At 42.6% G+C, this 72,089-nt stretch overlaps 1 protein-coding gene across 1 annotated transcript; it reads left to right on the plus strand.

The window, feature by feature from the left end:
• Positions 1 to 21,494: 21,494 nt before the first annotated feature.
• On the plus strand, positions 21,495 to 52,833 carry TNFSF11 (TNF superfamily member 11). The gene is made up of 5 exons (XM_039257090.1): positions 21,495 to 21,728; positions 28,749 to 28,916; positions 48,029 to 48,074; positions 48,154 to 48,252; positions 52,412 to 52,833. Exons 1-5 carry the CDS (start codon positions 21,495 to 21,497, stop codon positions 52,831 to 52,833), a joined length of 969 nt encoding a protein of 322 aa, XP_039113021.1.
• The last annotated feature ends 19,256 nt before the right edge of the window (positions 52,834 to 72,089 follow it).

The following is a 72,089-nucleotide window of genomic DNA, read 5'->3' on the forward strand; positions in this document are numbered from 1 at the left end:
AGAAAACTCATGTAAGTTTCCCATCACCTCCACATTTCTCTGAATTTGTGTCACCGATTGTTAACCCAGCTATTTATGTACAACTAAGAAATAAAAAAGTGCTGCTAATCAAGCTCTGACACAATATTTTCTTATCACTTCCATTTTAAGGTACATACCCATTTTGGAAACGTTCAAGGGTGAAAAAAAAATCAGCAATGCACGTACATGCCTCCTACCCATCAGTAGAATCAGCGGTGTGCCGTGCCCAGGCTACACTGCAAAACTTATAAAGCAGCCGTTATCAATTATATGAACTATTATTTTAGATGCATCTGTTTTGCTATAATAATGTTCATGGGAATCCTGAAAAAAAACCAGGAATAGCTGTTTTCATGAGTGGTGGACAGACATGGTCCAATGCTCCGCATTTGACTTACGTTACAATTTTATTCAGCTTCCATGAGCGCATTTATTTATTTTAAATCCAACATTCTTTCTATGAGAATTTCTTTTAAAATAATAGCCACTCTTCGTGCCTCCCACAAATAACCAGCCTTGCGCGCTAGCTGCTGACTCGGCACTGGCAGAGAAACACAGTCTGTTTCCCAGGGCGGCCCTGGCTCTCCCATCCAGCAGCCCGGACAACAAGGCTAACGCGGCACGCATCACAAGGTTGCAACTCCGACTGGCCTTGGCTGTGGAAGCTCCTTGGTCAGACTATTGTCCGTCTGCACTTCAAAGTGTAGCGAGGTTTATATTTTCAAGGTGAGAATATAAGAGTATTGCCTGCTTCCCCTTTTCATTTTAGAATGGGAAATTTTGCTCAGTGAAGAATGTATACATTCCACACTGTGAAAGGTGACTTAGAAGTCACTGTGGCCATCTTCCTCATGAACTCCCATGGAATTTTGATGGTTTGTTTACACATCAATCAGCCCTCACCTTGGAAGCAAGGTATGAGCCACCTGGACAGGAGGGCAGGGACAGAGAACATTCTACATCCCTTTGTGGATTTGCCTAAGAATACCTATAACTGACCGAGCACTTACTAGGTGCTGGGCACTGTTAAAAGCGATTCATAAGCTTGAGGCATTTATTTATTTTTCAGAGAGACAGAGACAGAGCGCAAGCAGGGAATGGGCAGAGAGAGGGAGACACAGAATGTGAAACAGGCTCCAGGCTCTGAGCTGTCAGCACAGAGCCCGACATAGGGCTTAAACCCGTGAACCTGATCATGTCCTGAGCCGAAGTCAGATGCTTAACCGACTGAGCCACCCAGGTGCCCCTAAGCCACTTATTTCTCATAACACATACAATGGGTGATACCTGTAGTGACATTGCACAAATGAGGAAGGTGAGTGTTCTGTGTTTGTGCCCTCCCTCCCCAATTCATATGTTAAATTCCTACCCTCAGTACCTCAGAATGTGACTATATTTGGAAATAGGGCCTTTAATGAGGCAATCAAGTTAAAATGAGACCAATAGGTGGGGCCCAAGCCAACAAACTCATGTCCTTAGGAGGGGAAATGCGGACTCTGGGACAGGCGTAGAGGGAGAACATCATGTGAACGTGAGGACAAGCATCTCTAAGCCCAGGAGAGAGACCTGGAGCAAATTCTTCCCTCAGGAAAAAAACAAAAACAAAAACAAAAACAACCCCCTTCCAACACCTTGATTCCAGACCTCCAGAACTGTGAGACAAAGTATTTCTGTGTTTCAGCTACCCAGTCTGTGGTACTTGGTTTGGTAGACCTAGCAAACTAATTCACTCATGTTATGCAGTTTGTCAGGGTCATCCAGACAAAGAGGTCCGCAGCTTATGCATGAACCTCAGTGTCTGAGTCTGGAGCGTGGGCTCCATTTAACACCATGCTCCATAATTTCTGCTGAGTAGTAATAGAATCTCTTTCTGGGCTTCATGCTCCATGAAATCAGATGAGCCCATCACATGGGGTTAGTGGTTCCTATGTAATTGTAATAATACACACAGTAACTGCTTGTCTGCCATGATATACTACTGGTGAAATGTTGATTATGTTATGATTCCCCAGGGAGGAGCCAGGCCCAAATGGACCCTGTCCATCTGTCCTGCAGTCCGTAAGCTCACACTAGATCCAAAAACTGACTTCAAGGACACATTTGCCCAAGTCATCCTCTGGGTCTGATGATTATGGTCACTATGACTTTATAGATAGGCTGCACTCCCTGAAGACATTTCAACTCTCCTTTAAGTCCTAATTGTGTCATTCAGCTGCTCAGAAGTTTGGATGCCCGTCCACCGTCTTTACATGCAGAATACAGTCGCTAATCCATTATCTCGCAGGACATGACCCTGGCCTATGTTTTCAGTCGTCACTCGAGGACCCAGGCCTTTTCTCCCCACGTGCAGACATGAGTGCTCACACAGACGCCTCCCGGGCTCACAGTCAGGCTGGCTGACCACCTCGGTCCATTTTCTCTCCCACCTGGCCTTGCGCTCTAGGTGTTTCCTTGACCTGAAACTACCTTCGTTTCCCTTACTCATCTGATGACATCCTCCTCACTTGCAAAGTCCAGTTCAAAGCTTACATTCCCCAAAGGCATGTCTCCCATCCCTTCAGGTAGAATTATTTCCCCTCTAACTCCAAGTCCCAGGGCCTATTTCTCAGTTTGCCTTCAAATGAAGATAATTATGACTCTGTTATCCCCACAAGCTCTTGGGAGACAAGGCTTTTGTCTTTTCATTTTGTATGTATCTTCTACAACAACTAAAATGATCTTCTTTATGCAGTGGGTATTCAGTAAGTTCTTGCTAGATTCTAATGCAGTCACCTTAATGAAGACTTCCGAACAGGTTCCAAAAAATAAAAAATAAAAATAAAAATTCACCAACCTTCAGGAATAAGAAGCAAAGAACAGGAGCCTTGTCCCTGGCTTTCATTTTAAACAGAGCAAGCTCATAAAGGCAGAGAAACTCTCTCTTATGTTTTTCCTGGAAGACAAAGCGTGGGCCTGTGATCACCAAGTGTGTTTTGTGGTCTCAATTTCAAAGTTTACTAACTTATAAGGTTTTATTTTGCTTCTAGACTGAACTACTTTGAACTCTAGGCGTTGATAATACAGCCCAACCTTGGCAACCGTCCCTTCACCTTACGTCAGGTAATGAAATGACAGCTCAGGTAACATGGGGGCCCCAAACAGAAACAACATGCGATGTCAAATTGGAAGCTGCATATGGTCAAAGTCTATTTCATTTCTCTACATTGCTTTCTTCCTAAGAAATGTGAAGGCCGCACCTAAGAAATATGCTTTCCAGCTCATGGGTCTCATTGAGAGTAACTATCCGCTTTAAAACCAGTCCTGATCCTCATAGCTTGGTCTCGATAGCAACAACATCATTAGCAGCATGATCAAAAACGTAGGTTCCCTTTTCCCTGGGAGAACTTCATTTCGAACTTGATGGAAATTATTCAGCTCCAAATGGCAACTGGGTGTAATTGGTAAGTGCATGGGACCTCGAACCACCTGGATGGGGACAAATCCTTACCCTTTATTCAATCTTAGGGACTTTGGATGTGACTTAACTTCCTGGGCCTCAGTTTCATTGTCTGTAAAACGGGGACAAAGGACTATTTTGAAGGACTGTTATGATAAATTAACTGAGTCAATAAATAGAAAGTGCAATGTCTAGTAACCAGAACATAGTCAGTGTTGGATTTAACGTTAACTGTTAACTATTTCAAAGCTTTCTTTCACCAAAGAAAGGAAACAGCAGAGAATATTATTGGCTTCTGATATGGATTCCATCTCAAACTCCTTTTCTTCTGCTGTTTTTTCTTTTCAGAACGTGTTGGAAATTATAAGCAAACATGCAAGCAGTGCATGTATATTTAGTTTCACATACAACCTCATTGTTGCTTCCTGGCATCTTTCCAAGATATCTTACAAGTTATCAATCTCGCCAGGACAGTGTGTTTTCTGACCACTTCCCCTTTGCAATTAAGGACTGTGACCACTCGCTTACGCACAGACTGAGACCAGCAGCCTTAACCCCAAAGGAGGTCAGAAACTCCCAGCTCTTCCCGCCCAGGGGGCTAGCTGAGAACCCGATACCGTGTGTTTTAAGGCTGTGGGTAAGACTGTGACCATAGGAACTGGGAACACCCACCAACACCCTGCTTCCCCCTGCCCCACTTCCTTCGCTTCAATGCCATTAGCATGGTTGCAGTGCATTTGTGAATGTTTTGAGTGGAGTTAGGTTTCTGATGTTTATTGTTGAATTGCTAAAGATTTGGAGTGAAGACAAACAAGCAGACAAACAGACAAGCAAAGAAATAGACAGAAAACACCCCTGGACAGACTAGCACTATGAGCAGACATGCTCAGGATAACTGGGGTCCACAAAGGTCTGGGCTCTCACCAGAGCCCCAGGATTTGGTCAGTTGCTCTGCAAATAAAACCTGCCCTAGACACACAGCAAGGAGGCTTTATTCGCATAGGAAACCTGCCAGTCTGGCCTTGCAGATAGTAGGTCAGGGTGGTAATGAGTTTTCCTGTTTACCTCTACCTTCATGGAAGCATTGAATGCAGGGCTGAAAGGGGCTGGGGAGGGCCATCTCCTCTCCTCTTTCCACACTGTGTGTCTCTGTTCAACCCAGGGCTTTGCCTCTCTGATTGTTCTCTGTAGCGAGCAAAGCATAGAGATGGTAAGATAAACTTGCAAGGACTTCTGAGTGTGTGGGAGGGCTTGGGGGTGAGGCTGGTTGGACTGGCAACAGAAAGGGCAAGTTGCACTGTGTTATCCACAGGCTTCCCCATCTGACTTCATTATGGTGCGTCCTACGCATACTTATCCACAACAACTAAACTCCACACATGGTCAGAGCTGTGTCTATGCTGTTTGCCATAGTATGCCCAACGTCTGCCACAGGGCCTGGCACATATCAGACGCTGAGTGCATACTTATTGAATAATAAATGAATAGTGCATCTATTAATAGATGGAAATACATATGAATTGGTTTGGTCTGGTTTTAAAATATTCCGTCCCACTGTTTTCATATGTATATTTGTGTACAATCATGTTAGTATTTTGTTCAGTCTATACTTTCTTCCTTCTTTCTTCTTTCCTCCCTCCTTCTTTTTTTTTCTTTCTTTCTCTCTTTCCTTTTCTTTCTTTCCTTCTTTCCTTTTCTTTCTTTCTTTCTTTCTTTCTTTCTTTCTTTCTTTCTTTCTTTCTTTCTTTCTTTCTTTCTTTCTTCCTTCCTTCCTTCCTTCCTTCCTTCCTTCCTTCCTTCCTTCCTTCCTTCCTTCCTTCCTTCCTTCCTTCCTTCCTTCCTTCCTTTCTTTCTTCTTTCTTTCTCTTTCTCTCCTCTCCTTTCCTTCCTGTTGAAATAGGGACAGCAACCTTTCAAGGTCTAGAGACAGAATATATTTGAAATCAGCCTATGAATGTTGTGTGTGTTTCCTTGGAGAATAGACTCCAAAGGCTCTTCCATTGTATTTGAAGAGACTTGTAGTATGCAAGCTTCTCCATCAAGACAGATTATACATTCCTTGGGAGTCTAGGATTTTATCACTCTTTTGAGAAAAGTTTAAAGTTTAAAGAAACTGAAGTTACTGGATTTGGTTAGGAGGAAGTTGAATGGCACACTTTAAGATTATGAAAGGTTATGCTCTTTGAATATAATGTTGGCTGAAGGACCATAAATTATAGCTTAATATATGAATCAAGAGCCCTAAAATTTTACCTTTTCCTCTAGAAATTCTTCTAGGAACATAGCTGAAAGATATAACATGGAAATCAGCAAAAGTTCTGTAGCCAGTGAAGTTCATCATATCATTGTATATGAGAGCCAAAAGTTGGAAACAATTTTAATGTCCAGCAATGGGTACTGGCTAAGTAAATTATGGGGTACATCCATTAAAGTGGAAAGTAGGACACTTTGTTGTGGCTTTTTTGAGACCATGCTATTCTATGTCCCTAAAGAACAAACCACTAAATTCATAAGTTAAAGAAAAAAGCGATGTATTTAACACATGCTTCATCTCTGGAACTCTACTTCTTTCTACATTTGAACTTCACCCCAGGAACTTTAGCAACTGTTGGGTTTTAAGGATAGGACAAAGCTATCTGATGCACAAATAATTTGTAATTTAAAATCAAAGCTTAATGATTTATTTTCAGTGTTACCAAATAGCTGTGCATGTTAAAATAAACATGATGACTAAAAAAATAGAGTCAAACTTTTACTCATAAGGTTGATATTTATAAAGAGTATTTGCTAATGAGGAGGAATATTAGAATGATATCAAGTAAAAAAAAAACAGGACACAAATGTACATGTACAGTGTAATCTAAATAATATAAACATGTTTATATAAATATACACAGGGATTCATATGCTAAATTGTTTACACTGATATTCATCATATAGTAATATTTTAATATATAAAATGTAATCTTTATTTAATATTAATATTTTATATTTTAATATATTTTATATAGATACACATTGCTTTCATATTAAATTAAAATATTGAAAATTAATCAAAGTTATAGTGTGGTGGATTGGGTTAATTATAACTTTTATGGTAAATAGACTTTATTTTTAGACAGTTTTTTTTTTTTTTTTAATGTTTATTTCTGAGAAGGAGAGACAGCATGAGCAGGGGAGTATCAGAGAGAGAGGGAGACACAGAATCTGAAGCAGCCTCCAGGCTGTGAGCTAGCTGTCAGCACAGAGCCCAATGCGGGGCTCGAACCCATGAACCGTGAGATCATGACCTGAGCCAAAGTCGAACGCTTAACCGACTAAGCCACCCAGGAGCTCCTAGAACAGTTTTAAGTTTGCAGAAAAATTGAGGAGTGCCTGGGTGGGTCAGTTGGTTAGTATCTGACTCTTAATTTCAGCTCAGGTAGTGATCTCACTGTTCATGAGTCTGAGGCCCCATCAAGCTCCATGTTGACAATGTGGAGCCTCCTTGAGATTCTCTTTCTCCCCTCCTCTGTATGCCGCTCCCCTACTCATGCTCACTCTCGCTCTCTCTAAAAATAAATATGTTAATTAACTAATTAGTAAACTTTAAATTTACAGAAAAATTGGGAAGAGAGTAGGGAGTTCCCATATGCCTCTTCACGCTATTTCCCCTATTATTAACATCTTACATTCGTATGATACATCTGTTAAAATTAGTGAATCAACGTCAATACAATATTATTCATCAAAGTCCACAGTTTATTCAGCTTTCCTTAGTTTTAACCTAATTTCCTTTTTATGTTTGGAGATCCCATCTAGGATACTACATCATGTTTAGTGTCCTATCTCTGTAGGATTCTCTTGGCTATGACTGTTTCTCAGACTTTCCTTGTTTTTGATGACCTTGACAGTTTCAAAGAGAACTGGCCAGGTATTTTTTTTAAATTAAAGTATAATTGATATATAACATTATGTTAGTTTCAAGTATACAGCATACTGATTTGATATTTGTATATATTTATAAATTGTGAAATGATCACTATGGTAAGTCTAGTGAACACTTATCATCATACACAATAAGAAGAACTTATGGATGGAAAATCTTTTCAAATACTTGAAATGAGCTCCTTAGGTGTGTGTGGCCGCGTCTTCCTTGACAGTCAGAAAAGGCACCCCCTTTTCTCCTTGAAGGGTTAGTGAATCTAAGGAATGGGGGATCTGGGCCATGGAATACCTCTCATATTCTAAATATGTGTTGCATGATAGAGACAGAGCAAGAAGAGTTTAGTGCTGCTGCAAGAAGTGGCCATGGTTTTACTGGCAAGGGTTTTACCAAGGACTACATACCTGGAATGGAATACCTGTCCCAAGGACTCAGTGGTCTTAATAAATTCCCAGTTTTCACACCTCTTCCTCATTCAAGTCCCCTTTCAGTATAACACCCCCCCCCCCCCCCCCCCCCGCCCCCACACACAGATGGTTGAACTGCTGAGGGCTGGAGTTGATCTACTTCTCCCAAGGCTTCCTACACCTAGCATTTAGCTAGGTGCTGGTGGATTCAATGACAGACTTCGATAATGAAGCCAGAAATACCCTAAACTGAGTGTTTTCTTAACTTGCACTTGGCTCTGATCTCTCATCTCAATCTGTGAGGTCCAACACTCTCAACTCCATGTATCTCTGGATAAAGATCCAGACTAGGACAGGCTTCAGGAAAAGGCAGGGGTGGTCTGTATTGGCCCTTAAGGCTCTCCAAATATGGCAAACTCTTAAATGCTGTGGTAATGATATGGCAACACTGAAGAGCAGAAGGAATTTTATACTTGTGATGGGAAGGCAAATACAGACATCTCATCTTCTGAGTAAAATTAAAAGCAACACCATTCATTTCATTAATAATTTTGGCTACTTGGGGGCAGTATATAGAAGAAGATATTTGTTGAGAAGATGTTTTATTATTCCCATGGATCACGACAAAATGGTCTTTGGATCAGAAGCATCTGATAAGAGCTACCCTCCATGGCAGCTGGGTTTTCCTAAGGCCAACTTTGCAGGAATTGGTCTGAATTCTGGGAACCTCTCAGAGCTTCCCCGTCCTCCTTGGGGGCAGGCTAGATCCTGGAAATGTTTCCTGGGGTTCTAAAGACTAATTTATTCTGGATAATGAGAAAACAAGGAGCAGAGAGAGAGAGAGAGAAATGCTACAACTTATTTGCTACATTTTGTATAACAGTAACTTGGGGAGGAAAAATGGCTCCAACCAGGGGCAGAGAAGAACCATTATGTTTCTTTCCACTCTGTGTTCAAGATGGTAAAAGAAGACACCAGGCAAAGACATCGTATCCTTTCCAAGAAGTCTGCGGCCGGAGGGAGAAGGAGCTGGAAGAGACCTGTATTAGTTTGCTAGGGCTGCCATAACAAAGTACCATAGACTGGGCAGCTCAAAAGACACAAATTTGTTTTCTCACATCTGGAGGCTAGAAGTCCAAGATCAAGATATTGAGAGGGTTGGTTCCTTCTGGAGTTCCTGAGGGAAGAATCTTTCCCAGGGTTCTTTCCTTCTCTTGTAGGTGGTAGTCTTTCCCTTGTGTCTTCACATTGTCTTCTCTTTGTATGTGTTTGTGTCCAAATTTCTTCTTATAAGAACCCTTGTAATATCAGATTAGGGTCCACCTATGTGACCTCATTCTAATTTAATTACCTCTGTAAAGACCCCATCTCCAAATATAGTCACATTCTGAGATTCTGTGGGATGGGGCTTCAAAAAATATGAATTTGGGAGGGTGCACAATTCAACTATAACAAAGTCTATTTATTTCTGACTGTGACATACTCTAGCATGGCTTATTCTCCAAGCTTTATGTCTGCAGGTCAGGGGTCCTCAACTCTTTACACCAGTGAGAAGGGGTGGAAACAATCGATGAGCACACACTGCATGTAAGTCTCTGCTCTTACAGAAGGTACTGAATGAGCCATCTCCTCAATCCCAACCTAGATTGGACCTTGTTCTCTTTCTAAATGGAGCAGTTGCCAAAAAAGTAAAATTTTATGGTGAATCCAAAATAGTTTGAAACTAGGAAGCTGGACGCTTTGGCTGTGTGGTGGAGCCCATTAATTATAGTCCTGATCATGTTTATTTGTCTAAATTCTTCTTGGTATTGCAGAGCTGTCCCCCTTGGACGTTAAACAACAAAAAAAGTGAGAGTCCGTACAGCAGTAGTCATCTCCCCGGGGGGTCAGGTCTATGGTGGAGACATGCTGTGCCTCCCTGGGAGGGACCCTGCATGACGTGAGCTCACCTAGGTCCCACAGAGCAAGATGTTCCTGAACATAGTTGTGGGTCTCCAGGACCAGCTGCCATCTCACTTATCATCAACCAAATGCTTTGCAGATTAAACTGATGGGTTGGGAAGGAGGGGGATGGGTGATGAGGCAAGAGAAACACTCACAAGTCCTCTCCTAAAGGTCTTTTGTCCCTGCCCCAGACTGTGGTAAAATAGAGCAGGGACCAGCTGGCCAGCCTTGTTTGTTTAAGCTGTTGACTAATCTCTGAGTTCATGTGCTGAGCTGGTTCATGAAGTTCTTGAACTTTTATTATCCTCAGACTTTTGGCACAGTGAAGATGAAATAAGAAACTGCCACTATTTTAAAAAGAAGCCTGTGAGATTGAGTGAAGTGAATGTTTGACTTCAAATTAAGAGACTCAAATTTGCATACTATTTGTTGACAGCTACTCTGAGCCAGGCACTGAGCTAGGCTCTGGGATCGGAGTGAAACTGAATTTTCTTCTCAGCTCTATCAAGAGCTCTAGTCACTTAGGCTACCTCTGGAGTCTGCCTCTGGGCAACACTGATCCTGTATCTGTGAAACAATGTTTTAAATGGAAAACACTAATAAGCAGATATAAGTTGGGAATAAAGACAAGTGCATATAGATGCACTTTCCAATATGGGAGCCACCAGCCTCAGTGACTGATGGACTGAGGAATTTCAGTTCTCTAGCTGCATTACCCATATTTTTAGTGTTCCATGGCTGTACGTGCCTAATGTCTTCTATATTAGACAGCATGAGTATAGGACTTTCCCATCATGGTAGAATGTTCTATCGGACAGTGCCAATGTAGACAATGAGGAAATACACATGGTTTCATATGAAATATTTTTCATTTGAAAGCATTTTGCAAACTGCTGTGTATGGCACCTGAAAAGGCCAGTTAAGTTTACTAATTTATATCTCAGGACTGGTAACAACCTTAAAAATTACCTACATTCACTACCCCTCTGATAATCAATCCACTCTACAACATCTCCACCAAGCCTCTATCTATGTTGGGCTTCAAAATTCCAACAACAGATATTTGCCTTTCAAGGCAGTGGATTTTTTCCAGTCAATTCCCCCTAGCCCAAAATGGTTGGTATAATAACCAGATCATGGCACCACTCAGGTGCACTGGCTGTGCAACCTTGCAGCCACGCCACTGTGTGACCCTGAAGCCACTCCACTGTGCGTTGCTTCCTTGTATGGTCATTCCTCTGACTGTGCCCCCTGAGCACCTCTAGCTGCAGTTGGATATTCTTTACCATAGGGAAGAGTTCATGGCTTCAATTCTTCTGTCTCTTTTCCTGCATGCTAGATTTGTTTAAAGGTAAGAACCCGAAATGACTATTCTTCTAAGATCTCTCATTACTGCCACTAAATAAAGCATGTGGATGTTGCCGAAAATCTGAATGGCTGATAAGAACTAGAAGAACTTCACATGCATATATCAAGCACCATTCTAAGAACTGTATACAAGGACTCAAATTGTATTCATTACCACCCATAAGGTAGATGCTGCTTTCTTGATTCTTTAAATGACCTAAGTAAAGCATAAGAAACACAGGCCATCCAGCCAATGAGTTGAAAAGCTTGAATTTAATCATAGGACGTATGGCCCCAGAGTCCCTGATTATTTTAGGACAGATTTCTAAAGTTTTCACTCTATAATATGGCATGGATGAATGCATGTTAAATAATAACTTATTTCTAGCCTCTGTTTTCCATGGGGACCTTGGACAAAATCCATGTACTGTTTTTTGAGAGTCAGTTTGATATAACGAAGAACATAAGATCTATAGTCAGAATGGATGTGACATTTGTTCAGGCATTCAATACATACTGGTTTGAACAAAGTCCCATTTGACAGTCTTTAGTTTTTAGTCTTTTTGTTCTACCTTTCCAAGAAGGCCTTGTTTGCACACGAATATGCCATATATGTTTTTTTGGTGGTGGGGGTGATGATATCTGCCATCCTGGTCATCTCCAAAATGTATTTGCTCAGAAACCTTTCATCGTACATATTTTTGCATCTGTGTGGCTGTTTCAACGTTTTAAGATTCCAGAGGACCCACTTTATTCAACAACACTGATTAAGTGTCTAATGTGTCCCACACATTTTGCTAGGTGATGAGGGTACAATAATGGGTATAATAATGTCCTCAAAGCTCTCATGGGCTACTGGGAAGACATTTATAAACAGATGAAATCACTGTAATGAAGAAAGTGACAGCTTAAAGGGGAGTGAGGGATAAGAGAGGAAGTACTCTTAGAAAAATCTAGGGATTTGGGAAAAGTCAGGAGAGGATATCACCTGGGCGGAGACTTGAAAGTTGAATACGAGTCAACAGAGTAAACAAGTGACAGAGAAAACTTTGCAGGTGCACTCAGACCTCACACTCCATAGTGTGACATGGGGCGTATCCAACCTGCTCCTCCTCCAGGGTTTCTCATTTTAGTGAAGGTCACCCCTCAGTTGTAGAAAATGAAATGCTGTGGGGCAGCATGGACTCCTCCCTCTTTCTCACCCTCCACAGCCAGTCAGCCACCACACCCAAAGCACTCCACCTCCTAAATGGGTCTGGGATCATCACTTCTCCCCACCCCTTCTGCCACTACTGGGGTCGTTGCTGGCCTCTATCTGGCAATGGTCCAGGGGCCGGCTCCCTGCTTCCAGGCCAGCTCTCTCCTTCCACGACCCTCCTCCAAACTCATTCTCCACATTGAAGCCAAAGCATCTAAATTGCAAACCAGAATACACCATTTCTCTGAGGGGGAAAAGCTTTCAATGACCCTCTCTTGCACTTAGAATAAAATTTAAGTTTTTATCATGACTGGCAAGCTTGGCGATTCAATATCTGCTTATTTTTTCTAGTCTTATCTTTACCCATTCTTTCTTCACACTCTGATCAAATGCTCCTGAACTTCCTGCCATTCTTTGAATGCATCCTATTTTGCTTCTGGGCCTTTATATGTGTTTCTTCCCACTAGTTTTGCAAAACTATTACTCAATACCACAAGTCTCATCTTAAATATGGTTTCCTCCAAAAAAGTCTTTCCTTAACTCCCTAATCTAGGTTAAGAGCTTTTCTTCTGTGCTCCCAGAGTACATTTTACTAATTACACTACAAGGTAAGTGGCTGTTTCCTTGAGTAACAGCACGCTAAATGGGACCAAAATACTAAGCGGCAAGAACTCCCATACTTCATACAAGATACTTGTAGAGAAGGAATCTGGAAACCAGATTAAGGATATAAGTGATTGAGCTTGAAGCATCCAAGGGACGGTTTGTCTGGATAATTTATGAGAAACACTTTAAGAGGGACCAATTGGAGAGCTTGATATTTGTTCTGAAGTTTGAGGTGACAGAGACTGGGATTCCTCCAATGTCTAAGAGGACTAAAAGTAAATGGTTGTGGCTGGAACTGCCTGTCTGGTGGTGGCAGAGCTAAGTTGAAGCTGTACTGGGAGAAAAGTATGTTTTCATTGACAACAAGGCAGAAATGTGTACTGGGGACCAGATGTGAGCAGGAAGGAGGAGACAGTCTGAGGATAATATTTAAAAAGATTTCATCCGAGAGGGCTTCTAGTCAGAGACAGACTGTGGCCAGAAGAAAGAAAAAAAAAAAAAAAAGGATATACTATTAGCTGTAGAAACTGGATTTTCTAGAAATAGAAATAGAAAGGGGGTAATTATCTAAGGGAGAAGAAACTTCAGTCAGACATTTTTGGAGGGAAAATTTTCACAGAAATATGAAAGTGCCCCAAGAAATAATTCGCTTTGAATATTCATTCATCAGACCCAAAGAGCACCAGCCCAGGTTATAACAGTACCAGTCAAATAAGACCTTTCCTATCCTCTGCCATTCCCAACTCTACCCCACCCAGACAGCACCCCCTTTAGCTCATGGCCAATTTTCCAGAAAGATAGTTCTAATCTGTGGGAGGGATGAAGATTTATCTTTAAATGGAATCAAAATTTTAATTATTAAACTAATTCCTTCATTTAATTAGCAAACTGAGTGTATTCTCAGGACAAAAGTGACCAGAAAACTTTTTATTATATAAGTGTTAACAAAGAAATTATGAGACTCACCTGAGACATCCAGGGAAAAGGAAATGAAAAATACAGATTACTGAGTGGTTTTGAGTTTTTTTCCTTTGTCTTTCAGTTTCAGCAGTTTGATTGTGGTGTGCTGAAATGTGGATTTCTTTGTATATATTCTGTTTGGGACGTTCTGACTTTTTCAATCCATGGGTTGATGTCTTTATTGACTTAGGAAAATTCTCAACATAATCTCCTCACATGTTGCTTTTTCCCGATTCTTTCCTTTTTTTTCCTGGAACTCCAATTACACATATGTTAGACCATTTGATAATGTTAAAGATATATTATTGTATTTTCTAATTATTTTTCCTTTATGTGCCTCAGTTTGGAAATTTTGTGTTGAACAGACTTTGAATTCATTGATCCTTTTTTTTTCTTTTTTGTATCTAGTTCTGCTGTTAAGCTCATCCAACAATTTTCTAATCTCAGATATCTTATTTTTATTTTCTAGGATATTCATTTGGTTATTTTTAAACCATCCATTTCTCTGCTGAAATTCTCTTTTTATTTATTTTCTTTACCCTTTCATCTCTATTTTCTTTACTGTACTTATTATAATTATTTAAAAACCTTTGCCTCCTACTTTTAATATTTTGATCATCTGTTCATCTGCTTCTGTTGAATGTTTATCCTCCTCTTGATTATGAACCACACATTCCAGCTTCCTATTATGTCAAGTAATTTTTTAAATTGTATAATAGTCATTATGTATAAAATACCAAATGTAGATATTACTCTTCAGCTAAGATGAAGAGAACTTCAATCCAATCAAAAATCGAGCTGGGTTGTAGCTTTAGTTTCGGTGCAACTCTTGTTTCAAATATCTTGAAGGCTATATTTGCCTTGTGCTCTTTGTAAATCTCTCTCTCCAGGAATTTTTAAGAAATTCCTAACCACCACTGTGAACTTAACAGCTTCTCAATACTAAAAACTATTCTGATAAAATCAGTGGTGATAGTAGTTGAATGTAGGTTTGGAGTTACATATTCTAACAGAATATGTAAACATTAAGGAGATCTGTGGACCTCAGTGAATGGATGTTTTCCAAATGACCATGCTTGATATTACAAAGACATCCCTGGGGAAGAAATGCATTCAAAGAAAAAGGTAGACCAATGGATGTTATCTTAATGGAGGAAGAAAACCACTGAAGGTTTTAGATATCACAGAGCAAATAATGGCTAAAAAATGACTACTTGTTGAGTTTTGGTGTAGTAGAAATGGAGAACTCCACAATTATTAGGAAAGGCAATTAAAACACCTCTCCCTTATCTAACTACATGTTTAATCGAGGCTATATTTTCTTTATATACTTCAAAAAACAATGTATCACCCGAGAGTGAGTACAGAAGCAGATAGAAAACAATTGTCTTCCATTAAAGAGATTTACAAACATAAAAAATGCAACCCTATTAACCATATTTTTATTTTTAAAATGATAGCTATTTTTCATAAAATATGTTACAGATTGTCATCACAAAGAGTAAAAAATGTCTCTGTATGAATATCTAATATGGTAAATATTAATAGTTATCATTCACATTAAGAAATTCAACTTTTGGGGGTCTCTAATTTTGAAGAGTAAAAAGGTCCTGAGTTTTTAAGATAAAAGCTTTAAGAACTGCTGCTATATAATTACATAAAATGTGAAAGTCACTCAAGTTCAAGTTGTGTTAAGTTCTATAAGTTTGATATTAAAATTCACATTAGCATTACAAATACTATGTTTATTCCTCCCTATTATGCAGCCATATTATTCCTTTAAATTTGTTGTCTGTTTTCCTAATCTAATTAGGCTATCAATGTATTTAGAGAGATTTAGAGAGTGACATTATTTGGGCACTTTCTTCTTTAACACTCAGTCTTCACCCCAGTCCAGCCCTCTGTTATGAGAACACCAGAATCGTTTGCATGTTCTTTACTTCTTTTTAATTAAATTTATTTTTTATTGTTATTTTTAAATTTCACTATAATTAACACACAGTGTATGTTAGTTTCAGGTGTACAATATAGTGATTCAACAATTCTATACAATACCTGGCATTCATCACAAGTGCCCTCCTTCATCCCCATCACCTATTTCACCCATCCCCCCAGCCATCTCCCCTCTGGCAATCACCAGTTTGTTCTCTGTAGTTAAGAGTCTGAAATTTTGGCTCTTTTTTATTTTGTTCATTTGTTTTCTTTCTTAAATTCCACACGTGAGTGAAATCATATGGTGTTTGTCTTGCATATTTTTCTTTATTTGTTCATTCATTTTAAAAACATTTTTTAAACATTTATTCATTTTTGAGAGATCGAGAGAGACAGAGCATGATGGGGGGAGGGGCAGAGAGAGAGGGAGACACAGAATCTGAAGCAGGCTGTCAGCACAGAGCCTGATGTGGGGCTCAAAACCATGGACCATGCGATCATGACCTGAGCTGAAGTTGGATGCTTAACTGACTGAGCCACTCAGGTGCCCTAAAAACATTTTTTAAGCTCTGGGTTAAGGCATACAAAGAATACAAAGATAGTAACTTCCCTCAGGAGCTAATGATCCAGTAGGTTAGACAGAGAAGTAAATGAAAGATTATAAAAGAGGTTTCAGAGCTATGATAAACACATGCACATGGTGTAACAAAGAATCATGGAGAAGCGGGGCCTGACCTATGGAAAGTATCAAGAAAAGCTTCATAAAGACAAGAGGCCTTAACTGAATGTTTGAGATAAGCCAGTAGTCAGATGAAAAGTTCAGGGAAGGTCAATCCTGGCAGAAAAGACTGAATGACCCAAGGTCTAGATGTAAGAAATGGGAGGATACAAGTAAGTCTGTGTTTCTGGGGCATAAAGTGTGAGGCTGGAAGATGAAAAGAGACAATCAAGGAAGTAGGAACCAGAAAACGCTATAAACATGACAGTAAACCGATCAGCCAGTTTAAGGGGCTCCACAGAGCCCGGGCAAGGACTGAGAACCACAAGTCTGTGGGATTGCTTTGTGTGGCCAGCACGGTGCTTTAAAATGGATAGGGATGCTTTTCTCCAATTTGCCAGGCTTCCACATTCTCCCTGGTCTTGTCTCTTGTCTCTCCTTTCCTTGTTGCATCAGTCTCTGTATGGTTCTCTGCCTACAGAGGATTTAACTGACACTTAGGCCATTTGTGTCGTATTCACTATTTGTGTCCTACAAGTGTCTTTCATCTAGCTTTTACCAGATCTTGTTCTTTAAACCCTTGACATGTAAAGCTCTTGGCCCCACTTCATCCCCCCCACCAAAAAATTAGAAATTTTGAATATCAAATCCCTTTTCTAGAGATTTACAATATACTTTTGTACATTGCTGCCACTGATAAGATCTGCATTAAATAAAAACCAACTAATTTTGTGTTTGAACTAATCTGACCATGGGACCACCTCCTTTATTTAAATGAATGTCGAGTAACATCTAGAACAGCCATTTTTAGAGTGTCGTTAGGGAATGCCTAAGAGTCTCTGAGATACTCTCAGAAGTTCTGTGAAGTCAGAAGTATTTCCTAGTAATAGTACAGCATTACTGTCCTTTCCACTCTTCTTCTGCCCAGAGTATACAGTGGAGCTTTCCAGAGGCTGTGTGATGTTCAGTATTATACAGAACAGATAAATACCGAAATGGATATGAGGATATATTAAGCCAAATAGTGATGTCATTTGAAAAAAATGTAAAACAGTGTCCTTTTTCTCCCTACTTAAGAAAAATATAAATGTTATTTTTAAGTTTATTTATTTATTTTGAGAGAGATATTGAGAACCGAGGAGGGACAGAGAGAGAGGGAGAGAGAGAATCCCAAACAGGCTCTAGTTGTCAGTGTGGAGCTGACTTGGAGCTCGATCCCATGAACTGTGAGATCATGACCTGAGCCAAAATCAAGTGTCCGACTCTCAACCAACTGAGCCACCTAGGCGCCACTAAATGGTTACTTTTTAAATAAAACTCTAGAGTGTTAACATGGTAATAGGTTAAAAAAATCTCTCAGTTTAGTTTTCTAAGATGTCATTTTGGGGTAACTTGATTCCCTGGTTCCAGGGAAGACATTGGATTCAGGCGTGTATCCAGTCATGTCTGGATCTAAACCTAATGTTACATTTTTCAGCTACTTGCACCAATAAATTGTCCCTTGACTCCAAAAGCTTTTCATCTTCACACACCAGGGTACCAGGAAATGCAGTTTGAGAAATGTTGATCTAATCATCATGTTCATTGTAGCTGAGTATTGACATGAACTTGCATCTTCAATTGTGTTTTGGTCTTGACATCTCTTAATACCTTAGTTTACTAGGGATTTTACATAATTATATTGCAATTTTGGTAACAAATTAACTGATTAGTTGACACATTAAAGTAACTATAGTATATATATAATATATATATATTATATATATATATATATATATATATGAATTCACAGCAAGACAGACAGACATGATCAATTGGGGAGATGTATTAAACAAATAATTATAATACCATAATCACCCTCTGTCTCAGGTAGGCCCCTGGCCACCTCTCCCTGGGTAGCTATTATTCAGGAATTAGCTTTAATCATTATCTCTGCCTGGGAAGCTTGCTGGACTCTCCAGAATAGGTTCGGCCCCTCCCCATTTACTAAAATGTTCTAATTGTCCTTGCACTTTGCCTTCAGATCACTCATCATGGTTTTAGTTAATTACTTGATGATTTGTTTGATATGTTTCTTTTCCAGATGCTCCGTGTTTACCTTGATCACTCTCTTATTGTGATTCAGCTTAGTACGTGGTATATAGTGAGTCCCACTAATGTATCTGTGGAGTGAATGAATGAGTGCATGAGTGTCATGACAGGGGAGATTAAAGGTGCTGTGGGGGCATAAAACAAAGGGAGCTGACCCCTGTTAGGGGAAGGAACAGAGGACTGCTAGAGAGGTGACACAGGAGTGGAAAAGGGAAGGGTGAGTAGGAGAGCCATCCAGCTATGGGGAGAGAAGCGGGACGTCCGCTACAGCTAAGGGTAGTATTTGAAACTGATGTACAAAAAGAGTCTTGAGCCAGACTGTGAAGGACCATTTAAGTTTGTTGTTGTGTTTTTAATCTCAAGAGTTTAGACTTTATACCAACGACACTTAGAAGCCATTAGAGGATTAGAAGTAGGGAAATGGCAGATCTTTCTGCTTTAAAAGGAAATCCTGATCCGTGTGTGCAGAACTGTGCAGGGACAAGCAAGTCTGGAGGTAGTGGGACCAGAGGGGTGACATGATTAAGTAAGAAACAATGTGGCTTGGACTGGGGTAGTGGCAGAGTCTCCTTCAATCACATTTTTAGTCAACACATATTACTGCACACCTACAATATACTAGGCCACGTTCTAGGAAATGGGGATATAGAGGCAAATAATACAGATGAAGTTCTTGAACATATGGGGTTTATATATGAATCGGGGGGTGGAGGGGATGTTGACAAATGAGTAAGCAAATAAATAGGCCAGAAATGCTCATTACCTTTGAAGGAGGAACAAGTGGATTGACGGAGTTCCAATCCACCCTGTGCACACCAGAGTACAATGAGAGGGAATCTTCAGGGTGACCAAAGGGTTCTAAGTGCCAAGCAGTAGGAACATCACAAGAATTCTGTACTAATGTAGCATGTGGTTTAATATATGAAGCTACTGGGTCAAACATACCCAAATATGATTCAGAGATTTGAGAGACCCTCTTGTAATCTGAGGATCATGATGGCAAGGAATAAAAACATGTAAAACACTGAAATGGAAGGGATTACAGAGAGGTCAGTTGTGGGTTTAGTTGTTATAATGCATCTTGAAATTCTTTGATCCTAATAAAGATTTACAAGGAAGATGAAATATAGAATTGCTTTCCAAAAGAAGAAAAAAAGGAAAAAGAGGAGGAAAATAATATCTTATCTCCAGAGTTAACAAACAGAAAGTAGGGAGAAGCCCAGGTCTTCGTGGAGAAGATTAACGTTAATTGTTTCTATATTGGAGTTTTAAAATTGTCTTTTTTTCCCTCTTCCTTTCAAACTTGTTATACATACACATATAAATGCAAAAAGCACTTTGGCAGTTGCTTATACAATTTAAAATTTTTTAAATATTTATTCATTTTTGAGAGACAGAAAGACAGAGCAAGAGTGGGGAGGGGCAGAGAGAGAGGGAGACACAGAATCCGAAGCAGGCTCCAGGCTCTGAGCTGTCAGCATAGAGCCGGATGTGGCGCTGGAATTCAGAACAGATCATGACCTGAACCAAAGTTGGATGCTTAACCGACTGAGCCACCCAGGAGTCCCAACACGTACTGAGTTCTAAGTGTTCGCCGGGAGCACCAGCTTTAATAACTCAGAGATGTGTCATTTGTGATAAATCTTGCCTACAGGAGTGCCCATTGCAGAACGGTGGAGAAAGAGGAAACAAAATGAAAACGTATTAATGAGACGTAGAACATCCACCAATCTAGAATTTTTGCAGGTGTCTCAATTGTCCAGCACCTCCCTTCTCTTGCTTTCTGCTGAAGATGCTTCAGAATTTGTGAGCCTAGCCTATATTTTCATTTTCTCGCCAAGGTGCCCAATTCTACATAGGGGCTTTAAAAAAAAAAAAACCTGGGAAGTTTTCTTCAGCAATGAAATTAACATTTAACGACACCTTCAACCTGTGTAACGTTCATCTTTGCCGACGCACAGGTGGCCTAGCTCTCCTGGGTTCCTTACTTGGGGGTGTACGTATGTACACCTCTCTTACCTTTGGGATACGGAAGGGACATAACCGCCAAGCGGTTGGCATGGCGCGTGAGGAGCCCTGTGGAAATGTAACGCATGGTCCTGTTCATGAGGCGCCCTGGCTCCTACCCTTGGTCTCCTAGTTCTGGGTCAGGATCGGTGCCTATAGGCTCTGCTCCCACATTCAAAACGTGCCTTACTCAAAGCCACTCGAGTAGGTGCTTTGAGGGTGCAGAAGCAGGGGAGCTCTGGTTTTCTAAGGCTGCCAAAATAATTTGGAACCTGTATTTGGAAGCATGATAGAGGCTGTATTCTCAGGATCCTCAAGGATATTCCTTAGTGAATTTCTTTTGGGGGGAGGGGAGGGGGAAGGGACTTCAGAGGTCACCAAGCCCAACTCTCTTAAATCCTAGAGGAGACACTGAAGCTCAGGGATGCTTACTGCCAGAGCGATGTCTGATGTCACCTTACCCTTCATCCTTAACTGAGGCCCTACCTGCAACGGCCCCGGCCCGTCTCCCCGCAGCTGAGGACCGGCGAGGGGCGTGTGGCACCGCTGGAAGCACCCACAGCCTTGTCCTCTCTGTGCGGTCGGGGAGGAGGCCACTGAGCGAGAGTAAGAGAGCGAGGGAGGGAGAAAGGAAGGAGGGGAGCCGGAGGGGGGAGTGGAAGAGGCAGCCTCGCCGGGGGCTGATTGGCTCCCGAGGCCAGCCCCCGCCGCGGGTTTATAAGAGTTGGGGTGTCCGGGCGCGCAGCCCGCTCGCCCGCGCGCCCCCCGAGCAGCGCCCGGCTCCGAGCGCCGCCCGTCGAGGCCCGCCTGGCCCCGCGCCGGCTCCGCGCCGTCTTCAGGCGGCGTCGCGGGCAGAGCAGCCAGGGAGGGAGGCGAGCGCCGCAGCCAGCGCGCCGAGCGCCATGCGCCGCGCCAGCCGAGACTACACCAAGTACCTGCGCGGCTCGGAGGAGATGGGCGGCGGCGGCTCGGGCGCCCCGCTCGAGGGCCCCCTGCACGCCCCGCCGCCGCCGCCGCCGCCGCCCGCGCCGCCCCAGCCCGCCGCCGCCCCGCGCTCCATGTTCGTGGCCTTCCTGGGGCTGGGGCTGGGCCAGGTGGTCTGCAGCGTCGCCCTGTTCCTCTACTTCAGAGCGCAGGTGAGAGCCCGCCTCCCCGGGGAAACTGAGTCCGGCCGCCGGCTCGGCTCCCCAGACCTTGCAAGTTCTGGAGGGGGGAGAGGGCCTCTAAAGAGGGTGCGTCCCGCTCGGGGACAGCCTGGCGTGGGGCCGGGCGCGCTCGCCTGCATCTCCGCCGCCCGCCTGCGCCCCGCGGAGAGCGGAGGCTGGGCTCGCCCGGCCCAACCCGGTGCGTTTGAATTTCCCCCGCGGCGCAGCATTGGCTGCTAACCTGTAATGAATGATTGCACACTCCCCACCCCTGCCCAACCCCAAACTCCTTCCATTTCTCACTAGGAGCTAAGACTGAACTTAGAGGGTCGGGGGAGTGAGCGCAGCCGTGTCCCTTCCCGCCCACCGCCTGCAGGGGCTGGCTCCCGGGGCTGGCTGCTTTGCAGGGGTGCTGCGGGCCGCCCTGCAGGAAGGGAGCGCGGGGCGGAAGGTCGCGGTGCCTGCGCTGCAGGCGGCCGCTGGAGCACCCGGTGGGGATGCCCAAGGCGCCAGGCGGGCGGGGAAGCCTGGTTGCAGGACTGGGGCTCCGCTCGCGCCTGGGTGCACGAAGGAGCACCACGTGCCTTCCCACTAAGGTGGGCGGCCGAGGGAAGCAGGGGTGCGTGATGGTGGTGAGGTTCTCCCCCCTGACGCAGCCTCACTACAGTCTAGCAAGTAACTAAACTTCTAAAAGACGAGAAAGACGGCTGGGAACTGCAGTGGAAGATAGTAGAAAGGAAGGGGTAAATCTGTAATATTATGCTTTCTGGTGGTTTATGCTCTTGTGTTTTCTTGGAAATTGCAGTGCAGTTGGTTGGATTCATTCAAATGTTCTTGTCTGGTACTGTGAACTCTTTCTCAGAGGAAGTGGAGGGCTGACTGTGCATTTTTTTTTTTTTATGGGAAAAAAGAGTTGGGTTTGGACTCCATTGGTTTTCAGATTCAAAGGTGATTACTAAACCAAATGAGATACATCAAAACATGGCATTGCTTGGATTGTATGAGTTTTGACATGTGCCAGTGTCTTGAACTCCATTATTTGTTATCATAGACTTTTTGCTGAATATTCATTGTCCACTGTTTTGTATTTTATGGAGCTAGTTTGATTACCTACTAAAACAAAGGTCAAGCTACTATAAGCCATACTTCAGAACACTTGTATTTGTATATTAATAAAAATAATCTTTACCTATTGAGATAATTTTTTTCTTAAAAAACACAACTTTTGCGACAGAGATTACACCCATCTATATGGAAGTGATGAAAAACTTTTTCTTTCATCAGAGTATGCTGCAGTCAAGAATGACCTATTTTCCCATCAGTTTTCTCCTCCCACATATAAAGTCTGTAGATACTGAGTGCTTACACTGCAGATGAGACTATTGAATGCTGTGGAATGTGAGTTAAGAATCCTTAATTCAATGTACAATGCCCATCTACTATATGCATCATGTGGTGCCAGGTAATTGAGGAACCTATTAACAAAAGACTTAAAATTCTCAAACATGAGAGAATTATCTTTCAGAAAAAGAAAGGGAGCTGCGGTAGTTGGCTACTACTTTTTATCTTTTCTAACACCTTAGGGATATGGCATTTTCATAGCAGTAATGGTGAAGTGAGTGTTGAGGTTTGAAAGAGCTGTAGGGAATGAATGAGCTCTAGGGACAGCTTGGATTGGTGGGAACCATGGATGGGTGTGGCCATGTAGAAAAGAGTGACCTGCTGGATTCTCCTTCTCTGTAAGAATGTTAATGGTCTGATAGGCCAAAGGGTCTGTCTGATGATCACTGATCACTTATCATAACTTAGCAGTCTTGATATTACATTGGTAATAGTGAAATTCGCAACTCCGTTTTTCCAAAAAAAAAAAAAGAACCCATGCAAATTAGTAAGCCTAGCTAGAAAATTTTTATTTGCAGATTTAATGTCATCAGATTTCATAGGTACAGTTTTCTTAAATGTCATGAGGATTGGGTTTTTCTAAGACTTATGCAAAATATATTAACCATTATTCTGGACCCCATTTTGTCCAGAATAATGCATTTAAAAATGTTTTTTTTTTTTTGAAATGGGGAGAGAGAGAGAGAGAGAGAGAGAGAAAACACAAGCAAGGGAGCATCCTGGAGAGAGGGGGACAGAGAATCAAAGTGGGCTCCACCCAGACAGCAGTGATCCTTTTGCTGGGCTTGAACTCAGGAACTGTGAGATCATGACCTGAGCCAAAGTCTAAGGCTCAGCTGACTGAGCCACCCAGTCCTGTCCCTGTACTGCATTTTAAAAGGGGCATCTTCTTTAGGAAAGAAGTAATATTAGGAGCAATGTGTTCATAAGAATACACATTAGATTTGGTTGCATTTTACTGAGTTACAGTATCTACCTCTGATACCTAAAGGAGCCCTGATCATTGAGAGATACGTTCCAAAACAGTTACAAGTGAACTGCTCTGATGCCTGGAGTGTGTTTCAAAATAATAAGTGGGGAGCTTTAGGGGTAGGGAAGTGGTTTCTTACAGATGAAACAAGATTGGCGATGGGTTGATGGTTGTTGAAGCTGGTGATGAGTTTGTGGAGTTCATTCTACAATTCTTCCTGCTTTTATGTATACCAGAGGTCTTCTTTCAAAGTTCTAGCTGAGAGAATAGACTTCGTTTGACTCGTCACTAATTTAACATTTTTACTCATATCAGCTCCTTTAGGTTAGACTTGGTACCAAATAAGAGATTTTTTTAAAAACTTCCATTGAAGTTGTGGGTGTTAACTACTTGGGGTTTCTGAATGTCTCTGAATTAGAATGAAATCATTTTGTATCAAGTAACATGTTTGCAGTTTACAGTAAAAAATGAGGGGGAGCCAGTTTTATTGTTTTTGTTTCAAGTGGGGACAGTGTAGCTATGCAATTCCTCAAGAAAAAAAGTTGAATTTAGTTTTAAATGCATTTATTTTTATTTATTTTTTAATTTTGAGAAAGAGAGAGCGAGCGAGCTGGGGTGTGTGGGGGGGGAGGGGGAGGGGGGAGAGAAAGAGAGAGAGAGAGAGAGAGAGAGAGAATCTTAAGCAGGTTCTTTGCCAGCACTGAGCCTGCCAAGAGGCTCAAAAATACGACCCCAAGATCATTACCAGAGCTGAAATCAAGAGTCGGACACTCAACTGACTGAGCCACTCAAGTGCCCCTAAATGAATTTAGAAGAATGCCCAGAATAGTGTAAAAATTACAGTGACTTTAAAAAATCTTTTCCATTCTCAACTCATGATTGAATAGTCAAAAATGAATCAGCCATACTGAACGTTTGCAGATTGCCCATGCCCAGATTGAAAAGAAAAAGAAGTACTAGATCTAGAGTAGATTTGCTTTTCCTCTACCAACCTTGCCAAAGAAAAAATAGCATGTGGTTTTTGCTATATATTTACCACATCGTATTCATACTTTGGTTTGCAAAGAAGAAGAAGAAGAAGGAAAAAAAAAAAACTTCCAAAAAGTTGCTTGCAAAATTTATGTGTGTTTTTTTCCCTTTTAATCCATATAACCACATTCAAAGTTTGGAGGTCTGCTACAAGATAAGGTTTTCAGAAAACAATCTCTGTTGCCTTTTTAACTCCTTCGCCCAAACCCCAGTTCGCACACCGACCTCCCTGGCTGTTTGTTACTCAAACAAGGGAGCAATCACTACTGCAACTCTGATGTAGAGGTGAGCAGGCTGTTTGAAAAAACAGATAACAAAGTAGCACAAATGTCAAGCATCCTGCCTCATTTAACCCTACAAATGAGACATTTCAAGGAAGTTTTTTTCATTTTTAAGATTCTCATTTCATATGAACTATAGTATCTGGTAAATGCATTTATAAGTCTTTTAAGTCATATATTTAAGATTTATATAATGTGTTCAAACATTTCTAAGTGTAATGAATTCATCTGTAACTCAGTTTGCTGTGATTTTTTAGGATGAGCTTCTGTGTTCCTTTGTTGAGTGTAGTAAGTTCTAGAAGGTAAAGACTGCCTGTTCGGCTCACTGCATTCTTGGCAGCATCTAGCGCCATGCCTGGCATGTTTCATTTACTGAAGAAGCTTTTCAGATGATGCAGGACACTAGAAATTCGCACATATGTAAATTAGCTAAAGTAGACTAAAAAGTAGTGCTTTTTATGCAGTCATGCACATTCTCTATCCCGACCCCGGTGTCTGGAGAGAAGGTGTGGGACAGGAGAGTGGCTGGGTCAGCCGCTGGATGAGCCCTGGGGGTGTCCGGCACCGGGCACCAATCCCGCCCTTGCGAGCACTTTCCAGTGAGGAGACTACCAGCCCAGAGGCCCTTACTGGTGTGTGTGGGCGGCCCACCCCACACCTCAACTCTTCTCCTGGTCTCCATTTTTGGGAAGGGAGGGCTACAACACCCTGGAACAGACATTTCTAATGTGTGGTCTGTATTGAAGTCAACAAAATAAATGACTGTATCAAAGTGAACAATGCCATGCTTTCGTAATTTCTTTGGGGAAAACCATTGATGACTTTTATATACGATTTAGTTCTTGTGTTACCTTCTGAAAGGTGGTTCTCAGCTGCACATTTGAAGCCCTTGGAGAGAGAGCCAGTTGGCTCTTTCCCTTAGGGATGTGGCTTCCGTTGGCTGAGGGTGGCATCTGGGTGCAGAGACCTTCTCAGAGACAGGGAACAAAATCTTTGTGTTGCATTTCTTTGCATAGAGTCATTAACCATTATTACTGCCACAATGTTTTTGTACCAACTGACATTACTTGTGAAAAAAAAAAGGGTGTCCCAGGAATTTCAGGACATTTTAATCGCAGAAAATCCGTATTTGCACATTTGATATTTGAAAGCATTTTTTTGAATGTTTATTTTTGAGACAGAGGCATAACATGAGCAGGGAGGGGGGCGAGGGGGGAGGGGCAGAGAGAGGGAGACACAGAGTCTGAAGCAGGCTCCAGGCTCTGAGCTGTCAGCACAGACCCCTACGTGGGGCTCATCCTCGTCAACTGCAAGATCATGTCCTGAGCTGAAGTCGGATGCTCGACCAACTGAGCCACCCAGGGGCCCCTGAAAGCGGTTCTGGCCATATGTACTTGGAGAGGGTCTGGGATCTAGTTAGGACGCAGATCCCCAGGCAGCATGCCAGGGCCCTGAGATTCTGCATTTCTGACAGGTGTTCGGACTGTACTTTCAGTAGCAACAGCATCGGGCACGGCCGCTGCTGTTTGATGGCGCTTAGTCAGACAGCAGGCCTGGAGCTCAACCAGTTATAGGGTCCCCGGGCATTTCCCCCTAACAGCGCACTATTCCTGTAGCTCAGCAGTTTTCTGGTGGTGAGCCAAGTAGGTCTTGGCATCATTCTTCTTTCTTGAGGTCTCAACCCAATAACCCTTCACAACAGCTTCCCCAGGCTTCTCTGATTTTGTGGGAACCTGACAGGCACTAAGTGAGCTTTTTAAAAAAGCGTGATTGAAAAGCTTTCCTTATATAAAAACTCACATATTCTGATGTGTACTAATTATTTTAATTTTTTTAAATGTTTATTTTGGAGAGAGAGCATGAGCAGGGGAGGGAGGGAGGGAGAGAGAGAGAGAGAGAGAGAGAGAGAGACCGAATCTGAGGCAGACTCCTCCAGGCTCGGAGGTGTCAGCACAAAGCACGACGCGGGGCTCAAACTCACAAACTGCGAGATTATGACCTGAGCTAAAGTCAGATACCTAACCGACTGAGCCACTCAGGTGCCCCTGAAGAAAATATGAAAAATAAACATGGATTGTAAATAGTTTTGCTTCATGAGTGACCCCTCTCCCAGGATTATAGCTAATCCTTATTATATCTGCAAGACTGAAATAATAAAATTTGTATTAGTGGGTGCATATTTGTTGAAGGGTTATTATTTCATTTTGAGAATCTCAGATATGGAGAGAGTACTTTCTAGTTTATGTCTGATGGTTGGTTAATAAACCTGCACATCTTTTTGACCACTTTTATAAAGACAAAACAGGCAATGAGAGACCTGGTATTAATTGACGGAGTTTATATTATAAACTTCTATAATTCTCCCTTTTCTCACCCAGTCTATACCTACTAATGAGCAAATGCGCATGAGGTACCTTGAATTTTTGAAAGAAGAGGACAATAAATTAAACAATTGTTATTTACACAATTGATAGCTAATTATCTATACCCTTTACTTAGCGGTTGAAACCCCCTCAAAGTGTTGTCAGAGCTCCAGGAGGAGACAATTTCAAGAGAAGAGTTAACACTTGAAGAAATGTTTAGACAGACAACCAGCTAACAATTCAATGGGGATATTTTGGGTGGGACAATCCCTTACATTGTAGAAATTTTAGCACCTCCCCTCACCGGCATCTATCCATACAGCCCACTCACCCAAGCAGCCCTCTTCACCCCCGAGACACTAAATATTACCCCCTGGCAAACGTACCACTCCAGTTGAAGAAAAACCAATGAGAGTTTCAACCAAAAGGGAAATTTGCTTCTGGCTTTAGGTTTTGGGGAGGCCGTAGGCAATGGATTTCTCCCTCCCTTCTTTGGCTTCTTAAAATATACATTGGTTAAGGGAAAAGGCCAGACCAACATGGTGGCTAAAGATGGTGTTCATTTTGCCTGGTTTTAAGCTTCATGCTTTGAATATCCAAGTGGGTTTTATCATCTCATCCAGTGTGTCGTGAATGACCTACAGACCAAAAGCTTGTCTACCTTCGCTGATCACATGTGATTTTCCTTGACGCTCCTCCCCTCTATGAGGACTTTCACGTTGCCAGACAATTTTAATAGTTTCCCTGTGAATCACACATGTGTACTTGTGCTGTGAATCAGAGCTACTCATAAAAAGGAATTAGAAATCAATGTTTCACCAACACCGAGGGCAACTGTATTAATTATTAATTTTGGGGGGACATAAAGACTCTTGCAAGGATGAATTTTTGTGTCCTTACGTCAGTCACACTTTATTAAATGATCGATGATAATTGCTCTACACCCTGCCTTTTGTTCCCCCCTCAGATGGATCCTAATAGAATATCAGAAGATGACACTCACTGCATTAATAGAATTTTCAAACTCCATGAAAACGCAGATTTGCAAGACACAACTCTGGAGAGTCAAGACACAAAATTAATACCTGATTCGTGTAAGAGCATTAAACAGGCCTTCCGGGCAGCTGTACAAAAGGTGAGTCCACATGAGGGTATAAGTCAAGGGCCTGCACTGACCCTGTTAATACTGAAAATTAATACTGGCTAAGTGCTGTTGACTTTGTTCTTTTTCATTTTAATCATTTGTAAAAGAGCTAAAGAGAATTTTTAAGGAGATGGGCAGAATTCTTTTGAAGTTGGTAGTGGTTTATTATGGTGACCAGAGACTTTCTTGCACATATTCTCTCCTTTCCTCTCTTTTCTTTTCTTTCCTTTTCATTTTTTTAAGAGGAGGCATTTAAATTCATACATTGAAGGAGGACAAAGCTAGTTGGTGGTAGTCAGTGCGTCACTTTGCTAGTTTGAATTCTCTGCCCTAGAAACCTTTCCCTCAGCTTATAGGACTTGCTGCCGTTGTCTTTACATTTGGTTTTGTAATGGTAGGATCTCCTATTCCACATCTGTGGATCCAGGACTCTGTTAAATACTTGTAACTGGTCTGGGGGCATCTGGGTGGCTTAGTCAGTTAAGTGTCCGACTTTGGCTCTGGTCATGATCTCATGTTTCGTGGGCTTGAACCCCATGTCTGGCTCTGTGCTGGCAGCTCAGAGGCTGCAGCCTGCTTCAGATTCTGTCTCTGGCTCTCTCTGCCCTTTCCCCACATGTGCTCTGTCTCTCTGTCTCTAAAATAAATACAAATTAAGACAAAAATAAAAAAAAATACTTGTAACTGGTCCAGTGTTGTCATCTGGAGTGAGGAGGTAAGCAAGCAGAGCAGGAGGCGATTTGCTGACCAAGGTGGAAATTCTGCATCCGTTTTCTCATTTTCCGGGAGAGCTGGGTGAGGAGGGAGGAGATGGGGATGAGAAGACCAGTGACTTCTCTTAATCTACAGCTCTAAGTGAGAAACACTGTAATATCTGCATGTTCTACTTTTCTGAATAGAGTCACTTCAGATTTTGCAGGCTTGGAATTATTTTATGGACTGACTCCACCCAAAACTGGGTAGAACCCAATGACTTCAGTGAATTCTAGCATGCACGTCTGTGTGGATTCTTGCATATACCCATAGATCCCAATCCCTAGTTTGCAACTCCCTGGACTATCTCTGATCATCTTAGAGTAAATCCTAAAGCTCTCAAACTCCTTAAATCTAAATTGAGTTTTAATTTAGTCTATTTTTTAAAAACTCCACATATAGTAATAGCATTTTTAAATGTTTATTTATTTATTTTGAGAGAGAGAGAGAGAGAGAGAGAGAGAAAGTGTGTGCACATGTGTGTGGAAGCTGGGGAGGGGCAAAGAGAAAGGAAGAGAGAATTCCAAGCAGGCTCCATGCCATCAGTGCTGAGCTTGAGAGCCTGATGCAGGTCTCAATCCCACGACCCTGGGATCATGACCTGAGAGTAAATCAAGAGTCGGGTGCTCAACTGACTGAGCCACCAACACACCCCTAGTAATAGCATTTTTAAAAAAGGATGTATCAGAGGTAGAGAGGAAGGGAGATGAAGGTGTTTTGTGTGACCCATAAAGTTGATATTTGCTGTACTCTATCAAATCTAAGATACCACCAATTTTCAACTTACATCATTATTTCATGCATTGGAAAGAAAGAAAGAATTAAGGAGGGAAGGAAGGAAGGAAGGAAGAAAACAAGGAAAGAAAGAAGGAAGGAAGGAAGGAAGAAAAAAATTAAACACGATCCTCATAGATTCTGTTTGTGTCTTAATTTCAGAGTTAGTCTGCTCATTTTTTTGTTTCATTTTATGTTTTAATTTCATTGGTTTGCTTTTTATCCTATCTCCCAAATGTTGAGTAATCTATCTATAAACAATAATTTACATGTACGAGAGGTAATCTATTAGTTAAAAACCAAACCCCTAATTAAGGTATTCTGGTTAGGTAAATGATTGTCTCCTTATTTTCTGTGTGAACTGACCTATATTGTATCTCCGTACAATGAAGAGATAAGCTTTTAATTTAACAAGTGTCCTGGTTCTTAAAAATTATCCTTCTGTCTGTTTTTTTCGTGGAAGAATAAGATCAGCCAAGATAATTTTGAAAATAAAAAATATTAAGAAGAACAGGTAGCATTAACATTTATTTAGAAGAATGCAAAAGTGGTTCATCTTAACGAGTCAAAAGAGAAAAACATTAGCATCTCGTAGATACTAAGAAGTGATTGACAAAATTTCGCGTTTATTTCTGATGTTTAAAATCCATTAGAAAACAGAACCAGATGGATTCTTGATGTTCTAAATACCTCAAACTAAAAGTTGGCAAATGATGAAAAACAGAAACATTTTCTTAAAGTCAGGGACGCAACAAAGATGCCTAGTGTCCCGGCATTATTTACCATTGTTCAGAATACTAGCTGATGTAATTATAGGAGAGAATGAAATAAGAAAGCATATGTAAATATACATAAAAATACGTGGAAAAGCCAACATTTGCATATGCTGATTGTATACTTGGGAAAATTCAAAAGAACTAAAAGGCTGCAAGCAAAATAAATCAGCTTGTAAAAATTAGTAAGTAATAATCACTAGCTGTCCCTATTTCAAACAAGAATTCGAAAACACAAAACACAAGAATAAGCAAATACAAAAGTGCCTGGCTGGCTCAGTCAGTGGAGCATGTGATTCTTGATCTTGGGGTTGTGGGTTTAAGTCCCACTTTGGGTGTGGAGATGGCTTAAAAATAAAATTAAAAAAAAAAAGAAAGAAAGATGAAAGAGAACACAAATGAAAGATTCCATTCGTAATTTTTAAACAGCCCTACAAATTAACTTAACAAGGCATGGACAAAGCTTATGGAGATTAAAGTAGAAAACTACAGAGGCATTTACAAGGTAAAGATGTAACCATGTAAAGTCCTGATCTGCGGAAGGGACCATACACCTTAAAGTAGACTTTACTGGATGCGTGAATGTGTGTATACTAGAACGTGATTTTAAATAAGTGGACATAGTTTGAATTATTCAAAACCAGTGCTGGGAGGATTTGTTTACTATTTTTGAAAGTGACAGCCTTTCACGGTCTGAGGTGAAAACAGATCCCAGCCGGAGAGAGTACTTTGGCCGGTCGCTGATCCCTGGCCGTCCCACGCCTTCTGCAGTTTCCGAGGACTTCTGTATCCCTGCCTGCCCCATCAGAACTTCCCTGTTCATTGTCCCATTTCCTTTGAGCTTTCCAAGTGACTGCCTAGATAGTATGACAAACCAATTTGTACTTAAAATGAGCAACAATGACAGAAGTTTCACTGTTTTGGGAGCTTTTTGGAGCCTTGGTGCCTTGTTCCAAATAATAACATTCATATTAGAGATTCAGTACCTGGGAAGCCAAAGGAGAAAGATTTGTGGGCAGACAAGAATAAGTAACTCTTCTTATGAAAGGCACACAGTTTTAATTGTATTTACAGATTACTGTGACTCAGAGGACGAGTAGAGCTTTACTGTTAATAGCACATTTTTTTGTTGTGCTGTGAGATTTTACCCATTATTCATGGGTAATAACACTACACACAGACAATCCTTTTTAAAGAGTAAGGAGCTGTCATAACATACCAATGTGTGTTTCGAGGTAGAAAATGCCATTGCTTCCCCCAGACAAGAGGATCTTTAAGAAGGAGACGAGTGTTCTCCATCCCTTATCATTAGAATCAAGCCATGTTTATTAAGTGCACACACAGTGCTAGGCATTTTGCCATCACGTCTCCTATATCCAAAGGCTTACTCTTCTTTTACCTTCGCCAAATAGTGATTTGCCGGCTGTGTTATCGTTTGATGAAGATTATTGGTTAATATGACATTCTGTACATCTTGCCAAAATAATCAGATTTCTCATTTCTCTTGCCAATGCTGAAAATCGGATGGAGGCATCAGGCGTCCATGAGTAGCTTTGTATCTCAGTTTCAGTTCTAATATAGATATTGAGTGAACCCGTAAGACAAAATTACATGTGAGGCTGCAGTCATTATTGAAAGATCAACCCATCCAGTGGTAACAAATGCTAGACATAAGCACAATATTACATTATATGTGTGCAAAAAGTGGTGTTTACCCAGCCCGTCTTTGGTCAGACAAGTAATGCTGTTTTTCCCCCTTTTTTTTGTTTGTGGCTGGGCTTTCTTGGCTTTTTTTCCCCTTTAGCACAGAACTCTGAAAGCCTCTCAGCGATCCAGCCCTACCAACCACAGTTTACAAAGTCTATCATAACAGTCTATGACAATAAAGAAAACACTAGTACAAATATGGTGTCCAATTTATAGAGCAATTCTTGTTTCCAGCTTTGGCAGCCTCTCTGGCCTCTGCGAGCCGAGGAGTGGAGTGGTAAGCTCAGGCCTGAGCAGGGGCACTTGGGCCTTAGATCTCCTGGCCAGTCTCTGTGGAAAACCATGTGTTTATGCACTAAATATACATTCTGAGCCCTCAGGGCTGTGACTTGGCTAGATGTCAGTATGCCCAGTTGTTGATTTCATGTTGCGTACCTGTTTGTGAAAAACATCCCAAAACTTACTTTGAAAAGCATTCTAAAGAGGGGCGCCTGGGTGGCTTAGTCGGTTGAGCGTCCGACTTTCGCTTGGGTCATGATCTCGCGGTTCGTGGGTTCGAGCCCCGCGTCGGGCTCTGTGCTGGCTGCCAGCTCAGAGCCTGGAGCCTGTTTCAGTCTGTGACTCCCTCTCTCTCTGACCCTCCCCCCTGCTCACGCTGTCTCTCTCTCTCTCCTAGAAATAAATAAAGAAACATTAAAAAAAAAAAAAGTATTCTAAAGAATGAGAGGGAGGAGACAGATTAATGTGGGATCTTCAGTGCATTCAAGATAACCTCCCCCCACCCCAGACGTGGGAAGGCAACATGAAGATTTATATGTATCACTTTATTTATTTATTTATTTATTTATTTATTTTAACATTTCTTTTTTATGTTTATTTATTTTGAGAGAGAGAGAGCATGTGCACGAGTGGGGAAGAGGGTCAGAGAGAGAGGGAGAGAGAATCTTAAGCAGACTCCAAGCTCTGCATGGAGCCCACCGTGGGGCTTGATCCCACGACCATGAGATCACGATCTGAGCCACAATCAAGAGTCGGAAGCTTAACCAACCAACCCACCCAGGCACCCCCCACATGTATGTGGATGTTTTTAATATTAGCTTTTAAAACATTTTTGTGACTATTCTATAATGTACCTAATATACAGGAATATTTTACTTAATGCTTAAATTAATAAATACCCATGTTTGGGAGTATTAAAACATTTTCCCCAAAAAAGCTGTATAAACAGAAGTGTTGAGAGGCCGTGGAACGAAGGTGCAGCTTCTATCAGGACAAGGAGTGCAGCACCTTTGACTACGTCACATGTAATGTAGCCTCAAGAATGAAGGCACAGAACAAATAGGTGACTGATGACTTATGGAACTCTGAGCTAATATTTGTAAATAAACATGGGTTGTCAACCAACTCATGAAGCCAGAGTGTTAGTAGCCTGGTTCTCATTTATGTGATGTCTGAACCAGTGTTACAACGGATAATTATTAATATTGTAGCCAGAGGCTATAAGGCCCCAACACAGATACAATAATACAGATAATTTTTGTTGAAAGTTATCTTCATCCAGGCTTTTTCCTTTGGACATGTTTTCCTCAAGTCTCTGCCTTTCCATAGCTTGTAAACTATCTAGAGGCAGGCCTGTAATGCGAACTGAAAACACGACTCTGGCTTCTTATTTAAGTATGATTTTATAAAACTCTAATTTTGTTGCAGAAAAGCCAAAGATGATAATGACTGCCAATAAACTGTCGTGTTGGCATATTCTCTTTTTTTTTAATGTTTGTTTATTTTTGAGGGAGAGAAAGTAAGAGAGACAGAGCACAAGTGGGGAAGGGACAGAGAGAGAGGGAGACACAAAATCTGAGGCAGACTCCAGGCCCTGAGCTGTCAGCACAGAGCCCAGCGTGGGAGCTCGAACTCAAAAGCTGTGAGATCCTGACCTGAGCTGAAGTGGGATGGTCAACTGACTGAGCCACTTTGAGCTTCCAAAAGCTTACTGGAAAATGGGGAGTAAAACAAGAACCGCCATTATTGAACAACTAATTCTTACCTAGAATTCTTACTTTATTCCCTGAGTATCAGTACATATTTGGTCTCATCTCCTGTAGGATTCACAGTGTAAATGAAACTACCTCCTCATATAAGAATGGTGTACCCTTGGAGTGCTTGAGTGGCTCAGTTGGTTGAGTGTGCGACTCTTGGTTTCGGCTCAGGTCATAATCTCACAGCTTGTGAGAATGAACCCTGGATTGGGCTCTGTGATAAACAGTGGGAAGCCTGCTTGTGATTCTCTTTCTCCCTCTCTGTGCCCCTCCCTGCTCATTCTCTCTCTCTCTCGCAAAACAAACAAACAAACAAACAAACAAAAAGAATGGTGTACCCAAAGATTTTCAATGCTTTGATCCCTAAGGAAGTACTCACTGTTATGTGGCACAGTCTACATTGCTGTAACAATGAGAACCCCTCACTCAAACTAAATAAGACAGAAGTTTGTTCTCTCCCGTACAGAAATCTGGGGTGAGGAGTCCAGGAGTGGTAGGGAGGCTCCCCTATCCTCAACTGGTACCTTCTATACCTTCCATCTCTTGGTCCAAGTTGGCTTTTCCATTTGTTGATATTTCCAGACAGAGGAAAGGGAGAGAGAAAAGGCAAAGGTGGTACCTGGGAGCTGATATGCCATCACATCTATTGGCTGGAACTTACTCATATGACCACATCTTGCTGCAAGGGAGGCTGCACAATACCATCTCTAGTTGAGCCGCCATTTGCACCCAGGTTCGAGGAAGGGGGTTGCCCATAGCTGGGAGGAGGAGAAGCTTCATTCTAAGGGACAGTGACCAGTCTCCAATACTCACTAAACCCTGTTTACGCAGGTGTGAGCTCATTGTATGAGCAGACTTAACTCTGAATACATAAATCTATGAAAAATTTGAATGGCTAAGATTTTATTTTCTTTTTTTTTTAATGTTTTATTTATTTCTAGGAGAGAGAGAGACAGAGTGAGCAGGGGAGGGTCAGAGAGAGAGGGAGACACAGACTGAAACAGGCTCCAGGCTCTGAGCTGGCAGTCAGCACAGAGCCCGACGCAGGGCTCGAACCCACGAACCACGAGATCATGACCCAAGCGAAAGTCAGACGCTTAACCGACTAAGCCACCCAGGCGCCCTAAGATTTTATTTTCTAAAAGTTAAAATACTTTAGAATTTATTTGGATTCCAGGAGAGAGAGAGAAATTTAAAGGTAGATTTAACAGCATGCATCTAGTGGAAGAACTTTCAAAGATTTGTTTAGGCATATGTGTCTCCACATCTGTGATCTTTGAATGAACCTTGACTGTCACCTGCACAGTTTTTAGTAGATTTTATGGATTCAAGAACATTTTTTTAAAGCCAAAAAGTTTATCAGATTAAGTGGTTGTTTTCTCCATATAGAGAGGTGATCTTTTATAATTCCTATGTCAATTATTGCAAGAAGGCTATTCCCTTTTTAAAAATTAAAGCACAGGGGCGCCTGGGTGGCTCAGTCGGTTAAGCGTCCGACTTCAGCTCAGGTCATGAGCTCACGGTTCGTGGGTTTGAGCCCCGCGTCGGGCTCTGTGCTGACAGCTATCTCAAAGCCTGGAGCCTGCTTCAGATTCTGTGTCTTCCTCTCTCTCTGACCCTCCCCTGCTCACACTGTCTCTCTCTCAGAAATACATAAAATATTTTTAAAAAATAAATAAATAAAAAATAAAAATTAAGGTACATAAGAAATAAAAAATTGAGTAGATCTTAAATACTTACAAAGTTGTAATCATGACATTTGTTGTATAGCCATTATTTCTCATTTGCTTTTTAGTGAAATACACACATAACAAACATAAGGGGAAAAATTAAACCCCATTCATTATCGCTTTGCCTTTGTATATGAGTATGTATGTGTCCCAAGAAAATTTCTTGTAAACCCACAAGGAAACTTGGAGTTTGGGGGCACTGGTGTTCCCAAATCAAGATGTTAGTCATGTAGTGGTTTTCCAATGGGATTTCATCTACACCATAACAGTTTTGGGAACTGCAATTCCATCAACCCCAATCATATCTAGCATTTATGAAAGCTGTTGTTATGGGAAAGATCAAGTAAGACCCACAGAATTTTCCTACAAAACCAAGGCCATCTAATGCCTTTTGGCCAGCAATCGGCTTTTGGCTATGGTGTGCTCCATCTTAGAGAGACCCAGGGCAAAAGGTAGAAGGGTTTGCAAGAGGGAAATAACAGTGAGTGGCATCAGCAGAGGTGGGCTTATCTGTGTGCTATAAGTATCCTAGGATGGGAGAAAAGATATTTGGGGTTGGTAAAGGAAAGACATGCCTGGAAGAGAACATCTCATTATGTGGACTGGGATCTTGAGCTACAGTTTTAGAACTGAATAACACGGAAGTCCTTGGCTGGAAGGGAAGGTGGCAGAGGACGGATTGGACTGTCCCCCCAAAGTGGCCCATCCTAGGGGAAACATAACCTGTGGAGGTGGAGAGAATGATGTTGCCTAGAGCAGTTTCCCAAACCTGCTTGATCTTAAGAATCACTTTGGGACCGTAAAGAGGCTCCCAGATTGGTCACAAAGACTTGGTAGTTCAGGAGTAGACTTTGTGATTGCAGAAATCCTCTCTGAGAAGAGCTGGTCTGTCTCTAAAGGAAGACTTCAGGGAGGTAGCACCTAGGACCAAGGAGGTGTTCTAAGCATCTTAGAAAGAAATGAGAGCCACTGGGGTACAGGGAGATCATTGGTGAATTTAAGTGGCTATATTTGAGAAGTCGGAGCAAGGCTGTGTGGTGTGGAAAAGGTGGCTTTTGAAAGTTGCAAAGAGCAGCCTATTGCTAAAATGATTAGACAGAGGTTTGCTTGAACTTTCTGAGATTCAGGGTCCGAGTTTTGGTCCCATATAGCTTCCTCATAACTAGGGTACTTCCCTTGCCCCCAGTCTGTACCTTTTGAGAACTTTGGGTGGTGGTGGTTGTGGTGATAGTAGTAAAGATGATAATGATAACCACAAATCGTGAAGCTCATAGTCATCAGAAAGTTCTGGTGGACTCAGGAACTCTTCCTCTCAGTGTCAATACCTGCTTCTTATCTGATTGAACCCTTTTCTGGTGCAGGACCATACCATCTTCTCCATCTCCCCAACCACAGCCGGAACATGGCCTTACATGCTCCATTACCAGCTCTTCACCTGGCCCCCATCCTGTGGATTCTCCCTCCTTGCAGTGACTTCTCCCACCCAGTCACTATTGCTGTCACCTTAATGCAGGTGTCACCATCGCTGTTTCTTGCCCGGGCCACTGCAAGTGTCCAGCCCATCTGTGATCTCACTGCCTCTAACCCATCCTTTCCACAGCTGAGTGGCTTCTAAAATGCAAATCTGAACATGTCTCCTATTTTCCTGCTTAAATAATCCTCCAGTCGACCCCCGTAACCAACAGGATAAAGCGTGAGCTGCTGAACACATAACACAAACTCTTATGCTCTAGAAACCTCATTCTAAACCCTGCCTCTCCAGGCTCATTACCTTGCATGCCATCCCAGCACCCCACCCAGCCTGTGCTCAGCGGCCCTGCCACAGTAAAGCGCTAGCAGTTCCCTCAGCTCGCTGTGCCCTTCCCTACTCTGCTTCCCTGCTGTGATCCGAGGCACAGAGAGGGCAGATGGCATCTCTCCCAGAAACACAGCCTCCTCAGCACCGCACAGGATACCTGGCCTCTAGCATCCATCAAGAAACTTTGTGGAACGAATGGATGGATGAATGAAAGATGGGTGCTTGTGCATAGTCCTTTATAGGCTATTCCAGACCTTTCTTGTGTAGTTAGTTCTCTAATTGTCTTTCAAAATCCAGCACAGTCCCTACTTCCCAAAGCAGGCCCCTACTGATGCCCGCCTGCCCACCTTTGGGTTAGGAGCTTCTCCTGGGCATGCCCAGGGCCTCTTTATTCACCCCTGTCATTCGGTACATCCATTGCAGAAGCGTGGGTGAGCTTTCCACGGACGGGGACTGTGTGGTGTTTAGTTTCTCTCCCGAGTGACGGGCACACAGTAGGTGCTCAGCGGAAGGAAGAGCAGTTTAATGAATAAGTGGTCGAGCTGTGCTCGTCCCTGCTTTCAGTGTCGTCAGAAGGCTGGTGGTTTGACGTTGCCGGAAGCTAGCCGCATGACGCATGCTCAGAAAGACCCACAAGCGCCTGCGTCGCGCCTGCGTCACTCCTGCGCCGGCCGCTTATCCTGCGTCGTGCGGAGAGGAGTTTCTACCTGTGGGGTGTGAACACGCTGAAGGACCGTGAGGCTGGAGGACCTTGATTTGCCCCCCTGTCCCTTCCTCCCTGGCCTTATTTGTCCGCAGCGGCTGGCCTGGTACCTCCGTGCCCTTTGGAGTCGCATTCCTGGCAGACTGATACTTTGGGGAGGGTCTGCGCGGTTAGCCTTCTTCAGAGGCCGCGAGGCTCGGTGAATGTCAAAGCTCTGCCGGTGTTAAGGTGGCATCATTGTCTCAAGTGGCACGGGAAAGCGGAGACATGCTAAATGGCACGGTTGGCCCAAGATGCCACACGGCAGGCCCCTCGATTAAACTTTGTAAACGAGTACCATAGTGCAAGGCGTTTTGAAATTGGGCTCTTTATGAAGACTAATATTGCTGTCACAAGGCAACTTTATGAAAACCCTAGGGGACCTTTAACTGTGGCAGAAGCTTCCTCATTTAAACCATGAAGGTTAAACAATAAAAACTAATTTTCTATTCCCAGCATAGCCAGAGTGCTGCCAGGAAAGCATCACTCTCTTTTAGGAAAACAAGGGCACGCTCTTCGCCAGCCCTTTGGTGGGAGAGTACATTATCCATCTGCAAAGATGTGTCTTTTCCAATCAGCAGATTTCTTTCAGCGGGGGAGAAATAACCCCCCCCCCCCCCCCGACTGTACTCGGGTCGGGGGAGGAGACCAGTCCACATCTTGGTAAAGTTCTCCACTGAGAACTTCCAGAGGTGGTCACGGGATGGTGGTGGCTGATTTAGTGAGGAGGCAAACAAATGAGGTGGCGTGCTGGGGGTGCGGGCTGTGGATAGAATACGTGTTGGGCCTGGGTGAATTTTGTAAATCAGTAGTTTATATTAAGAAAGAAGTAATTTTAGAGATCAAAATGTAGACTTGCAAATACATCAGAGAGGGCTCTTCCTTTCAGGATTGGTGACCCCAATGCCCTATCTACCTGCTCCCCTTCCCGGTCCTCCTCTCCTTGTCTCCAGTGGGGATGGTCAAGAGCTGCCCTTGGCCCTCCTCCCCCCCCCCCCCCCCCCCCCCCCCCCCCCCCCCCCCCCCGGGGCTCCTCTCCCATTGTCCTGCTACCTGGAGAGTGAGAAACACGGGCTACGCTCCACCCTTCCTAAGGTGTATGTAAGTGACAGAACACCCAAGGGATCGCTCTCTTAAAGCTCTTTGAGGGTATTTTGAGCTGTTACCACTGACAGTTCCTAAGGAACGAGGGCGTCCCCAGCTCCATCCAGGTGCATATACAGCATCCCCCCTGTATCCTTGGATTAGAAGGTGAGTGCGAGCTTTAGGGGAGGGAGGAAAGCAAGAGGCTGAGACATCTGTACTAATTCTGTCTCTTTAGTTGGTGCACAATAGCTAGGTATTCTTTCTGTGCCTTGTAAACGAAGAATACCAGGAAAATAAAACCTGTACAGATAAATAGCTACTGATAAAGAGCTATTGATGAGATGGTAAGACTCATCTCTCTGAGAGAGTACTTGGAGACAGGTCTGTATGAAAGGGAGGGCAGGATGCTCACAGTGGAGACTGATTGGAAGCAGTTCTGCACAGTGGTGTCCCAAAGTGGCCTCAGAGGTAGGGTCTGGGGACCCAGGGGGGAATAGCAAGAGAGTGTAGGGCAGTAACCAGGACATCGTACAGGACCTGGTAAGCCCAGGTGAGGAATGTGGGCTTGCTCCTGACGTCTGTGCGCAGCCCCCAGGGGACTTTCAGAGAAGGAACATGCTCCTCCGAGTCCCGATGCTCCAGCAGCAGCAGAGATCAGTTTGAGGAAAGCAAGGGACTGGAGAGAGGGAGGAGGCTATTCTCATAATCCTAGTGACAAATGAGGAAAGCTTGAAGGAAGGCAGTTGTGCTTGGTGGAGAGGAGGAGATGGATCTCTGAGCAGTTTACATGGCGAAAGTCTGCAGGACTTCTCTGCCGAATAGGAACTGGCTATTCATTTTCAGAAACAACCCATGTGTGGTATTCATGTGCTAACTCGGCTGATGAATACACCATTCTTGTAACTAGGTTGGAGAAGAATTACATGAAGGGTATCATTAAGATGTTAAAATGAATGCATTACATATGTTAGCAAGTGTATGAACTCTGTATTATATCTGGCAAACGGGGTGTTAAATCCTTGTTCAACCAGCCAGATGTCCCTGCAGCTGCTGCTGGTACTGCGGAGGGAGGCAGCCACCTGAGACCCCAGCTACGAGCCGGTGCCAGTGGTTCCTGAAGCATCTGGCTGTACAAATTGCTTCTTCTAGGCTCTGATTGACAGGCGCCACACGGATCACGCAATTCACATCACAATGCACAGGTGGGATTGTCAGTCTGAGAAGCCCAGCCTCCAGCAACTTGACCTTTTCTGGGAATCTTTATAGCTAGGAATGTCCCCGGTGGGAGCTTCAATCTATGTATATCATTTTGTAAGATAATAAAACACTGCAATCAAGCAAAAAAGACCAACTTAATGACAATCACTCTCGAGTTGGAATGCTCTCAAAGTCTTGTTTGGGGCAGTTGTCCAACTGAGTTTGCGAAGGCGGGCTTAACATTTGCCGTAAATATTTAAATTACCTGGAGCAAAATTTTCATAACTACCCAAAGGAGTTGAAAATACACATAAGTATTTGTATGTATTCTTTTGGAGTATATTCTCTCCTAAGCGGCTTTGAGTATCAAGATTGAGCCAGTTCTGGGATGTCTCTCGTCTCCCTATGTTTGGTGAAAGGCCCTAAAATATGTTAGAAGATGTTTGAAAGGGCCCGTTCCGACAGACTGAAGACACGGTCTGTACCTAAACGTAAGTTAAAGTTACCCTGCCACACTCTGGGTACGGTGCTTGCATGGTGATCTCGGGAGAAGTTGAAAAGAAGCAATCCTAGAGGCCACAGTTACACAATCACATCGATCCTTTGTGTGCTTTCCTTCGTGGAGGAGAAATTGTGAAATCACAACATTTTTCTATGAGTGAAATAAAAGTCGAAATTAAAAACAAAATTTTTATATGGGTTGTTTTCCTGTCTGTTCAGACGTACTCTGACAACAAAGATGAAACGTTACTGCGGCCTAAATAGGAGAATACCACAATGAGAAGATTAAGACATGTTGTGAAATTTCCTCATCTCTATTGTTTTTAGACTTTGGAGTCGGGGCGACAACAATTTCAAATCTGCAGTCTGGCTGCCGCATCCCAGGCCTGTCAATGCTCGTCGACGTCCACTAGGTGGCAGTATGTCAGAGGCTTTCTTTCCTCCCTGAATTGGCAGCAGTTTCTTTGGCTGCCTACCAGTCGTTCCGTTTTCCTTTTTGTCCTGTTTTGAAGGGTTAAATGAAGCGATCGTAATTTAGGCCCAAATTATGCTCATCTAAAAATGCATAATTTTGCTCAAAAGCCCACCTGTTACAGCGTGACCTTAAAATACATTGATTCTTTCATGTGAGTTTTCTTGCTAACTTATAGGTACTAGTTGACCCAAGTTGTCATGGATAGTTGATAGCAACCAGGGGGCAGTTCTTTCTTGTCCCTTGCGTGTAATAGATGCTAAACATACTGTCTCCTGAGAAGACAGATTGCTGGTCTTCCCGGGGAGCAGACATTGGCTTCTCTTTTGTGGCTCTTCGCGAAGACCGGAGAAAAAATTGCAGGGAGGACCCTCTGCCTGGCTTCCTCACCTTGGAAACTGTCCCTGCTTCCTGCTGGGAGGCGTCCACTACCTGTACTTCTTTACAGTACAGGTGTACTGGTCCACTGTGCACAGATCCACTGTGCACTGGAGGTTTATCCAGACAGTGCACTTTTTTTTTTTTTTTAGCTTACAGCTGGATTTAAACTAAGAAAAAAACACATATGACATTCTAAAGAAGATCTCTTTCATCTGAATAATGTGTTCAGAGGAAAGGAGTTGGGGTATCCTTTGTAGCGTTTTCCCCAGATTAAATGGTCAGAACTTTTTTGAATTCAAGGAAACCAGAAGCAATGTCTGAATGATAAGATTTGGGAATAAAGAAGTGTACATCTTGAAACACTCTAATTAGTGTGACAGCAGTGGAGAACTGAAGTGGGTGAAAATAAATGTAAACGCACTGCTTAGACAATAAGTGGAGTTGTCCACTGGGGTGGCGTTCTAGACCTCCTTTAGAAGGGTTTCCTGTAATCTTGATAATTAAAAATATTTGGGGGGATATTCAAGAAAGATCTGTGCTTGGTATATACATAGCAAAGTATCTGATCCTCGAGAAAAATGACAAAGCTAAGTGGCTCCTGCTGTGTGGTGTGGACTTGATAGAGTCACATTTGGAGATGTGGTGCCCCTCATGCCCCAGCTCTGCAGGCTGTAGTTTGGGCGGTTGACCAGCCAAGCCCTAAACATGGCTCAGCCAGTTCTGAGCCACTTATTTCCTGAAGACCCTGGGAATTCCAAGACCATATTTCCTGATGTCAAGGCCCCTTTTTGGGGACACCCGGGTGATTCAGTCAGTTATAAGCCTCTGACTCTTGATTTTGGCTTCGGTTATGATCTCCTGGTTCATGAGTTTGAGCCCCATGTCAGGCTCAGCGCTGTGTGGTATTCTCTGTCTCCGTTTCTCTCTGGCCCTCTCTCTCTCTCTCTCAAAAATAAATAAATAAATCTTAAATTTAAAAAAGCTCCTTTCTGGCAGGTTTTCCAGGCTGCCGGCAGGTACTCGGCAGCTAGATCTCTAGTGAAGGGAAGCCTCCTTTTAGAATTTCTACTTCAGGGAGGAAAACGCCCTCTAAGGATTTCTTGATAGGAGTAGTCCCCAAAGTTGGGGCTTTATAAATGAGACTGATGAAAGAAAGATTAATAAGAGAAATGCATACACATTTATTGAATATAGACTTCAGAAAGAAATGAAGACCTGAAGAAATGATTTACCTGGTTGGTTTTTATACCAGGTTTGGTGAAGAATGGAAAGGTGTGGGAAATTGTGATAGGGCGAAGGGCCTGAGCTAAGTAAACTGGGAAAACTTAGTGAGTCCCATTCCTTCAGATTCTTCTTGGCATCCTTACGACTCGGAGACAGGGATTCCCCTTTCCACCAGCTGTGAGGAGAGCACTTCTCTCATGACTGTCTTATGACCCGCTTCAGAGAAGAAGGACAAGGTCAGGGAGTCCTTCCTGCGCCTGCCATTTCTCAGATTCCTTCAGCTAAAAATATTCCGTGTACCAAGGCATTACATTTTGGGGTAGCATGTTCTGAACCCCATCACGCACTCATAAAACGTTTTGGCCAGCTTTCAGGTGTGTCTTTGATGACTACATCTTGTAAAAGGAGGCATAGTTGTGAAAGAGGAGTCACAAGGCGAGGTTTTAGTCCCAGCCTTCTTAGGGGAGTCCTAAGAAGTCCTCCGTTTCCTCGGCTGAAAAATAAGGTTAGTCAGAATTACCCAGCCTCTGATTCTAATAAGAATCAAATACGATAATACAGAGGAAATTGCCTTGTTGGCTACAAATGTAAGGGGTAATTTAATTTTCAGTATGAATATGCAGAATATACATAAATTGTGAGAATATAATTAATCTATGACCAGATAAGATCTCACCAAACAGCCATTCATGGGAGCACTTAATTAGTAATAATATTTGCCAATGCCTGTCCTATATTAGATCACCTGGAGGGGCACCTGGGTGGCTCAGTTGGTTGAGCATCAGACTTCAGCTGAGGTCATGATCTCGCAGTTGGTGAGGTCAAGCCCCTGTCAGCTCAGAGCCCGCTTTAGATCTTCTGTACCCCTCTCTTTGCCCCTCCCCTACTTGTGTTCTCTCAAAAATAAATAAACATTAAAAAAAAACACTTGGAGAGATTCTTTCAAAAAATACCAAGTCAGTATCAGACTAATTATGTTAGACTGGCTGGAGTTGGGGCATGGGTGCTCTAAAGGAGTAGTCTGAGAAGGATGTTCTTTATGGTTGACATCTATGCACATAAATAACACTCATGGTAGAGCCCAAAAAATTGGGAGTGAGGTAGGGATATATGAACATGTGTATATACACACACACACACACATACACACGCACATATGAATATATATGATATACATATGAATATATTTATAAAGCTATATATACGTATAAAGATATAGTGTGTATACAAATGTATAAGCCTTAGTTAGGTTTTACAGACATCATGTACTCCCTTTTCACATGGAAACTTCCCTATAGGGGTTCTGAGAGGAATTGCAAGTCCTGGATATCTGAAAACAGATATAACACGAAAGCAGCATTGCCTAATGGGTCTCTAGCTAGAGTTTTAATTCACCCTGGGTCATGATACATTAGGGTTTTTTTGTTTTTGTTTTTGTTTTTTTGGTATTTGGCTTTCTTTATAAGGAGTCATTGAAAGTGCTTCTGAATGGTGCTGGTTATTGAATTTTCTTATAATGAAGTTTCTATAACAGATCTGACCTAGAAGCCACTGATGGAATGGGCAGGAGTTTCTTCCCAGGTGGGAGAGAAAATCTTTCCCTGCCCATCAGTGGCTTTAGCCTGCCGCTGCTTTGCCCGGGTCTCAATCAAACATGTTTCCAATTTGTCCATCTCTGATATCTTTCGGGATGTCAGAGGGAATGTTGTTCTCAAATTGAGGCCCTAGGCCAGGAGCTCCCGCTCACCTGTTAGAAATGCAAATTCTCAGGCCCTACACAAGCCTTACTGGGTCAGACACCGTGTCTCAACACGCCCCCTGGGAGACTGTGATGCCCGCGCAAGCCTGAGAACTCCTGAGCTGGCACAGCTCTCCTTGTTTTTCTCCATAAAAGGCGTGTTTTGCTCTATAGAAAAGCACGAACCAGACATTTGTAGACACACTGAATTTTGCTTCCTTTCCCCCTCCTCCCTCTCCCCTCTGAGGATGAGACAGGTTAGGGCTAGAAGGGAAATGAAGGTAGCTTTAAATTTCTGATACTCTCTCATCAAGGTTCCTATTCCAATCTTTTAAAAGATAGTGATCAGGTAAAGCTACATTGCATACACAAATGTGTAAAGATATTCACAATCTATGAAAATATATTATATTGTAAATGTATAAATATATATACAATGTACAAGTATACATATCTCCATTATAAATGTATGAATATATAAAATGTATAAAGATATGTTGTGTGTATATATATGTATATGCATACATAAAAATACACACAATGTATCAAGATACATTTTGTATATATAAATTTCTGTCGTAAAAAATCTCTGTAGTAAATACAGGGGAGACTAAACCAGGAAATTCCAGAAATCAGAATACCATTGGGAATCAAAAGGTCACAAGAAGAGACTTGGGCGATTGGAAATCAGCAGGGGAGAAAAATAAATCTTGGATGGAAGGGGAAGAAGGAGGCCTGGTAAGGGCCATTGCGTTGCATAGCTCAAAAGGGGCTGCCACAATTGACTTAGCATTTTCTGCAAACCATGCTCCCGGAGCTTTGCAGTGCATGTTCTGGGTCAAGGCAAGGGCAGAAGGTAGCCCTGGATGAGTCCACGGTTCTTTGTGAAAGTCAGACTGTGACTTCTTTGGGTAACAGAAGACAGTTGTGCTATCTTCTCCAAGCAGTCTTTAAAAATGGAATGGATTCTTATCTCTCTTGGGAGTCCTGAAAGCAGAGAGAAAAATCAGTGTTATCTTATCTCTAGAACCCTTCCAACTGTTAACAGTTGAAGTTCTTTGCCTTTATGTATTATCTATCATCTATCTATCTATCTATCTATCTATCTATCTATCTATCTATCTATCATCAAGCCCTTCTCTCCAGACACTCAAAGAACTTAAGCTATATGGCTAATATTTTAAACATCATGAGCTGGGCCAGGGGGGTGAGGAGATGGTTACCATGGATGGTCATCCCAGTAACAGAGGAATTAGGCATCTCTCCAGAGTGTTTCTAGTATGTAGTTATTTGAATTACCAGACACTCTGCTAAGTGCCTGCGTGCATTATGTCATTTAATCTTAACACCCACCTTATGATAGAGGAGGTGCTATTAATATCCTCAGTATAGGTAGGTGGCTGATAAGGGATTTGACTGAAGCTAGACCTGATGTTTTACCTACTCCATCTTACCATTTAATGGTAGGTAAGGTCTTGATTCATGTGGGCATGTAGTTATCTATTGGATTCTTCATTCTCAGGGCTCAAATTGAGATAGGCAATTACCTACACTCATTTTATACTTGTGTTCTTTCTTTTTTTGGTTTGTGTTTCTAAACCTCTATTTGTGGCAGTATTTAAACTTAATTATTGGTCCTCCAAAAGCTCTTAAGACTTCCATATAGTACTTTAAATATACTGTGATATTTTTAAATAAAAAATTAATCATTGGGAGCTGGGCATTATTCTCTTTGCTGTGGGCTGAGCTTCAGTGTCCTAACAGGAATTCACTAATGAAATACATAAAAAGAGCCTCCCTAAAGATTTAAGAGGGTTATATATCCTGTGGCAATTGTTGCCTTCCTGCGGAGCTTCATCTTCATTTGTGTACCTGCTGCAAATTCTCAATTATGTTTAATTATTCCAGGTTTTATAATTTACATTCTCTTTTATTTCCTGTTATCGTCCAAAGTATTTTGCTTATTAGACAGCATGTGTGTGGTCTACTTTTTAAGCATATAGACCTAATTCTTAGGGATGAAATTCTCTTGATAGCTACCTAGAACACCAAAGAATTTCACTGCCTATGTATGTCTGGCATAGTTTGAAGGAAAGAAAAATTAATTTATTGTATTTCCAACAGTCCTAAATTCTTACTGCTTTATTGAAAGAGTGAATATATAAATAAGATTTTTTTCTTTTTATTTCAGGAATTACAACATATAGTTAGATCACAACACATGAGAGCAGAGAAAGGTAAGCACGAATCTGCATGAATATATGAAATCATATAGGGTCAGAACTCTTTGGGCTAACGTGGTTTTCTCTTCTCCAGCTATGATGGAAGGTTCATGGTTAGAACTGGCCAGGAGGGGCAAGCCTAATACTCAGCCTTTTGCTCATCTCACTATTAATGCCACTGACATCCCATCAGGTAAGTTCTATTAGCATCTGGCCTGAGAAAGATTTCAAGAGTCCTTTATCAGCCCATTTGAATACTCAAAACTATTGGGGCACCTGGGTGGCTCAGTTGGTTAAACGTCCGGCTTTGGCTCAGGTCATGATCTCATGGTTCATGGGTTCAAGCCCTGCATCAGGCTCTGTGCTGACAGCCAGCTTCGAGCCTGGAGTCTGTTTCGAATTCTGTGTCTACCTCTCTCTCTGACCCTTCCCTGTTCACACTGTCTCTCTCTCTCTCTCTCTCTCAGAAAAAAAAAATTAAAAATTAAAAAAAAAGCCTATTATTGGCCGGTTACTAAAATTTTGAGAGCCCTTAGCTTCTAGATCAGAAGAAAGATCATTTGATGTTCAGTTGATAATCTATATTGTGGAAATAGTTATTCTCAATTCTGCAAGAATGGACGTCATCGCTTCAATTTCAGATCATCAGAATGGGTGCTTTTTTTTAAATGACTGCCAGTTGATGTTGTACAACAGGGAAGAACAGTGTCGTGTTATGTTCTTCTGTATTTCCCCAAACCAAAGTTGATACATGCCCGTTGCCAACCTAAAAAGTGCATGGATGTATCTCTTGCAGAGTTCCGGGGCAGGCTCGCCGTCTAGAAAAGGAAACACACTCCTCCTTCTCCAAGGGCTTATCACTTTTTCTGGGTAGGGATTTAGCTCAATGCACTGGAGAGCTGATTATCTTTTAGAAATGAGGAAACTCAGAGCTCTGTGCCTCTATCTACTTTAATGCCCCTGCTATTCCATCATGTAATCCCCACTGGCCACTTTACCTTGGGACAGATGAACATCAAAAAGGTTAGAAAGAATATGATTGGGTGTCAGTTGACATTGTCATCATCATCGTCATCATCATCATGCCATTTGTTCAACATATACTATGTACCAGGCATTTCACTGAATTCATTATCTCCAGTCCTTACTACACCCACTCAAGGTGAGTGATTGTCATTCATTTTGCAGACAAGGAAACTGAGGTCCATGTGGTGCATCTTCCCAGGTCACAGTGGTGACAGTGTTAGAAGTTGAGCTCCACTCTAGTTCATTCTCAAGTCCATGGCTTTTACACTATAGGCTATCATATTAGTACCCTGTAGTCAGTTGGCTTTGTCAGAGAGAAGTATATTCAGAGCTCTTCTGTTCTTATTTCCCTGTAAGAAGTAGATTAATGTATTTTTAATAGCAGGGGCTCTAAAGTCTGATAGCCTGGGTATGAGGCCCATGTACCACATATTGGCTGTGTGACCTCATGCAAATTATTAGAATCATTTGTGTATCAGCTTCTTCAGGGGATGGTGATCACACCTACCTCGTGGGGTGGCTATGGAGATTTAATGAGGCAATGTTGGAGCATGCTTCTACAGAAGTTGGCATAGAGTAAGCACGCTGTGAAAGCAAGTTGCTATTATTTGAGTTTTATTAAATAATTATCCATATTCCACTTTGTTCTAAAAATGATTTAAGGCTAGTTTTTCTTGGAGTTAAAAAAATACCCAAGTTTTAGTAATGATTTTGCAGTCACTATTGTAGCGTGGGGCCACAGAGAGATTTTTCCCAGTTGCAGACACAGTAGCTGAGGAGCCAACTTTTTGGTCTGTAGCCCATTTTCCTAAACTGTCTGTCTTGTTCCAGATACCTGCTTCATAAACAAATACTCGCTCTGTGCATTTTTGCATGTGTGTGCCTTTCACCGATGCTAATTTTCGGAGTGAAAACTATTTTGCATCTTAGCAAATGCAATCAAATTAATACTGATAGATCAGCTGTGTGTGCTATGAATGTACTCTGCATTTATCTTTCCAGTTCATTTTAAATGGCATATGATAAATATTGCATTCCTCTGCATGCCAAAGTCTGTTTGGCAATAGCAAGCGTGTTTTCGTTATAAAGCTCTCTCTTCAGGCACCTAGCGTCAAATCATTGCCAAAAATCAAGGCAAAAAAACCCTTCTAGTTATTTTCTGATGGTTATTGAGTTAGTGACTGAGTGAAATGAAGTAGTGTCTCCTTCTGTTTAAGAAAATAGCATTTGCTCCTCTGGCTGATCCAACAACTCTTTGAGTCCATTTACCTCCCAGTTTGGGCCAGTACTATTCTTCAGAGAAAGGTGGCTTTAACTTTGCACGCTCATTTTTGGCCTCCATTTTCTGTTTATTTACACATAAGAAACAACCCAGAATCTGCCTTATATTGACTGCCAGCTTATAGATTTGCAGCGCTTCTTGAGTAAAATGCCTTGGGAAGTATTTTGTGAGGCCAGACTCCATGGCTTTCTTAAGGAGGCTTCACAGGCTAAATATTTGAAGAAGCCTCTCGTTCAGCACATGATGGCACTGACCACAAGGGATGAGGGGCTGGGATGAAAGGTCGTCAGCATGCCTCGTTAGCCAAGGAAACCCAGGCTTGTCATGTGAGCTCCCTCAACCCAATCACAGGATATTTTTCTCTTCCTGTCTCCCACTCTTCTCTGCTCTTGAGTCCTTGTTATCATTCATGCTGACCGCTTTCCTCCCTCTCCTCTGCATGCTGTGAGCTTTCCATTCTTTGCACCATTTTCCTCACTAACAGTGCTTTCCTTTTCTCAGCCCATCCACATCTGATCCAAATTCTCCCTGCCCTCTGGCTCCTCTATCCCCCCATTGGGCTGAGCGCTCCAGATCACCATTAACTTCTGCAGTTTTCACCTGACAGTTGCTTTAACTGAACTTCAACCAAGTGCCATGTGACATGCAGCGATGAAGATATTATATTTTTTATTTTAAATGCTTATTTCTTATTTTCTCCACTATTAGTGCTAAATGCCATGGGTTATACTGGTTGATAAAGTTCTCTATTATGGGCAGGGTGAATCTCCATAGAAAACCCCACACAGATATTTATGGAATGACTGATCAACTAATGGATCAGTGAATGGACGAGTGGATGAATAAAAAGAAAGACATGTTTAGTAGGGAATATGGACACTCCTTCCAATTGATTGGCTAACAGTGGGAGTGGTATATGGTCAAGGTTCCTATCTTTTCTCCCTCTCCATTTTATATTCCTTTCTTGCCTCTCCAGGCTATGTGTCTGAGACCTTGGTCTAATACTAGCTGATCCATCCCACTGAAAGAGTAGACTTTACCTTAGTCATTCTGCTTCTCTCTGTTACGAGCCATCATAGGAGATAAACTATAAGACAAGTCATTAATTGAGAAAAAAAAAGACAGAATACAGAGTAGAGTAAGAAGAGGGAAACATGGGATAATTTTAGATGGGAAACATCTTGAATTTTGTTTACTTTATCGATGGCTTAGGTGGCTGTTTACCAGCCTGGAGGAATTACTTTACTACTGTTTGTGAGTCTTGCAGTCTCATCTTGATTCACTTGGGACCATGGGATGATACTTATATGTGGAATGATATTTACGTTCTGGATGCCATAATCTGGGATGACCTGAGGTGGGACCTCCAATGAAGAAGAAAAAGTGTGCTATAGTGGGTCCTGGACACAGCAGTGCCTATAATGGCTTCTCAGACTCACTCTAGCACCCTCCTGTGGGTAAGATGTGGGCTTCAGGAATCTACTCTTCTTGGACAGGGATTGGAACCACTGGAATCAAACAGTCTGGAAATTCTCTTCCTATACTTGTCTCTTGCTTTTCTGTATCAACTGCCTTTGGCTTATTCTGTCTTCAACCTTAAATGATCTCTCTGATTCTGTTGGCTGACCCCTGTACCTATTATAAGTTCTCAGTCTCGGTTGCAATTCAACAAAGTCATTCTTGATTCTTCTGGGAGGAACTAAACTTCCTTTTGAGTTCCCATAGCAATTATCTGCACCTTGGCTCTCAGGGCGCATGCCTTGCTTCTTACCTGAATACATACCATACCTATTGGTCATGTCCTGTAGGCTCCTTCAGGGAAGGAAAACTGGGTTTTTGTCTTTGTACTCTCTCGGGTGCCTAGCAGAGAGCACTAAGCATATCTTAATGTATTTCTTCCCTTTTAGAAAAGAAGTTCTGAGAAGGTATCCTCCAATTGGAACTATTGACTATTATGCTGTTTTTCTCCAACCTCATAGAATTGTGAGGATGCCCTTCTCATCGGAGGGGCAGATTTTAAATCATGTGTGTTTCCTTCCCTCAGGTTCCCACAAAGTGAGCCTGTCCTCCTGGTACCACGACCGAGGTTGGGCCAAGATCTCCAACATGACTTTCAGCAATGGAAAACTAATAGTTAACCAAGATGGCTTTTATTTCCTGTATGCCAATATTTGCTTTCGACATCATGAAACTTCAGGAGACCTTGCCACGGAGTATCTTCAGCTGATGGTGTATGTCACAAAAACCAGCATCAAAATCCCGAGCTCTCATACCCTGATGAAAGGAGGTAGCACCAAATACTGGTCAGGGAATTCTGAATTCCATTTTTATTCCATAAATGTTGGAGGATTTTTTAAGCTCCGGTCTGGTGAGGAAATAAGCATCGAGGTATCCAACCCTTCACTACTGGATCCAGATCAAGATGCAACATACTTTGGGGCTTTTAAAGTTCTCGATATAGATTGAGCCCCATGTTTTGGAGCATTATTATGTACTTCCTAGGATGTACGGAAATTTTTTTTAAACAAGCCAAGAAGGATGTATATAGATGTGAGACTACTAAGGGGTAGGACCCATAATGGTACAAGAAGACTCTTCCCATGCTTTTGACTGTAGAGAGAGCACATGTATTTACAGCCAATGGGAGATGTTGGAATAGAGTGTTAGAGTCCAAGGGCTTTCTGACATAACGGTCTTTAAATTTTGTAACAAATTCCTAGAATTAGACCATTGGAACAATTATGGTTGCCTTCATCTGAAACTGCATTTGGACTATGGGAGGGGTTAATTCTCTGGATGTGGCCCGTGGTTATATGCCCCGGTGCCACTCAAGTGAGAGAGTGTCCTCTAATTACAAAGGGCTAATCATCTGAAGGGTTAAGTTCTTTTGAGTTGTTACATCATGCTGGAACCTGCAGATAAATACTTTTTCTAACGAGGAGAGAAAATATATGTATTTTTATATAATATCTAAAGTTATATTTCAGATGTAATGTTTTCTGTGCAAAGTATTGTAAATTATATTTGTGCCATAGTATTTGATTCAAATATTTAAAAATGTCTTGCTGTTGACATATTTAATGTTTTAAATGTACAGACATATTTAACTGGTGCACTTTGTAAATCCCCTGGGGAAAACGTGCAGCTAAGGGGGAAAAATGTGTTTTTTTTTTTTTTTTTTTACTAATATCAGCTGTATCATATTTCCTGATTCTTTGTAACTTAGTAGATTTTTCAGACTTGTCAAGTCTGTGCAAAAAAAAATTAAAATGGATGCCTTGAATAATAAGCAGGATGTCGGCCACCAGGTGCCTTTCAAATTTAGAAGCTAATTGACTTTAGAAAGCTGACATTGCCAAAAAGTATACATCATGGGCTACTGGAATCTGTCAAGAGTATTTATATAATTATTGAACAGGTGTTTTTTTCTACAAGTGCTGCAAATTGTAAATTTTGTGGGGTTTTTTAAATGGAAATGTTATCAGTGGCTTATCAGCAAAAAAGTATCCCTTTTTAATACGGGAGATGGTATTTTATACTGTACAGTAAAAACATTGCCTTTGAATGTTCATTTTTTTGGTACAAAAATAAATTTATAAGAGGACCTGCCTTGTGACGTGCTTCTCTTCTCTGTCTGTCTTGCTCTGTGATCCCATCCTCTCCAATATGGTATTGTGCCTTCCATCTTTCCAAAGGTTATTGGGAGAAATGCAAATTTAATTAAAAATTAAGAACAGATTTAATTGAATTAGTGAACCTCAGAATTTGAAAAATAATTCAAAAGGGATTTGTGTGCAAAAAAGTAGCCAGATCGAAAATAGAGGCTTCTTCACCCAAAAAAGAAAAGTTTGTGTTATGGTTATGTCATGAGAAGAAAATGATACTGTGCACAAGTTCACAGTGCCTTGCGTAACAACCATTTGAGCGGAGGAGCCCCTGAACGTTTAATAGCTTACCATGGTGAGGAACTATTAACAATGGAGTAGATACTCGAACCCCATGGAAATTTACATGGGGGAGCTGTCCCAATCCATGCTGGCTGTTCACGTGAAAGAGATGTAAGAAAACAGCAACCTGGGAAGGCACAGGAAACTATAATTTAAGGCACTTGACATTCGCGGATAAATGTTTCTTGATGGTTGTGAAGAATGGAAGGAGGAAAGAAATAGCAGATGTTAAAGGAGAAATTGTACATTTTAAACAGCAAAGCCATGATTGTAGCACTCAATCATTGTCCAAAATACACCTATTGTTTTAAACCTATCAGTAAATCTGAGGCAGATTGGCACAAAATATGATTTCAGTGCTGCATATCCCAATCGCTGAGCCTTGCTTTCAGGAAAAATGAATTTCGATATGCAATCAGAATTTCTCCACTCTCCACGGGCACAAAATCTTGTTGTTAGCTGGCCTGGCTCCTAGGATGTGATTCTGTCATTTCCACAGGTGAATAACATTCACTCATTTGTTCCACATTATTTAGTGAGCATTAACTATGTGCTAGGCACTGTATCAGGCACTGAGGATTCTACAGCCTTCTTCCTGCTCTTGAAAAGTTTCCCTTCTAGTGGGGAGGAGCCTCATAAGAGTGTGGTACGTGAGTGGAAACTAATTTGACAATAAACTATTTGTAAAAAAAATAAATAAATAAAGCACTGAAAGAGTGAAAAAAAAAAAAAAGAGTGTGGTACGTGAGCTCCAGGGCACGGACATGTAGAGCATGCTGTAGTATCAAAAAATTGGCCATTGAACCCAATCTTGGGAATCACAGAAGCTACAGATATTAAATTGTATAGTATGTGGGCTGAAAGGTTCTGAAAGCGGATATGGAGAAGAATATCCATTACTATTTTTAGCTTAGAGGCAACTGACTTGCAATCTCTCAAAGATGAGCTAAAGCCCAAAGTCTATGGATGGAAAGAGACTAGGATCTTGTGCGACCATACAAGGTGGCACCAGCCAGACTGGGAACTAACATGGTGGATGCTCTGACCTACTATGGGAGATCCTTTATGGAAAACCTTGAAAATTCAGCTCGACTGTAATGTGAATTAGCACATGTTAACAACCTGGTAGGGACTTTTAGAGCTTTTGCTGGAATGACTCTATGACTTAATGAAATGTTGTGTCTTGAAGGAGTAAGCTGTAACAAGTGGATGTGCCATGGGTGTGGGGGTATAGAAGAGGCCTTTTCTCTTTTCTAGCGATGCTCAAGCCTTTCTAGGATCTGAGTAGCAGCATCTAAAATGCAGACTCAAGGGCCGCCTGGGTGGCTCACTTGGTTAAGCATCTGACCGGCTCAGGTCATGGTCTCGTGGTTTGTGGGTTCAAGCCCTGTGTTGGGATCTGTGCTGACACCTCAGAGCCTGGATCCTGCTTAGGATTCTGTGTCTCCCTCTCTCTCTCTGCCTCTCCCCTGCTTGTGCTCTGTCTCTCTCTCAAAAATAAACATTAAAAAATTTTTAAATAAATAAATAAAATAAAATGCAGGACTCCATACCCAACTTCCACTCCCACACAATCTTACTACTGTGTTTTCTTCTCACTCACACCTTTTCCCATTTCCATTCCTGTGTGTTTTCATCTTTTTCTTTTTGCCTCTAATCCCTGGTCCTTGCCTCAGAGGAACATTTCGTTTTTCTAGTGGCCCTCGAGGAATAAGGAGGCTGCCGCACCTCACTGTGGTGGAAGCAGAGCCTGTCAACACTCAGCGACAGCAAAGCAAATGTGCTGAGGAGTGACAAAATCATGTCAGGAAACCAACATGCACCGGACGCTCTAGCAAATGGGATTGTTTGCTCATTGTAAATATCCCACTTCAATCATCTTTCCAACACATGCCAACGCTGAAGGAAGGAAAGCATGCAAATTTTAAAGTCATCTGTCTTAGTGAGTCAGCTTTTCAAAAACGCCAGATTCATGCACACTTGCATCTTTCCAAAACGCTACGTGTGCGGCAAGCCCTGTTCAGCGAAGTCCCTTTCCTCTCTCTCCTTCTCCTTCCATTCAGCTCATGCATTTCCATCAGGTCAGCCTAGAAAAGTATCCGGGGAAGATGGCCTACTTCCCAGTGACTTAGGTGGAAGCCTGAGCACCTCCTGTCTCGTCCTGTCTCTCTGTGTCCACTTGTTGATTTGGCTGGAGACAGCAACACGGGGTTATGCTGGTACATTGTGGGGACACAGGCTCTGAAGCAACCTGCCATTCCACATTGAATCTGTAGAGTCATTTGGGGCACACCAAGCACGTGTCAGCTTTACTTTTGGCTTTGTTAATCGATGCTCTAGCTTCTCTGCTATGAAATTGAAATATGTTTCCCAGAAGCCGCATTAATAAATGCTAATTAGTTATTGATTCACATTATGATGATTTAGGCTTGTGTCATTTCTCACAATAAAAAATTTGTACACAGCGAGTGCTAGATTTTAGCTATGAAACAGAAATCTATCCTTTTGATTAGTAACACTTTTATGATACTTCTACTCTTATAATTGAAAAATTCTGTTTCCTAATCATTTACCCTCCTCCCCTCCCCTCCCCTCTCCTTTATTGACAGGTTTTCTTCACAGGAGCTGGTCGTTACCGTGTCTTAACCAGTATTCCAGCTATTTTTAGGGACAATCTCTGTGATCTTATCAGATAAGGACCAGTTATAATGTTATTCATATTGCTACTGGCTTTCAATGTCTATAGAGAGATCCTATAGAATCTTCTGTTTTGAAAATTCCATAACTAAGAATCTGAGGATCAGGGCTGGCTTCAGAGACAGTTAATTTCTCCTGAAAAAGCTGATAGTTTAAACTCTCTTTTGAGGGTCTTAAAATCATGGTATGTCACTCTCTTGGGCAAAGCCTACTCTTTTCCTTTTGCTATGAATTCTGCAGAAGCTTCCTTTTTCTCAAAGACCTGAACTTAATAATCTTACCTTGGTGGAATGGAAGTTCCTTGTGAAATGTACACATCTTTTGGAAGAAAGATTGCACATTGGGTGTTGGCTAGACCCAGGGCTGGAATCTATGCTCTGTGGCCTGGTAACCTTGGGTAGGTGGCCACCATTTGGATTTCAGTTTCTTACCTTGTGAAGTAGGAGTCAACCTATGTGTTGACAAGTTGTGAGGATTGGCACATGGGAGGGGCTCAACAAATAGGGGCCACAATTATTATCTTCCTATCCCATTTGCTATACCCTTAGACCCCAGGATCAAGCACATTTTTAAGATTTTTTTAAATGTTAATTTATTTTCGAGAAAGAGACCGAGACAGAGACAGAAAGAGCATGAGTTGGGGAGGGGCAGAAAGAGAGGGAGACACAGAATCTGAAGCAGGCTCCAGACTCTGAGCTGTCAGCACATAGCCTGACCCATGAACTGGGAGATCATGACCTTAGCTGAAGTCAGACACTTAACCGGCTGAGCCACCCAGGAGCCCCTCAAGCACATATTTATTTTTTTCGTCTAGCTACCATGCATGGCCATATTGAGCAAAGCCCTGTGTTATGCATTATAAGAGACACTAGGATAGATATTAAATCACTTTTCTAGGGCTGCAGTAGGTAATATTGCACAACCCAGTGGCTTAAAACAACAGAAATTTGTTCTCTCACAGTCTGGAGCCTGGATATCTGTAGTCAAGGTGTTGATGAGGCTATGCTCCCTTTGAAGATTTTAGGGAAGGCTCCTTCCTTAGGATTCTGAGAGGTTTGGCAGTCCTATTCCTTGACTTGTAGATGCATTGCTTCAATTTCTGCTTCTATTATCGCATGGATCTTCTTCCTGTGTGTCTCCAAATCATCCCCTCTTCACTAGAGAGGACACCAGTCATCGGATTTAGCTCTTACCCTAATACAGCATGACCTCATCTTACCTTGATTACATCTGCAAGTACTGTATTTCCCGATAAGGTCACACTCACAGATTCTGGGTGGACGTGAATTTTTAGGTAAAACTATTTAGCCCAGTCCAGCTTGACACAGAGTTCAAGAATGAAATAAACATCTAAAAATCAATCTGTAACTAAACCAGAATAAATTAACGCCACAACAGAAGTATGAGCAATGGTGCTATTGAATGTACCTAAAACAGTGAGGGTTTGTTTCACGGAAATATGAATGAAATCGGGGCACCTGGGTGGCTTAGTCGGTTGAACGTCCGACTTTCACTCAGGTCATGATCTCACGGTTTGTGGGTTCGAGCCCCGCGTCCGGCTCTGTGCTGACTGCCAGCTCAGAGCCTGGAGCCTGTTTCAGATTCCGTGACTCCCTTTCTCTCTGGCTCACGCCTGCTCACTCTGTCTCTCTCTCTCCTAGAAATAAATAAAAATATTTAAAAAAATATGAATGAAATCATATTTGAATCCAATTAAGTATGATGTGTTTGTGTTGGCTGTTTACTTTCATGGGACTATGTTGGGATCAGGACAGGCTGTTATGTGCCTTCTTAACCCCCCCTCCCTGTGAAGTCTCTTCCTCTCTTCTCCCAACCCCACACCAGAGAGCATCATGGCTCTGCCGATGGCCACCACCAGGATTTGTATTTGCTTTCTTCCTTCTAATGGCAAATGTGATTTTGCTCAAGAAAGAGGAGTTAAAAGGAACCAATTTGAAAGAATTCATCCCTGTAATAGACAGGGAACCAGATGGAGAAAATGTTACTTTCCCACCGTTCCAGAGCTCAGAGGAAGGCAGCCCAGCTTGATGGAGCTTTGCCCAGGGAGGTGTAGAGGGTTGGCATTTAGCATTTAGCTCTGCCCGCATGCCAGGGGGTGGGTGATGGCAGGGAGGGCAGGGTTGAGGGATCGGAGCCATACTTGTGATCCTGAAGTCATGGGTAAAGTGACCAGCATCCTCATGTTTGTTTTCATTGTGGGGCACCTGGGTGGCTCAGTCGGTTAAGCATCTGACTCTTGATCTCAGCTCAGGTCTTGATCTCAGGGTCGTGAGCTCAGGCCTTGTATTGGACTCCACATGTTGAGTGCGGAGCCTCAAAAAAATAGAAGTTTTTATTGCATTTCTGGTGGGAGCCAGTGGAAAGGCAGTGTCTGCCCAAACACTGAGATGTGCAACTAAGCAGCCTGCAGAAGCAAGAGTAGAGGGAGGCTTGAGGCCACAGCCATGACCTTGGGGTGAAGGTGCTGGTGCTTTGAGGTGGGGTCCTTGAAACTTCTCTGGGCGGGGAAGTGTGCACTGAGGACACAGAAGTCAGCTTTAAACTAGTGTATTCAGGGCACCTGGGGGGCTCAGTCAGTTGAGCATCTGACTCTTGATTTCATCTCAGATCATGATCTCACAGTTTGTGGGATCAAGCCCTGCACTGGGCTCCCCGCTAATCGTGCGGAGCCTGCTTGGGATCATCTCTCTCCTCTCTCTGCCCTTCCCCTGCTCATGCCCTCTCTCTCAAAATAAATAAATTAACTTAAAAAAAATAAAGTAGTATATTCAACAAAAAGCTGAGTCAGACTTGTAAGGACAGAGAACAAACTGATGGTTGCCGGAGGGGAGGGAGGTATGGGATGGGCAAAATGGGTGAAGGTGGGTGAGAGACACAGGCTTCCAGTTATGGAATGAATAAGTTACTAGAATAAAAGGCAGAGCAGAGGGAATATGGTCAATGATTCTGGAATGTGCTGTATGGTGACGGGGTAGTTACACTGGGTGAGCATAATGGCACGTACCGTCTTGTCCAAGCACTGTCCTGTACACCCGAAACTCATGACATTGTGACGTTGCCTGTCAACTATGTTTTTAATCAAGGAAAAGAGATTTGTTTAAAAAAATAAAAGATAAATTGCTTGAAATCTTCAAAAGAAAAAGTAGTGTATTCAAGGAAAACATTCTAGACCCTAATAGCTAAACAAGAAAAGTTTACACACAACTCTAGGAGAAGCACAAGTAATAAATAAGACTCATCAAAAATCCATAAATGAGGGAATAAGTCATGAAATAGGGGAGGGGTCTCTAGAGGAGTTTACTGAAATCCCAAATTTCAGAGGGAGATTACCTATAACACCAGGGAGACAAAGAGATAGTCACAGAGCATCAGATATACTCTGGGGACAGATGTGTCATCTTCCATCCCCTTCTCTCCTCCAAAGTCACCGACACATGTGGTCCATGATCCAAAAGGCAAGTCCATCCAAGTTCAGGTCCAGGTCAGTAGGGCATGAGTGATGAGGGGAATCTGGCCCATAGGGATGAAACAGGAATGCAACGTGGGGTCGGACTCCAAGTCAGTTCAGAGATATGCTTTTAGGGCCTCAGGCAGGGATTCAGCTCTGAAAGAGGACACGCAGGATCTCCAGAAGTGGGTAGGATCTCAGCTGCCTGAGGTGTAGGCACTGCCCTCTGCCAAGAACCCCCAGGTGCCCATGTGGCCCAGGCAAAGCAGGTGTGACAGGCAGATGGCTCCCTTGTGGGGAGGAGCCAGGAAGCTGCCATGCAGTCCTGTGCCTGACATTATGAAAGGCTGTGACGCTGTATTAGTATCCTGTAGGGGCTGTAACCAATGACCACAGACTTGGAGGCTTAAGACAACAGAAACATTCTCACAGTTCTAGAGTCGCCAGTAGAAGCTTTAAGGGAGAATCCTTCCTTGCTTCTTCCAGCCTCTGGTGGCTCCAGGATTTCCCTATGGCTCCTCAATGACAGTCTCTGACTCTGTCCCCCCCCCCCCCCNCCTCTGTCCCCCCCCCCCCCCCATGCCCCCTTTCCCCAATGCCCCTCGGGTCCTGCTCCTCTTCTCTCTGGCTTTCCTTTGCTTCTGTTCCTTATAAGGACATCTGTCATTGGATATAGGGGCCCCCTGAATAATAGAAAATTTCCTCTCAGGGCACCTGGATGGCTCAGTCAGTTAAGCGTCTGACTTCAGCTCAGGTCACGATCTTGTGACTTGTGGGTTTGAGCCCCGCATTGGATTCTGTGCTGACAGCTCAGAGCCTGGAGCCTGCTTTGGATTCTATGTCTCCCTCTCTGCTGCTCCCCTGCTCACACTCTGTCTCTCTCTCAAAAATGAATAAACATTAAAAAATATTTAAAAATTTTTTTATTTAAAAACATTTTTTAATGTTTTTATTTATTTCTGAGAGAGAGAGACAGCATGAGCCGGGGCGGGTCAGAGAGAGAGGGAGACACAGAATCTGAAGCAGGCTCCAGGCTCTGAGCTAGCTGTCAGCATAGAGTCTGATCCAGGGCTTGAACACACGAACCGTGAGATCATAACCTGAGCTAAAGTCGGACGCTAAACGGACAGAGCCACTCAGGCACCCCTAAAAAACATTTGTATAAAGAAAAAGATTTCCTCACAAGATCCTTAATTATACCTGCAACAACCCATTTCCTAAATAAAGCCTTATCCACAGGTTCTAGGTTTAGGATGTAGACACGTCTTTTTGAGGCCACCATTCAGTCCTACTATGCTTTCCAAATCCCAATTATTAATGGGTCTAGTCACCCTGATATCCTTCTCCTTGGGGTTATGGCTTCCACGGAGGGACAGGAAAGCCACCAGGAAGAGGCTGGGGCTGGGAAAACAAATCATAAGTAAAATACTGAATGATACAAAAATCCCCAGATCTGCAAACTTCTGAACATGGGAATGCGTGAGACAAATCCCAGAGGGGACAGATGTGTAGGGGAATGTTATTCTGTTAGGGAAACGGGATTATAGATGTTTTCTTCTTTTCAAATTCTCCCTGCCTATTGTTAGACTGCCATTGAATTCAATCATAAAGGGCATTAAAACTAATGTTTTCAAAAGAGAAATGATATTGCAGCATTTGGTGGAAAATCAGTCTAGGGCCCCACAATGTAAGGGCTGCTTGCTTTTGAAATAGGATGCCTAGAGGCTTGCGGAGAGTGCATCAGCTGGAAGCGCTGGCTTTTGGAATCCCCCCCACCATGTTGCCTTTCACTGTCCACAGCCTTGAACTTATATTGCATTCATAATTAGGGGTTACCCCCTTGCAGAAAGCAGGCTTAGCATGCCAACGTTCCCTTATTCCCTCCTAATATTTGTCTTTTCACCACTCTCCCTGATTTTAGAAGGCAAGATGAGGAAGCAGGACAGTTTCAAAGGAGAGTGTTTTCCTGAACGCCTTAAACCCAAGAGGTTCTGAGTTAATTTTTTAAAGATGACTTGACAACTTGTTCACTTTGCTTTCTGCCCTCAACAAGGGAGTAAGCTTGACAGACAGAGACAAGTTAATTGAAATGTTCCCTCGGCGCGCAAGCTGCTTGGGTAAAGATGGTATCCTTATGGCATGGCTGTTTAATGAGTATTTTTTTCTTTCATCTGAATTGTCAAAAGGAACTCAAAGCTGAACATTTTTGTTTCTGATATAAGGTTGGTGATAAAGCTTTCCTTTAGAATAGGAACTTTATTGTGTCAAAACCTAGGACATTCCTGTTTTTTGCTAATGCTTATTTATTTATTTTTGAGAGAGAGAGGGATGGACAGAGAGAGGGAAACAGAGAATCCCAAGTCGGCTCCATGCTGAGGATGCAGGGCTTCAACTCACAAACCATGATGTCATGATCTGAACAGAAATTTGGAGTCAGATAGAGCCACCCAGGTACCCCCAAAAGCTAGGAATTCTTATTCAATCCTCAGATATTGGCCCATAGAAGTCCAACTATGCAAGTTACAATGTCTAAAGCATCTGCTAGACTAAAAAACTGGGCTAGGCTTCTGCCCCCACACCATGGCTAAAGGGAGGAACACAAATGCTTTTTTAAGCCATATATGACATAATCTTGTTTTTATAGGGAACTTGGAGAGATCTGTGGGGTCGTTGATGTGCCTAGGAGTGAGTTATTCAATACTCCGGGTCTACTAGAATGTAGGTCCCAAACCCCAAGGCATAGACCCATTTACCTCACTTTAAATGAATATTTAAAAATATATATTCAAGATTTGTTTAAAAGAGGATAGTGATGTATGTGAATGGGCAGAGCAGACTGCTTGTGGCAGCATTAAGCCTCCTTTGGACTGTCTCAAACAGTTTCGAGCTGGCCTAAACTTGCATATCACCCTCAGTAAAATGATTCTTCAAGTTCATCAGAAACCCCCCAAATAGTTGATCACCTCCCTTTTTCTAGAAGAACATGCTTCCTGGGAGCCTGACCCCTATGAATGGTCCCAGGGGACAAAATGAGTTCCTTCTTTACTACAGAAAAGTAAATATATTATCTCCATCTCTATCTTCTTATGTTTCAACTGTCCCAGGCACCTGTCCCTCCAGCCAACCCAGTTTGGCTCTGCAAAACACAGCAATGTATGTAGTCTTTAGTCTTACCATGAAAAATAATGATGGACTGTATTGCATCAAATGATCAAAGATTATGAGTAGTCTATTAATGCATTTTTGTGCATTTTTCTTTGTCTGAGTCAATGATTAAGAAATATCTAGATTTGTTTCTTCTCCTTTAGGAAATATCTGCCAGCATTCATCTCATGGTTAAAAACTGTGGATTAGACAGTAGCAAGACATGCTTCTTTTCTCTTCAGGTTTAGCCGCAAGCTTCTAAGAACTTCTTATATATTGAGCATTGTGCTAGGGCTGTTTTCACACATAATCTCTTTAATCTTCGTTACAATTCTAGGCAGTGACTGTTATTATCCCATTATATAGACTCATAAATAGTAAGTGACATCTGGAGTGTGTGTGTGTGTGTGTGTGTGTGTGTGTGTGTGTGTGTGTTTGGGATCCGAATGTAAGACTACCAGAATTTCTTCTGCACTCCTGATGCTTCAGACAATGTGACAGATATAGTTCTTTCTTCCTGAAATGTCCTCCCCATTTCTCACCTGACAAGATTCTCACCATCTTCAAGTCCTTGTGGGAGCCCCACCTTCCCATGAATCCAGCAGGCACCTTTTCCTTGGGAGCTCCCATTATTCTTTGTGTTTTAACCACACATTCTAAGACCCAATTATCTCTTGCCTCCTATTACCTTTCAATTGTTTTCTAAGTCGTGGTCTTGCCTTCCAAGAGGAGTGTCCATTGTTCAGCATAGGGATGGTCTGTTCTGTGTGCTTCTCTTGTATTCCCAAAGGTGCCTAGCAGATGGTGGGGGCAGAGAAGAACTTGAATAGTTTGTTGAACACATGACTCATGAATTTACCTGTGTCTTCTGTCAACTGTGAGCATCCATAGCCCACTATTTATTGTGTGGCTCTTAATTTTTCTTCTCCTTGAATTTTTGCCCCCATTTCTTGCTGGGGCTACATAGAATTGGGTGAGGGATGGAAGGGGAATGGATTCAAAGAGACCGCTTTTGCATGATGATTTTTTTTTTTCAGGTGTGGTGCCTTCTTACATAGAATCCCAAGGCAGGGAAGGATGGCAGTAGAAAGATGAGCAAATTCGAAGTGGGGAGAATAGAGATCTAGGCTTGCCGCTTCAACAATTGTTCCATAACTTAACCTTTCTGTAGCTCCACTTCTTTATTCACAAAATTAAAATGATTGCAGCGACATCGCCTGTCTTATGTTCTTGAGAACTCAAGTAAAATAAATGTGCAAACATGGCAGAAAAAATAAATGGTAATATGGATTGGATAGGGTCATTGTTCTTGAAGTTATTCACGGCAGTTACACAGTTTTACCTGAAGTACCTCCCTGAGCTGCATTCCTCTTCCAGCTCATTCAAACCCTCTCTGGTGCCATCTCCCAAACCAGCAAGCATTTCTGGGAAAGATTATAGTGGTCCATGAGCTCAGTGCATGCCTTGCTCTCAATGGTGACACAGGCCTTCAAATTAATTCTACTAGGATCTGACATTTCAAAGGCTCTTTTTTTCTCCTATTGAACTCTGGTTTCACATTCTAGAGACTAAGTTTATCTCTTCCAAACTTTCCCTTTACTAAAGTGGAAGAGAAAGGGGAAAGGCAAAAAAAAAGTACACTTAAATTACAGTGGCAATGGATCACTTTCTCTTTCCTGCAGGCAAGTAGCAATGACTTAGAATCTCAGGGCCAAACCCACCTTGCTCTCCCTCTCCACTGGGCACTTCTGGATTTCCTCTCTCTGCCTGGTGGAGCCAATCAGCCTGAGCCTATTGCTGAAAGTAAAGGCAGTCCAAGAAGATAGTGGCCTAGATAATTCTCCTTCCTTTTTTGTAAGCAAGTCTTTAAAGATCACCCCCATCCCTTAATCTAAAATCCTCACAGCCTTGAGGGTCTAGCATTTGGTAAGGATTCAAGAAAATATCAGACAACACTTAAAACAATTTTTAGAAAAATGAAGAGATTTAAAGAGGATCTTCCAGAATGTTCCATGTGTTAAATGTTTATTTAGTTTTGAGAGAGAGAGAGAGAGAGAGCGCGCACAAGCAGGGGAGGGGTGGACAGAGGATGTGAAGCAGATTCTGTGCTGACAGCAGAGAGTCTAATGTGTGGCTCGAACTTGCAAACCATGAGATCATCACCTGAGATGATGTTGGCCGCTGCCTAACCAACTGAGCCACCCGGGAAGCCCCGAGACATGTGTATTATAGAAGAAAGAAAATGCCTCAGTGAAAAGAATGGTTCACTAAGGAGATACATTTCAGACGGCAAGGACTGGTTAGGGAAGAGATATTGTGTGTGTGTGTGTGTGTGTGTGTGTGTGTGCGCCCATATGTTTTTGGTAGATATAACTTTGGATGACTTTATCTCTAAATAACAGAAAATCCAAACTCAAGTGGCTTGAACAATCAGGAAATTAGGAAATCTGTTTCCTTGTACAATAAGAAATCCAGTGGTGAATCGGGTTACAGGTATAGCACACCAGGGCTCCAAATCTACTTCTTATTGTTCTCTTTGATTGGTTCTCCATCCTGTGTTGACCTCACCCTCTTGGTGTTAGCAGTTCCGGACATCAAATTCCAATACAACAATGTTCAGAGAAAGAAATAAAAACACAACTGGCCCAGGCTTGGCCGGTGCCCTTGGGGGTCCCCAGTGGCACAGAGAGTAAGTTTTACAATTCTCACAAACCAGCTTCTAGACAGAATTCAGACGAGACCAGAGGGAGCTGTATGCCTAGCTTATGGAAGACTATATTGTTAAGGATTTTTACGCCACTTTTGTGTGCAGCACTCAAACCAGAAGATTTCTCAGCAGCTAACTCCACTGGGCACTATCCACTCACAGCTGTGTGACCTTCACCTGAACCTTTGCTACTGTGCTTACTTGGCTTACAAGTACCACTTCAGGGCTGGATTTCTAACATGCACACATGTTATCTGAAATCCTCCTTAAGTTTTCTGCTCGAGTCAATACACTGAGGATCCGGTATAAAAACTTCCTGTTCCTTTAACGTCAGTCCTATCCAGGGCTTCTTCTTCCAAACTTCTTTGCCTACTTAAAACATGAGATCAAGAGCCCTTTTGCATTCCCAGATGCCTTAACAACTGCTTTGGATCAGCCGCACAACTGGCCCGGAAAAATCGGTGATTAAGATGGCTAAGAAACAAGTTTCAACAGTGCAACAGTCAATTTCATGTCAGCAAGTTGATGTGGCCAAGCCCTAGTCTGTTCTTCCTACACATTCCCAGCTGTGCTGTTTCCAATCCTCCCCCACAGTGCTGGGCGGGACAATTTTGTAAAGCACAGTTATGGTCACGTCATCACTCGTCCTGAAGTCTTACATTCTTTCTCTGCACGAACAGATTAAGTGCAAAAGAGCTGCTGGCGTCAACCTCTTTTTGCAAGTTTTTCTCCTGAAATCTCTACCCTGTGGCCTCTGCATGTGATGCCCCAGTCACACCAAAGAACCAGCTGCTGCCTCGTTGAGCATCCATGTGCTCCCACACCTCTGTGAGTGTGTACGCCACTCCGGGCGGAACGACCGCCTTCTCCGTCTCATATTTGCTTCTCATTCTTTTCTTTTTTTCTAATGGCAGAGAGAGGCAGAGAGCAAAGGGAGAGGAAGGGCAGAGAGAGAGGGAGACACAGAATCCGAAGCAGGTTCCAGGCTCTGAGCTGTCAGCACAGAGCCCAAAGCCAAGCTCGAACCCATGAACTGTGAGATCATGACCTGAGCCTAAGTAGGATGTTCAACCAACTAAGCCCCCCAGGTGCCCCTCTGCTCCTCATGCTTGAGGCTACAACTCAAACATCACCCTCAGCCTGAGGCTTGCTTTATTCTCATGGCCATCAATCCGGGGGTCCCTTCTCAGGGACCCTGTGGTACTTTGGTCCAGTGCTCAAAGGTTGAATTATAGTGACTTATGTACCTGTTTGTTCCCCTCATGACTACAATGACTGGGTCTTTTTCAGTTTTGTGCATATGGGTAACACAGTGACCAGGAACTAAGAGTTGTCCAAAGAATATTTAAGAAGAGAAGGCAAGAAGGAAGGAAGGAAAGGGAGGAAAAGAGGGAGAGAGGGAGGAAGGGAAGAAGAGAAAAAGGGAAGGAGGGAGGTTAGAGGAATCTGGCCAACATACTCTCCTAGGTCCTAGGACTCTTTATCTCCCTTTCAAGTCTTATCTCTGACCAGGGGTAAAAATGAAGATTAAAGGTAAAGAGAGGACCGAAGGGTAGCCTCTGGAGGGTGTCTGGCAGCCCCAGGCAGCTCTGCAATAACCAGCCGAGAGACCAGCAGCCGCCCTCCCTTCCCTATGGAACAGATGCTCCTTACTCAGTACGTGTTTTACTGAGAATCTATTCTGTGCCAGGCAAGTGCCAAATGACACTGATATTTTTAAAAAGATGAATTAGACACAGTCTTTGGTAGTCGACAAGTTGGTTATTTCAATCTTCTCCTGATACCTCCGATGCCGTATTCTTTTCTCACATCATAAAATTCGCATTCGCCGTTAGTTTTTGGTTGTTTCTGAACTCTGGATGTCACTGCTCAAGATCTGGAGAATGCTCAAGTTTGCACACCGCCCTGAACCTGAATGCGGAAGTCAGATGATCAGTCTCTTATGATTGTTCTTTTGTTTTTTCTTCCCGAATCTGCTTCTTTTTAAAAACATTTTTAATGTTTATTATTTATTTTGAGAGAGAAAGAGAGAGGGAGAGAATGAGCAGGGAAGGGGCAGAGAGGGAGAGAGGGAGGATCCCAAGCAGGCTCTATGCTATGAGCATAGAGCTTACAGGAGGCTTGAACTCATGAACTGTGAGATCATGACCTGAGTCCAGCTCAAGAGTCTGATGCTTAATGGAGTGAGTCACTCCAAGATAGTGATACTTTAAATGAATGACTTATCTTCAGGGCTGTGGGGCTGGAGGAATAGAGAATGAGTGAACAGACAGTCCTATTACTGGGACAGACAGGGAGAGGTGGCAGCGACCAGTCAGAGAACAACATTCAGACGAGATCCCTCTGACCACTGACGATGCTACATCAGGAATAATGTGTGTATGAGAAGAGGGTGTGTGAGCCCCAGGAACCTCCCACACAGGGGCCAAGGACAAAATGACAATGGGGCAAGTTAACCTCCTCCCCCACCCCCCACCCCCGTGCTTGCCCGGTGTGGAGGCCAAGGGCCAAAAGAAGGCTTCTTTTCTCTCCCAATCCACCCCCTTCCACGACCTGGTCATCAGGGTGGAGGCTGCTGCAGTCACCCCTGGGGAGAACGAGGAAGAGGCAGGGAGAAGGGACCAGAGAGGAGAGGCAGTGGCAGATGGAGCCTTAGGCAAGCTGACACTCCAAGCCCCCAGCGCGTGCTCCAAGGTCCCATCAGCCTTCAGTTGTAAAACAAATTAATTAAAACATGCAATTACTTCGAAGTAAAGGCCGTCAAAGCCTTAATCCCCAGGCGCAGCGGGCTTGGTGATTAAGGGCGCGGTGAGGCCGCGCTGCTCTCTGGCGCCCCCCTCCGGGCAGTGGCGGAGCCTCACGCCGTGCAGCCGGGCGAGGCCCGCTTGGCGGATGGGGTGAGCTTGGTTCCGCCCCCGCCCTGTTCTACAGGCGACCTTAGAGCTGGAGTTTCTAGTCCCAGTGTCAAAGAATGTCGATTAGGTTCCCTGCTTCAGATCTTCTGGTTCAGCCTCCTCCACCCTCCCTTTGTAGGGAGACCTGAATAGTCTATCTTCGCATTGCTTTTTGCTGCCCACTACCCACTGGGAGGCAGGGTTTGGCACTGATGTCTGGGGCTGAAGTCGTTAGGCTAAGTGAAAATAAACAGTAATAAATCCTGCTTTAGGCACGGGGGTCACATGCTGGCTTTAGGGAGCCATTTACATCTATCTATGTTTTTTACCAAAGGTTCAGCTGCAAAGTAACATTATTCACATGCCATTGTTTGACACGCATTTTATTAGACACAGGATCACTGAAAAACACCAGCCTCCAGGCGTTTTAACTCTTCTGCTGCCAGCCGGCTGCTGCTAACTTCACCTTCAGGGAGTGCCTCCTACAGACAGTCCTTGTTTTGTGTTTTAATTTTAGTTCCGAATCATGGCTCCTCAGAATAAATTTCTATAGAAGAGGGTTGCATTTTTCCAGTTATAAGAAGAAACTTATATCCGACTATATAGGTGCAGCAAATGATACATAAGATAGTTGATATTCACAGATATACTGCATCTTGCAGGAAATTGCATGGTTACCTTTAATAGAACTGTAAACTTTTACATTTTATAAATATTGTCTAAGTAATTTCTTATGCATTGTGTTCTTTATCTAAAATTACAGGGGCACCTGGGTGGCTCAGTCAGTGAAGCGTCCAGCTTCAGCTCAGGTCATGATCTCCTGGTTTGTGGGTTCAAGCCCCACATCCGGCTCTGTGCTGACAGCTCGGAGCCTGGAGCCTGGGGCCTGTTTCAGATTCTGTGTCTTCCTCTCTCTGACCCTCCCCTGCTCACGCTCCATCTCTCTCTGTCTCAAAAATGAATAAACATTAAAAAAAATTAAAATTACAATGTCAGCTATGAGATATATTAACTTTTTATTTAATACAATTGGGGAGGTTCATTTTATATCTTTCAAGCTTTATTGAGATATTATTGAGATAGAACATATGTAAGCTTAAGGTATACAAATGTGATGATTTCATACATGTATATATTGATTTGATTACTAAGATTTTTTAAAATTAAAAGAGTTACTTGGATGATTCAAATATGTTTTAAAAATTACACAGTTAAAATGCATCAAGTTCCTTAAAAAGTCCATATCCTGGGGCACCTGGGTGGCTCAGTCAGTTGAACATCCAGCTGTTGATTGCTGTTTAGGTCATGATCTTGTGGTTTGTGGGATTGAGCCCCATATCGGGCTCTGTGCTGACAAGGTGGAGCCTGCTTGGGATTTTCTCTCTCTCTCTGCCCCTCTCCTGCTCACTCATGTGTGTGCATGCGTGCATGCTTTTTCTCACACAAAATAAATAAATAAACATTAAAAAAAGTTGTTAAAAAACAGGTCCATATTCTTTGATGGAGAAATTCTCTCCTAGAGAAATCACAATGGAAGGTAAACATACATGTAAAAAAGATGGTCACCAAAAAAATCATTATTTACAACTGCAAAACACAGATAGTAACTTAGCTATCCAATAGAAGAATGATTACATAAATGATTGTATTTTTTATTAAAATTTTTTTAACACTTATTCATTTTTGAGAGAGACAGAGCATGAGTGGGGGAGAAGCAGAGAGAGAGAGGAGGGAGACTCAGAATCTGAGGCAGTCTCCAGGCTCTGAGCTGTCAGCACAGAGCCCAACGTGGGGCTGGAACTCACAGACCGTGAGATCATGACCTGAGCCAAAGTTGGATGCTTAACTGACTGAGCCACCCAGGCGCCTCTACATAAATGACTGTATTAGAAAAACAATATGGTGTCAAGTGAAGTGTAGGCTTTGACAGTCAACTAGATCTGAGTTTGAAATGTGGCTCTTTGCTTGCTAATTTTGTGACCTGGAGCAATTAGGTTTTTCATCTAATGTATTATTTAACTATTGCTAAATAAAAAACTGCCCCAAAACGCAGTGGCTTAAAACATCACTCATTAACTTTCATAGCTCCCAAGTGTGTTGGCTGGAGTTGGCCCAAGGGGCTGGGCCCGGGGCCTCTAACCCCTCCCTGCGTCTGACCCTGGTCTTCTGGTCTCTCACCCTTCTTGCTCACCCTACCAGGATAGACACACATGTACTTCACGCGGTGACAGAAGAGCCACAAGACAGAAATGTGGAAACTCATAAGCCAAGGTCGCATTGTAATTCTTTTGGCTAAAGCAAGTTGCACTGACCAACTTCAAGTCAAGTAAAAAAAAAAAAAAAAAAAAAAAAGTCACACAGTTAAGATTAAGACTCCACAGGGGCGCCTGGGTGGCTTAGTCGGTTAAGCGTCCGACTTTCGCTTAGGTCATGATCTCGCGGTTCGTGGGTTCGAGCCCCGCGTCGGGCTCTGTGCTGACTGCCAGCTCAGAGCCTGGAGCCTGTTTCGGTCTGTGTCTCCCTCTCTCTCTGACCCTCTCCTGCTCATGCTGTCTCTCTCTCTCTCCTAGAAATAAATAAAACATTAAAAAAAAATTAAAAAAAAAAAAAAGATTAAGACTCCACAGCACGGATTCTCAACCTTTACACTATTGACCTTTTGGACCCAATAGTTCTTTCTTGTGAGGGGCTCTCCTATGAATCATTAGATGTTTTAGCAGCATCCCGGCCTCTACAACCTTGATGTCAGAAGCACCTCCACAACTGTGACCGCCAAAAATGTCTCCGGATTTCGCCAAATGACCTCTAGGGGGCAAAATCGGCCCCTGGTTGAGAACCACTACTCTGAAGGAAGGGATGAAGAC

The sequence above is a fragment of the Hyaena hyaena genome, unplaced genomic scaffold (assembly GCF_003009895.1).
Source record: "Hyaena hyaena isolate Hyena2069 unplaced genomic scaffold, ASM300989v1 scaffold_598, whole genome shotgun sequence".
NCBI lineage: Eukaryota > Metazoa > Chordata > Mammalia > Carnivora > Hyaenidae > Hyaena > Hyaena hyaena.

Excerpts from the sequence above, each read along its gene's own strand:
- TNFSF11 (XM_039257090.1), top strand. The coding sequence starts at position 21,495 with ATGCGCCGCGCCAGCCGAGACTACACCAAGTACCTGCGCGGCTCGGAG. Across the intron at positions 21,729-28,748 it reads TCCTCTACTTCAGAGCGCAG|ATGGATCCTAATAGAATATC; the intron begins GTGAGAGCCCGC and ends TTCCCCCCTCAG. Across the intron at positions 28,917-48,028 it reads TCCGGGCAGCTGTACAAAAG|GAATTACAACATATAGTTAG; the intron begins GTGAGTCCACAT and ends TTTTTATTTCAG.